The sequence below is a fragment of the Lontra canadensis genome, unplaced genomic scaffold, assembly GCF_010015895.1.
Source record: "Lontra canadensis isolate GAN:19392208 unplaced genomic scaffold, GSC_riverotter_1.0 scaffold144, whole genome shotgun sequence".
In the NCBI taxonomy this organism is placed as follows: Eukaryota; Metazoa; Chordata; class Mammalia; order Carnivora; family Mustelidae; genus Lontra; species Lontra canadensis.
The window spans coordinates 2499437-2570041 of NW_022631138.1; the positions used below are offsets into that span (position 1 = coordinate 2499437).

At 45.6% G+C, this 70605-nt stretch overlaps 2 protein-coding genes across 6 annotated transcripts; both read left to right on the forward strand.

The window, feature by feature from the left end:
* Positions 1 to 349: 349 nt before the first annotated feature.
* POLR1B (RNA polymerase I subunit B) lies at positions 350 to 29188 on the forward strand. 3 transcript variants are annotated; one of them, XM_032843815.1, is made up of 15 exons: positions 350 to 586; positions 5023 to 5190; positions 5437 to 5583; positions 6902 to 7034; positions 8370 to 8506; positions 9386 to 9609; positions 10604 to 10775; positions 13620 to 13791; positions 14995 to 15276; positions 16170 to 16303; positions 20867 to 21037; positions 22034 to 22190; positions 25715 to 25911; positions 26729 to 26982; positions 27862 to 29188. In XM_032843815.1, exons 1-15 carry the CDS (start codon positions 392 to 394, stop codon positions 28742 to 28744), a joined length of 3426 nt encoding a protein of 1141 aa, XP_032699706.1. In that variant the 5' UTR covers positions 350 to 391; the 3' UTR covers positions 28745 to 29188. The 3 variants fall into 3 exon arrangements, with proteins under 3 accessions (XP_032699706.1, XP_032699708.1, XP_032699707.1); XM_032843817.1 differs by lacking the exon at positions 350 to 586 and adding an exon at positions 961 to 1202; XM_032843816.1 differs by lacking the exon at positions 350 to 586 and adding an exon at positions 2363 to 2575.
* Positions 29189 to 37864: 8676 nt separating this feature from the next.
* On the forward strand, positions 37865 to 42384 carry CHCHD5 (coiled-coil-helix-coiled-coil-helix domain containing 5). 3 transcript variants are annotated; one of them, XM_032843858.1, is made up of 4 exons: positions 37865 to 38073; positions 39109 to 39249; positions 39339 to 39471; positions 42206 to 42384. In XM_032843858.1, coding segments are annotated over exons 1-4 (300 nt in total). In that variant the 5' UTR covers positions 37865 to 38071; the 3' UTR covers positions 42230 to 42384. The 3 variants fall into 3 exon arrangements, with proteins under 3 accessions (XP_032699749.1, XP_032699748.1, XP_032699747.1); XM_032843857.1 differs by having other exon boundaries at positions 37868 to 38073; positions 39339 to 39504; XM_032843856.1 differs by having other exon boundaries at positions 37869 to 38073; positions 39339 to 39537.
* Positions 42385 to 70605: the final 28221 nt, after the last annotated feature.

Genomic DNA, 70605 nt, shown 5'->3' on the forward strand with positions numbered 1-70605 from the left:
GGAAACAGGAGGGGAAGGAATTTCTGAAGACCACTCTCCTCCAGGCCTAATCCACTGCGCGAATAAACGCTAAACAGATCACTCGACTAACAAGGCGCAGGGCTGGCGTGAAACGGATCTCCGCCATCCGTCGGCGGAGCGGGGATTAGGTGGGACCGCCGCGCTCTGGCTCTGTATAGTTCCAGACCGGCCCATTCACTCTGTGGTGTAGGTTTCAGGTCGACCCTGTAAAATCGAAGGGCCAAAGTCCGGCGGAACCGGAGGAACTACATTTCCCAGCAGGCCGTGGGCGCCGGCGTGCCCGCCCTTCTTCCCGGTGGGCGCCGGCGTGCCCGCCCTTCTTCCCGGCGCGCGCAGAGCGGTCTCTGGCTGTGGGTGTGCAGGCGGACGCATGGATCCAGGCGGACGCATGGATCCAGCCGGCCGGTGGCAGAATCTGCCCAGCGGGCCTAGCCTAAAGCACTTAACTGACCCGTCTTATGGGATCCCGCGGGAGCAGCAAAAGCCAGCGTTGCAGGAACTGACGCGGGCGCATGTTGAGTCCTTCAACTACGCTGTGCGCGAGGGGCTCAGCCACGCGGTGCAGGTGAGCCCGGTGTCCTCCCCGGCTCCTGTCCGCTCTGCGTTGCCTGGCGCCGCTTGCCCCTGTGCGTCCCGTGACTGGGCGAAGCTCGAGGCGGGCAGAGGAGAGGGGCCCCGCGGGGCTGGAGGAGGGAGGCGGGTGGCAGGGTGCGTGTGTGGCTCTGGGGTAATGGGAGATCCAGGAGGCGGGAGTGTGGGGGGGAAGGGGAGTGGGGCCTGGGTGGAGTGGGGCACTGGCCTCGGGTAGGGGTCCTAGATAGATGGCTTGGAGGTCCCGATATAATACCAAATAGTTGTACCCCTCGATCGCGCCGGACCCCGCGCGGGGCCTGGCAATTGTAGTCAACTTGACTAGGGGAATACTAGATGTGTTTGTCACTGCTGGATTTCTTTGTGACCGGAACCCGTAGTGTTTTGTAGGACAGGTCCAGCGTGCGGTGACAGCCATGCACAACGCACGCGCTTTCATATCACTGGGAGTTTCACTTCTCCGGGAAACTTCCCTGAAAAGGTTCTGAGCCCATTTGCCCAAAGACTGTACTGTGGGAGGTCGTCCTTCCACGGTTTTCTTCGCTCACAGCTTTAAAGGGAGAAACTGCTGGACACCTGTTCTGAATTAGGTGGGTGTTGAGGAAGATACAGATGAGGCATAGAAGCCAGATTGGGTATCCGTAATACTTGCTCAGCGTTAAGTGATTGATCTAAAGGATAAGGTAGGAGAGTTCAAGTGAAGGTGGGCGGGGTGGTGGTGGTGGTCGAGTCTCCTTTAGTCAGCATAGCCACTGTCTCCAGGTGCTAGGCTCTGAGGGTGAGGAGGAGGCAGTCCTGTGTGAGACACAGTTCTTGCTTTTGAGGCCTTGGTATCACGTTTTGCGAGTGGAGTGGAGGAGAGGGACACATGGAAGCAGTCAGTGCCAGTACTCTGGAGAACTGGAGCACATAGGAGGCAAGGCTAATCCCAGGTGCTTTGAGACAAGGCAGGGTCAGGTGAATTGAAGGGGGGAGGAAAGTGCACTCCCTCAGGGGAAGCGGAAGAGCACAACTCAGGGGACATTACTGTGTGGGTTTGTTGGGTAGGATTTGTGTCCTGAGAAATAGGGGTAGTAGATTAGCCAGTTTCTGATACTTGAACTCTCCAAATAATACATGAGCATTGAAGTTTTTTTGAAGATTAATTAATACTCCTTCACCTTTTGGCAACAGATAAGGCTGATGAGAAATATTTGTGTCGTATCTCTGAGAAAAACCATATCTAGTTAAAGGTTATTGAGCATTGGGGTTTATTGAAACAGTGAAAAAAAGAGTCTGGGATTCAGATGATCAAGGAAGACTTGCTCTAAAATAAAAATGCACGCATACACAAGACTTTTTAGGAGGAGTCATAGATAGACTGGTGGTTCTCAAACTTTTTGGTCCCAGAACAACCTCCCGCTCAAAATTCTTGAGGGATCGTAAAGAGCTTTTGTTTATCAGTATTTACTCTATTAGAAATTGAAGTTGAGAAGTTTTTAGAACACTAATTCATTTAAAAGATAAACCAATTAGATACTAACATTTTTAATAAAAATATTTTGGGGAAGGATGAAGGTGGTGGTTACCAAGGTGTAGGTCCTGGGAGTCTGATGGCTGCAAAGGGCAGCTGGGACCATGGTGCTGTTGGGTACACAGACAGCCTCCCACATTACCAAGGATGTGCTCTTGGGGCCATATCCCAGGGGCCCTATCCCAAGACCCCAGAAGAACCGGCCACTGCTGCCAAGAAGTATAATATGGGGGTGGAAGACTACCAGCCATACTCAGATGACAGACAACATGGGGTGCAGCGACTACCCAAAGCTCCCTGACCACTCTTGACAGGAGAGGGATCCATGGTATGACTGGGACTGCCCAGGCCTGAGGTTGAACTGGGATGAACCGATGTACTGGAACCTTGACATGTACATCGGGAGCCTTGTGGACACATCCCCTATGCCTGTTTCCTGAAATCTCATGTGTAAGCACCTCTTGGGCTTCGTGATCTTCATGGTGTTCATGTTTTGGGGTGGGGAAACTTATGCCACCTACCAGACCATGGGGCCAAAGCGGTATCCTTTTAATAATCTATACCTGGAACGAGGCAGCAATCCCACTGAAGAGCCCAAGCTGGTGGTTCTTTATGAAATCTGAGGAGGCTCCATCAGCTTTGTGCCCCCTAAGGGACTCCCCTATTTCTAGAGATTTAACTTTAATGAAATCCCTGATAAAACTTAGTGCTATGGTTTAAAAAAACTTTTTTTCTAAAGCAAAAAAAATTAAAGGTAAATGATATTTTTGCACATTTTTTAAATGTCTGGCTTATTAGAAGACAGCTGGATTCCCATTTCTGCTTCTGTATTCGATGTCTCGCAATATGTTGTTTTAATTAAAAGTATATGTAGAGGGGTGCCTGGGTGGCTCAGTAGGTTAAAGCCTCTGCCTTCGGCTCAGGTCATGATCCCAGGGTCCTGGGATCGAGCCCCGCATTGGGCTCTCTGCTCAGTGGGGAGCCTGCTTCTTCCTCTCTCTCTCTCCCTGCCTCCCTCTCTGCCTACTTGTGATCTCTGTCAAATAAATTAAAAAAAAAAAATTAAAAAAAAAAAAAATAAAAGTACATGTAGAAAATGTAGCCTGCCCAGATAATGATGCTGCACCGTGAGACTAGGAGAAAATGTTGTTGCAGAGAACACAGTAAAGTAAATGACTAACAGAGTCCAGGGAAGAATAGCCTTTGTCATATTTTTGTTTAGAGTTTTGCCCAATTTGGGGATGCGGGGGGATGGATTCCTTCATTCTGTGAGTCCAAATTAATACATCACAGTCATCTTTTCAGAATACTGTCGATTCTCATTTTTCAAGAATTCGTATTTATTAATTGCCTACTCACTAAAATTTATTTGTAACCCCCCAAGTCAATATTCACCATGTGCAGGGGCACCTGAGTGACTCAGTGTAGGTTAAGCCTCTGCCTTTCGCTCAGGTCATAATCTCAGGGTCCTGGGATAAAGCCCTGCTTTGGGCTCTCTGCTCAGCAGGGGGCCTGCTTCCCCCTCTCTGCCTACTTGTGATCTCTCTCTGTCAAATAAATAAATAAACTCTTAAAATATTCACCACGTGCAGAGTGGTGAAAAATTTGAATTGCCCAACGGCCATCATCCCAACTGAGGCCCAAGATGGTGATGCTCCGCTTTCTTGTTTCAAGCTCTTGTATTCTTCTCGAACTCTGTCCAGTTTTTCTCATTCTGGTGCTTTTTATTGGTGATTTCACTGTTTAAGATGGTCCTCAAGCACAGTGCTATCTAATGTTCCAAGTGCAGAAAGGCTGTGACGTACCTCTTAGGAGAAAATCTGTGTTAGATAACCTTTGTTCAGTCATGAGTTAATGCTGTTGGCTGTGGGTTCAGTGTTAATGGATCAACGTATATATTAAATAAGGTATCCTTAAAACAAGGTTATATATTGATCAGTTGACGAAATGTGATCGGGGACCCACAGGAACCTAATTTTGTCTTTCCCCTCAGAATGGTGGTTCAGTATTCACTAATCCAGTGTTTGTCAACTTTATAGACCATAACTATCTCAAGTAAAGAGATCGTATTGAGATATAGATAGTGCAACTATGGCTTGAAAAACTGAATCTTCCCCCTTTTAAAAATTAATGCTTAATTTTAATCCTTAGACAGGACAGATTAAAATTTCATTTTAGAATAAAATATTAAATTCTAAAACAATGCCAGCTTTAGATAAAATTGTAAAATTTAGAAAAGGGCAACTGAACTGACATGAGGAGGAGAATCTTTATTTTCTTGGCCCCACTTTCGGCATTCTTGTTCTAACGCTAAGGCTAGGGGGTTGTTCATAGTTGATTGTAGGGTAGCTCAATGATGCCCTTTCCTCAGAAGAGCAGAACTTCCCCCAGGAGCGGTGCAAAGAAGCAGCTGTTGTGGCAGAGGAAGAACCACGGCCCCAACCTGTGGCTCTGGCTTCAGAACGAGGCCACCGTGGAATGAAATGTACAGATATCGAAGAAGGGCATTAGAGTGTCCGGTCCTAAATCAGCAGGTGTTTCCATATCCTTGCCTGTTAGGTGCAGTCCCATTTGTGTGGCTACATACTTAGCAGACACCAAGTATAACAGAGAAGGCAGACAATTGGTTCAGAGAACAGCTTTGTTCTGTACATAACTGTCCCTCAAGCCTGCTACGAATCTGACTTGTAGTAGACTGTCATGATCTGAAGTAGTACGTTACCGTTTTAGGGATTGGGGTGTGAGTAGAATGGATGTAACTTTAACCGTCTTCCTAGATAGGTCACCTGCTACATGGTAGGCATCAGTGCTTGTAGAACGTGTGGGGTTTGAAAGAACCCTAGAGAAAGAGGGTCTTGGAGAAATGCAAGCAGTTAATAGTATGGATTATATTTCAGGCTATCCCTCCCTTTGAATTCGCTTTCAAAGATGAGCGCATCTCCCTTACTATTGTGGACGCTGTCATCAGCCCGCCCATGGTTCCGAAAGGGAACATCTGCAAAGAGCTCAACATTTATCCAGCCGAATGCCGGGGCCGGAGGAGCACCTACCGGGGCAAGCTGACGGTCAGTACAAGTGACAGCATGCAACCCTCACACGGTGCGTTTGTGAGACTACAGCTGACGCCTCATAAAGCATATACCAGCATTCTGCTTTCTTAGCACGGTTGTCCAAGAGATTCCATCTTCTAAATCGAAAGCATACACTCATTTACTTTCCGGCCTTTCCTTACTCTCTTAAAATACGAGTTCTTGTAGATGCATGTAGTTTCTTTTTCTTAAGTATTTTTTTTTTCTCTCCTTTCCCTTTAGGCTGATATCAGCTGGGCAGTGAATGGAATCTCAAGAGGAATCATTAAACAGTTTCTTGGCTATGTTCCCATCATGGTGAAGTCTAAGCTTTGTAACTTACACGGCCTTTCTCCCAAAGCCCTCATTGAGCACCATGAGGAAGCAGAGGTAACTGCGGGTGCCCGGTATGCTGCAGGGCTGGGCGATGCTAGAGAGGCCCCGAGGTGGGGGCAAGAAGATCCCACACTCATCAGTGGGAGTCAGGTTTTCCTTCTCTGCCTCCCTTCTGGATAGGTTAAACGGGGCTGGCTCCCTGGTGTGCATCTTGTGCTGGGCTCAGAATGAGGCTCAGAGACAGTGTATGAGAAGTGGCCATACAGTTAGAGAACATTATTATTGTGGGGGAAGAATTGAGCGTCTTTTCCCCAATTTTCCATAGGATACACATTTAGAGATGTTCTGCTTTGCCAGCAGTAAGACTGTGAGCATATTAAACGCTTCCCCTACCTTCCCTTCGGCGTCTCTTTCAGCCACGTTAGGTGGCTTTGCAGTATTGAGTTGGAGTGATCAGGAGCACAGACTCTGCCTGGAGTGGGGAGACTGTGTAACATGTAATGTGGCGGGGTGAGCGTGATGGTGTCAGATCTGGGTTTGACATGCAGATGCTCCACTTACCACTTATGTGGGTTTGGGCACATTCCATCTTTCTGAGCGTCCGTTCCCTCTGCTGGGCATAACAACTGTGCCACTCGTTATTATGAGGATTAAATGGGATGGTTACATAGAACTCCTAGCATGCTTATACCTGCTTCAGAGTAGGACTGCCACTGTAGTAGTTTTTTGTGTTTTTTGTTTTGTTTTGTTTTGTTTTTACAGAAATGAGATACTAGAACTGTGAAAAAATAGTTTCCTCTTTAGCTAATCTGAATTTCTGGTTTCCAGAGTTTTTGTACAGTTTGTTTTTTTTTAACTTATTTGGGAAACCTTATTTGCCTGGAAGCAAATGGCTATTGTTTTCATCTCTTTACAGTAAGGTTTTTTTGTTTTTGTTTTGTTTTTTAAATATCATGTGAAGACAAATCATTTTAGGGGACAAAAGGGCAAGTTAGGTCAAGCCTGTCTAGTGGAAGAAAGTACCCTGATTTTCTTCCATACTTTTCTCCCAGGTCCCCAGAACCTTTTTAATGTACTTGAGAAGACTGTTAGTTCACACACTGACAGATTCCATACAGTTTCCTAGGGACCTGTAGACCCTTTCGCCTCCGTGTGCACCTGGCACTATATCTGGCAGGTAGTTTCATGTTTACAATTAATGTATCTTATTTTTTTTAATTAACATAAAATGTATTATTTGCTTCAGGGCTACAGGTCTGTGAATCATCAGTTTTACACAACTCACAGCTCTCACTATAGCACATACACTTCCCAGTGTCCATTACGATTAATGTATCTTTGTTTAACAAATTATAATTCATCTCTTCGGCAGGAAATGGGAGGCTATTTTATAATAAATGGCATTGAAAAAGTCATCCGAATGTTGATTATGCCTAGGAGGAATTTCCCCGTTGCAATGATAAGACCAAAATGGAAAACCAGAGGGCCTGGCTATACTCAGTATGGTAAGTTGTAGTGACTTTTGGAATGTTCTTTTAGAAAAGTTTTGTTTTTCAGGGGCGCCTTCGTGGCTCAGTGGGTTGGGCCTCTGCCTTCGGCTCGGGTCATGATCTTGGGGTCCTGGGAGCAAGCCCCACATCAGGTTCTCTGCTCGGCGGGGAGCCTGCTTCCTCCTCTCTCTACCTGCCTCTCTGCCTACTTGTGATCTCTCTCTCTGTTAAATAAATAAAATCTTTAAAAAAAAAAAAAGACAGAGAAGTTTTGTTTTTCTAGTATGCATTTCTGTGCTAAGAATTTATAGTGAAAAACCCTACTTTCTATTATGTGTCCTTTTTTTCACATTGAAAGAGCACATGTATTTATGGTATTGCTTACGAAGATGGAGGTTGGCCTGACTTAATCAGAGGTTGGTATGGGTCTCAGAAGTCTCCTGGTGCAGGCTGCCGTGGCGTTCCTCTTGGGGTCCCTGGCAGACAGCCACCTGGACTCTGAGCACTCTCTGTGACCGGGCCTGGCTTCTAAGAAAACATTTTACATTCTTGGGCAGCCCTACAGTTAAATAATTTATTCTAATAATTGAGCTAAAAATCAGCCTCTAATGATAGCTCTACATACTGGATCTAGAATAACAGCATCTCTGCAAGTCACAATGTCTAGTCATTTATCCTTTTGCATCACTGATGCAGAATGTCTCAGCGATCTTTGTTTGACGCAAACAAACTTAAAATCTAAAATTCTGCTTTTCTCCATTTGAACTCTTTGATCAAGCCATCATCTCTTGACTGGATTCCACAGGGTTTGAGGGATATAAAGTGCTGTGTGATCAGGCTCCGCAGGGTGCCAATGATATAACGTGTTATAAGACACGGACCCTGCTCTGGAAGGAAACTTTGGAGTTGGATTAAATTTCTATAGCTTCGGTTACTAAGAGGTTTTCAACCAGGGAGGTTTTGCACCCTAGCGGACATTCGGCAAGGTCTGGAGGCGTTTTTGGTTGCCAGTCTTTGCTAGCCTTGGTGATTTGGCTCTATTTTTAAGAGGGTAAATAGGGGCGCCTGGGTGGCTCAGTGGGTTAAGCCTCTGCCTTCGGCTCAGATCATGATCTCAGGGTCCTGGATTCAATCCCCGCATCAGGCTCTCTGCTCAGTGGGGAGACTGCTTCCCCTCCTCTCTCTGCCCACTGCTCTGCCTACTTGTGGTCTCTTTCTCTCTGTCAAATAAATAAATAAAATCTTTAAAAAAATTTTATTCAAGAGGGTAAACATTATTCAGAAGAAAAAACAATGACGGAAGCAGTTACGATATTACTGAGTTTTTGACTTCTTGCTTTGTTTCAATAGGAGTCTCAATGCACTGTGTGAGGGAGGAACATTCTGCAGTCAATATGAACCTTCACTACTTGGAAAATGGCACGGTTATGTTGAACTTTATTTATCGGAAAGAACTATTTTTTCTTCCTTTGGGATTTGCACTTAAGGTGTGACTTCATGAATATATTTCTTTTGCTATGAAGACCTTCAGTGGGGGGGTCACGTTCTGTGCAGAATGGATGAATAGGGTCTCCTTAGCGGTGTTCATGCTGTACCAGCTGTGCACTGCTCCGTAACAAATTCCCCAAAATTTGGTGGCTTAAACCACCCGTAAACATTTCCCTCTTACTATTTCTGTGGCCAGAAGCTTGGAAGTGGCTGGGACTGGGGGGCACGTCTGCCTTGGGATATCAGGAGGTTGCAGTGAGATGTCAGTAGGGGCTATGGTCATTTAAAAGTCTTGACCAGGGCCAGAGGGTCCACGTCCAGGGTGGTCGCTCACGGCTGGCCCATCATTATGGGCTATTGGTAGGAGGTCCCAGTTCCTCCACATGGGCCTTTGGACTGGCTGCTTGAGTTAGCAAGGCTGTACCTGCAGTTCCTTCTATGACCTGTCCTTGAGAGTCACACATCTGCCTTTCCACTGTATTGTCTTGGTCACACGGGCCAGTGCTGACTTAGTTTGGGAGGAGGCTGCATAAGGCTGTGAATACCAGAAGGCGAGGCTTACTTGGGCCATCTTGCCGTCTTATCATAGCCTCTAATGAGAGCCCTACCTACTGTATCTAGAATAACAGCATCTCAGCAAGTCACAATGTGTAGGCATTTATTCTTTTGCGTCACTGATGCAGAATGTCTTAGCAATCTCTGTTTAACGCCAAAACAAACTTAAAATCTTATCTTGGAGAGTTCATTTCGATTCACCGATAGTGGAGTGTTAATTTTTCTTGGATATTAGAAAAATAGAAAATTTTTACCGAACGGGTAAAATGGTTTATTATTATGAGTAATTCAAAAGAAAACCTTTTTTTGTTTTTTTGTTCTAGGCGCTTGTCAGCTTTTCCGATTATCAGATTTTTCAGGAGCTCATGAAAGGCAAAGAGGAGGACTCTTTCTTTAGGAACTCCGTTTCTCAGATGTTAAGGATTGTCATGGAAGAGGGTTGTTCCACACAAAAGCAGGTTCTTAACTATCTAGGTGAACGCTTCAGAGTCAAGCTCAGTCTTCCTGACTGGTGTCCAAATGAACAAGCTGCAGAGTTTCTGTTTAAGTATGTGTGGTTTTGCTTAAACTGCGTTTTTGTTGTTTTTTTTTTTTTCATGGGGCGGAAGATGTCAGTGGTTCTTTTTATTGGTTGTAGTTAGTGCTGGTAAGTTATCTGGGACTCAGAATGGACCTGCGGGTAGGATCCTGGTCTAAGGAAGTAGGGACTAGCCCTGTGTTTCCATGGCCATCCTCACCTTTTCCTTTTATGATAGTTTCATTTTATTTTATTGTACTTTTACACTTTTCCTTTGAAATAACTTCGGACTTCTGGAATCGCTGCAAAAATAGTATGGTGGACGCTTCCATTCGCTAGTCGGTATCACTTTGACTACATTTGCTTTCGTAATTTCTCTGCACATGACAAACATGTTTCTTTGTGCAACATTTGAAAGTTGTAGACAGGACGTCCCTTTCTTTCCCCAAGGCAGGGACTCTGGGTTCTGTAACCACTCTCTAGTTCTTAGCACCATCCAGTATGTAGCCATAAGACCCATCAGGAGCCCTTGAATGGCCAGTGCAACTGAGAAACTGAATTCTTAAGTTTATTTAATAATTTTAATTAATTTGGGGCACCGGGGTGGCTCAGTGGGTTAAAGCCTCTGCCTTCGGCTCAGGTCATGATCTCAGGGTCCTGGGATCGAGCCCCGCATCGGGCTCTCTGCTCGGAGGGAGTCTGCTTCCCCCTCTCTCTCTGCCTGCCTCTCTGCCTACTTGTGATCTCTGTCAAATAAATAAATAAAATCGTTTAAAAAATAATTTTAATTAATTTAAATGTAAATGGCCACATGGTACTTGTCACACCATGTTGTCCAGCACAGCTCTGGACCTTGTGATGATGTGCTGTCCTTTTGCTTATGTTGCCAGTGACAATGAAAAGCAATGTTTTGAAAATGAGTAAGCTCTTCTAGGTAAAGAGGAATCAGGCCCCTTGGTCGGTAGATCATCAAGGACTAGTAGCAACAAAACGGTTTTTTAAGCTTTGCTTTCTCTTTTGACAGTCAGTGCGTCTGTATCCACCTGAAATCCAATACGGAAAAGTTTTATATGCTTTGTCTCATGACCCGGAAGCTCTTTGCATTAGCCAAAGGAGAGTGCATGGAGGACAATCCGGATAGTTTAGTGAATCAGGAAGTCCTGACGCCTGGTCAGCTCTTCCTCATGTTTCTGAAGGTAAGCGCCTGCTGCTCTCGCCCCGGCCAGCTGCCCTTCTCGTGGAATGGTGTGGCAGTTTCCGGCAGTATTGTTTCCTGCGTGGTTATGATTTGTAGTTTGGGCGTTTTACATAGTCCGCCTTTTCTTTTTGTGTGTTTGCTGAGCAGTAAGGGACTTGATCAAAGATCTTAGTTTATACCAAATTCAGAAATGTCCTTCATGGGGCGCCTGGGTTGCTCAGTGGGTTAGGCCTTTGCCTTCGGCTCAGGTCATGGTCTCAGGGTCCTGGGATCGAGTCTCGCATCCGGCTCTCTGCTCAGCGGGGAGCCTGCTTCCCTGCTCTCCTCTGCCTTTTCTGCCTGCCTCTCTGCCTACTTGTGATCTCTCTCTCTGTCAAATAAATAAATAAGATCTTAAAAAAAAAAAATGTCCTTCATGTTTTAGTGGCTAAGTGAAGACAACAGCAGATCTTGGTTGTAACATTAATGACCCCATGTGACTGGCCTAACCGTGTGTCATTTCCCTTTGCATCAGTTTTGTTTTAAGCTTCTAAACCTCTGAACGTGGGACACAGTAAGAATCTTCAGGAAGGTACACGACCGTGACCTAACCTGAATCACAGCCTTGCATTGGCCATTTCACTGAGTGTTGCTGCAGAGATTGAAGTGTCTGTCATTTCTGTGCTTGGTTCTGAGGGCTTCTCAACCGTGAGGGAGCGAGAGCGAGTGCCAGGCTGCCCTTGCTGAACTTGAGAACAGATCAGGTGGGCGCCACGCCACGTCACCTTCTGTGACATCTCCCTTCCCTGCCCTCGGCACCGTCTGCTCAGCCTCATACGCCTCAACCTTTCAGCGGAAAGGCTGGTGAACCTCCCAGGAAGGCTTCTGAGAGGCCTCTCTGGCTTCTCTTGCTCTGTCGTGTGCAGCCTTTACATATAAGTCCCCGGTCACCTGGGGACTCGCACCCAGTCCAAAAAGTGTGAGAACCTAAAAGAACGCAATTTGGCAGGAAAAACTGACCTGCAGTGCGGGGGGCTGTTTATAATTTTTACTGATTCTACTTAGTGTGACAGTTTGTATGTTTCACTGTAGAACTGTGTTTGATTACAATTCAATGCCTCAGTCTTTATCAGAGGTGTTAGGTTTGTGCGCCTGCTACCTTTCTAGAGTCTGGAAAAATTTTTTTTTTTTTAAGATTTTATTTATTTATTTGACAGAGATCACAAGTAGGCAGAGAGGCAGGCACAGAGAAAGGGAAGGAGGCTCCCTGCTGAGCAGAGAACCCAATGTGGGGCTTGATCCCAGGACCCTGAGATCATGACCTGAGCCGAAGGCAGAGGCTTAACCCACTGAGCCACCCAGGTGCCCCGAGTCTGGAAAATTCTTAATACTGAAATACATTTGGCCCAAGTGGTCCTGTGATGCACTGCTTCTTAAGGAAAAGTTTGTTGTGAGGCTTAAGTAAATATGCCAAGGGCCAGCATACAGTATGTGCCTAAGAAATGCTGCTTGCTCACTTAGCAAGTTAACGACAAAGTGACAGGAGGCAAACATGTGACTAGGGAACGAGGTTAGCTCCTCATTCCCCCAGTCTCCTCCTGTCTTGGGTTACAGAGCTGCTCCCCATGTCTCTTGATCCCAGCTTGCATGACTTTCTCTTCTCTTTTCTTTCTTTTCTGTCTTATTTTCCATTGTGTTTCAGATTTCTGGGAGAAGAAAGAGTCAGTCTTCCCTACTAGTTTGTCAGCCATCTTGTATTTTGGGTGTCATTTGGAGACTTTGACCTCCTTTTAGTTGTTTTAATGGATAGGACAACAGACTTCTCCTTGGTCTCAAAGCTTTGTTTTTGTTGCCTGTTTCTGTCTGTTGAAGCTGTTCTGACTGCTTGATAAAAGCCCTTTTTTTTGGTTGTTTAAATATTTTATTTACTTATTTGACAGAGACACAGTGAGAGAGGGAACACAAACAGCGGGAGTGGGAGAGGAGAAGGAAGCTTCCTGCTGAGCGGGGAGCCCGATGTAGGGCTCGATCCCAGGACCCTGGGATCATGACCTGAGCTGAAGGCAGACACTTAATGACTGAGTCACCCAGGCGCCTCTGATAAGAGCATCTTTTTCTCTTTGTTTTAAAGTTTTGGTTTTTTTTTTTAAATTTTATTTATTTGACTGAGCCACCCAGGCACCCCTGATAAGAGCATCTTAATGAAAACACTCTTAACACCAGAGCAAACCACTAGTGTTGAGAGTGTTGACTAGGAGCAGTTTTTCCCCACTCCAGGGGACATTTTACGGTGCCCAGAGACAGTTTTGGTTGTCACGGCTTGGGGGATGCTACAGGCATCCAGTGGGTTAGGGCCAGGGACGCTGCTGGACATCCTACACGCATGCTGGGCCCCTCACCATGAAGAACTATCCAGCCAAAATGTCAGTAGTGCTGAGGTGGAGAAACTCTCATCTACAGGCGTTTGTAGATTCTATCTTAAGAATGCCTGACTTGGGGCACCTGGGTGGCTTAGCAGGTTAAGCCTCTGCCTTCAGCTCAGGTCATGGTCTCAGGGTCCTGGGATCGAGCCCCGTATCGGGCTCTCTGCTCAGCAGGGAGCCTGCTTCCCCGTCTCTCTCTGCCTGCCTCTCTGCCTACTTGTGATTTCTCTCTCTGTCAAATAAATATATAAAATCTTTAAAAAAAAAAAAAAAAAAAGAATGCCTGACCTATAATAGTGCATGGTTTTCAGGTTTATAGGCCAGACATTTTCCATGTCAAATGTATAAATTAGTGGGCCTTTGTTGCAAACGTACAGATTACATGGGAGTAAATACAAAACGTGAATAATTTGAATGTAATGGCTTAAATTTTATTTCAGGAAAAAATGGAATCTTGGTTAGTATCTATTAAAATAGCTCTAGACAAGAGGGCTCAGAAGACGAATGTGTCCATAAACACTGAAAATTTGATGAAGATTTTTAATCTGGGAACAGACCTTACAAAGCCGTTTGAGTATCTTCTTGCTACGGGAAATCTGCGTTCTAAAACAGGTAAAACTAAACGGATTGGCTTTGTTTTAGTTGCACTGTGTTTGCTCAGTGTAGATTTATATATTGCTAAGAGAGGTTCTCTTTGAAAATGATCTTGTCCCTTTCAGTAAAGACCGATTTCATGTCGTAAATTTGACAAGTGTGTTTCGGTCTGAAGGACTTGAGACAAGGCATCCGTGAAGCTTAAATCTACTTCTCGTTGTCACTTGCATCTCTGTGGCTTTTTCCAGAATACTAAAGATAGCGTAGATCTGTGAGGAGCAGTCACCAGGACAGATAGTCTGGGAGGGTTGTAGATGTGTTCCTGTCCCTAAACCAGCTGCTTTAGAAAGGCCTGGAAGACTTATGTGGTCATTGAGAGCCCAGAAATCTGCTGGGGGTTTTTTTTTGTGTGTGTATGTTTTTGTTTTTGTTTTTTTTTTCCAAACAGATGGTACTAATGCAGTTTTTTTTTTTTTCTTTTTTGAAGATTTTATTTATTTATTTATTTGACAGGCAGAGAGGCAGGCAGAGAGAGAGAGAGGGAAGCAGAGTCCCTGCTGAGCAGAGAGCCTGATGTGGGGCTCGATCCCAGGACCCCGAGATCATGACCTGAGCCGAAGGCAGAGGCTTTAACCCGCTGAGCCACCCAGGTGCCCCCAGTGCAGATTGTTCTTAAGGATAACAACTTCTTACACATTCTCCCGGCCTCAATGATGGGTCCCATTTAGTAACTTGCTGTTTCATATTCATTTAACATTTCCCCCTAAGGAGGTAGTCGTAAAGGAGAGAGAACCGGGAGACTGATATAATTTGGAAGTCTGGGGGGTTTTACTGCCTTTTTTTGTAAACTCTTCCCACTCAGGAGAGCTAATAAACGTTATAATAACTCACTGTGTAATTTATAGCGTGCCCTGAGGTGCTTGTCCTCAGCCTCAAATCAAAAGACACTTGTGTTTTTATTTTTATTTTTTTTTAATTTTTTTAAGATTTTTTTTGTTTATTTGACAGACAGAGATCACAAGTAGGCAGAGAGGCAGAGAGAGAGGAAGGGAAGCAGGCTCCCCACTGAGCAGAGAGCCTGATGCGGGGTTCAAACCCAGGACCGTGGGATCATGACCTGAGGCGAAGGCAGAGGCTTTTTAACCCACCGAGCCACCCAGGTGCCCCGAGACTTATGTTTTTAAGTTGAGCCTGTTTCTGAATGATTTTTGTTTTATGAAGGTCTTGGCTTCCTGCAAGATTCTGGCCTTTGTGTTGTGGCTGACAAGCTGAACTTCGTACGCTATCTCTCCCACTTCCGCTGTGTGCACAGAGGGGCCGATTTTGCCAAGATGAGGACCACCACGGTACGCAGGCTGCTGCCGGAGTCCTGGGGCTTCCTGTGTCCCGTGCACACCCCAGACGGGGAGCCCTGCGGCCTCATGAACCACTTGACTGCTGTGTGCGAGGTCGTCACGCAGTTTGTGTACACGGCGTCTGTTCCCGCTCTGCTGTGCAGCTTGGGTATGTGGGGTGTGGCCAGAAGCCGTCTCGTTTGGGTATGTGGGTTTTAACAAGTGCAAACTATTAAGGTTTGCTTCTTTGGAGGCTGAGCAGAGAATTCCTGTAAGAATTGTTTCTTCTTCTGTGCTGGAGTTGGTCTGATCTCTTGGATCTTCTGTAGGTCAGGTACATTTTTGTTTGTTTTAAATGAGTGAAGGAGGAATTAAATATGGTTTTGTTCTGATACACACACACACACACACACACACACACACACACCTCCCCAACCCCCAACCAAAAAAAAGATGTCAAAGTATTTGAAATAAAGCAGCATTCTGCATTGAATATCAGAAATAACGTTTTGGGTCACTCTCTGTGCATCTGGTGGCTTGACCACTGCCTCTCTAAGTATGGAACCGTGTCATTTTTCAGGAAGACAGTTGAAAAGGAGTAATCTAGTCTGTAGCCCAATGTCATCAGAGATATAGTCTTTGTTCCTGGGGATCTTCTGGCTGCTCTCTCTGCTTTGGCTGAATGTCCTGGAACGCCCACAAAGCAAATACATTTTAACAAGTAGGCAAATTCACAAGTGTGGAATCCACAAATAATGAGGGTCACATGTAGTTAGGTTTTGGGGGAAAAGTTCATCTGTTTCCATGGTTCAGATCAAAATATAGAAGGTATACATACACCCTTGTCCCCCAGCTGCTCTCCCCTCAGACAGAGTCACTAGCTGCTCGTGTGTCCTTGCTGCAGTGACTTAGAAACACTAAAGCAATACAAAAAATGTGGTTTAGAGACAAGATAACTAGCTGTCTAAAATGACGAAGCGGTTGCTGAGCCCATCTGGAGGGAATTCTGGCTGTAGGAAAAAAGCATTCCGACGTGAGCATTCTGTGTGTTTGTTTCACCAGGGGTCACTCCAGTTGACGGAACTCCACACCGACCATACAGCGAGTGCTACCCTGTCCTGCTGGATGGCGTCGTGCTCGGCTGGGTGGCTAAGGAACTTGCTCCTGGCATTGCAGATTCGCTCCGACATTTTAAGGTGATCTTGCTTCTTGGTGAATTATTCTGTGTCTTGATCTTCAATTGTCAGTCCTTTTCTCATTGTTGAGGTAGCCGCAGGATTGTCCAGAGTGGTCAGAGGGTCTGGAGATCCGAAGCTAATTCCTAAAATGCCTGGGTGGCTCAGTGGGTTAAACCTTTGCCTTAGGCTCCGGTCATGATCTCAGGGTCCTGGGATCGAGTCCTGCATCGGGCTCTCTGCTCAGTGGGGAGCCTGTTTCCCCTCTCTCTCTGCCTACTTGTGATCTCTCTCTCTCTCTGTCAAATAAATAAATAAAAATCTTAAAAAAAAAAAAAAACAAAACATGATGCAAAGGTGCCCATACATCCCCTGTAGTCACAGAGTCTTGTCTTGTGCTGGCCTCATAGGTTGGGGTCAGTGACAGATACTTTGACCTGAAAGCATTTTTTTTTGGTAGTTTCCTTGAGGCCCTACTCTAACAAATTTTAACTTTTTTTGTTTTATAAATACTAGTGGCCTGTAGAGGGCCTCAAAATAGCTTCTTTGTATTTCAAGTAATATTAAGGATAGGCAAGATACAAGTCATGTCCTGTTGGCTTCTGGATCTTGAAAGTATATTTTTAAAAAATCAAATAGAATGACATCTTTTAACTAACTTACTTGGAATGTTCCTAACGAGAGCGTTGTTACGAGATGACGAGCATTGAAGAATTGTTCTTTGGCAACAGGATGACTTGTAGTTCGTGCTCTGGTCTATTCGGTTTAGTTTTGGTTTTTTACTTTTTAAAATCGTTTTACTTTGGTGTAATTGTAAACGTAAAGATGTTTGAACAGCAAGAAGAGCTTCCATGTACCCGGTCCCGGTTCCACCAATTGTTACATTTTGTTCCACGTGGTTTATCCATCTGTACGCTCTTTATAAACAGGTACATAGTTTTTTCTTCTGAACCATTTGAGGGTAGACAGATAAGATGCCTTTTCCACAAAGACTGCTGAACATTCTTCCTCAGAACAAAGAGTTTCTCTCCTTAGTAATCATAGCACGCATTTTTTTTTTAAAGATTTTATTTATTTATTTATTTGACAGAGAGATCAAGGAGGCAGAGAGGCAGGCAGAGAGAGGGAAGCAGGCTCCGCACTGAGCAGAGAACCCAACGCGGGGCTCAATCCCAGGACCCTGAGATCATGACCTGAGCCAAAGGCAGACGCTTAGCCCACTGAGCCACCCAGGCACCGCACTGTACACTTTTTAGCGTCAGGGTAGTGGAATGTGCCCCTGGAACTCAGATGATACCAGTTGTCTCAGTCAGGTCCTTTATGGCATTGTCCTTTATGGTGTTGTTTTTGCCATCCTGGGCTGGGCCCTGGGCAGCATCGTGTATTACATAAAGTTACCATGTTGCTTTCATCTCCTTTACTCTGGAACAGTCCCTCAGCTTTTCAGGTCTTAACTTTAAAAAAAAAAAAACAAAAAAACTATAGGCCAGTTATTCGATATTCTTTAATTTATGTGAGCATGGAGCTTTCTGATGATGTGATTCAGGATATCCTTTCAAGAGGCACATGAGGCTGGCCTGTCCCGAAGCTGGCTGTGTTAATTATGATCACTCTCAGGTTGTAGTCTCTAGGTTGACCTGCTGCACTATTACCAGTTTCTGTGTAATTAGTAACTTGTGGAGAGAGATTTAGAAGCTACATGAAAGCCCTTGCCCTCATTAGATTTTCCCCCACGAGCTGGTGACTTCTTTGCAGAATTATTACTATTCTGGGGGCATCTGGGTGGCTCAGTCAGTTAAGTGTCTGCCTTTGGCTTGGGTTATGATCCCTGGGTCCTGGGATCGAGCCCCACATTGGGCTCCCTGCTCCGCGGGGGCTGCTTCTTCCTCTCCCTCTCCCCCTACTTGTGTTCCCTCTCGCTGTCTCTCTGTCAAGTGAGTGAATAAAATCTTAAAAAACAAAACAAAACAAAACAAAAAAACTACTCTTCTATTGAGGATTCTTTGCTGAGTTTGTTACTACTGTGATGGCTGCCAGATGGTTTCCTAACTCCATTGTTCCTTCGGCATTTATGAGTTGCTGTTCTGTAAGTCGAGTTTTCCCTTCTCCATTTGTTTATTTATTCACATCAGCATTGATTTATAAGACGCTTGTTTCATTTCATGAGTATTCCATTGCTGCTGCTCATTTTGATGCTCAAATTGGATCCATTTCCACCCTCTCCAGAAGTCCCTGTCCTTTGGTTTTGTTTATAAATTTACATAACAAAATTTACCATTATAACCATTTTAAGTTCTGTGCCATTAAGCACATTCATACTGTTGTGCAACCATCACCCTGTCCCTCTCTGGAAGGTTTTCGTCATCCCAAACTGAAACCCTGCCCATTCCGCAGGAGCTCCCCATTTCCCCCTTCCCTAATTCTTGGGACTGTTCTTCCACTTTGCTTCGTGAACTTTGACTTTGCTAGGTACCTCATGTCAGTGGAATCATACAATATTTGTCCCTTTGTGTCTGGCTTATTGCATTCGGCATAATGTTTTCCAAGTTCATCCATGTAGCATGGGTCAGAATCACATTCCTATTTTATTTTATTTTAAAGTAGAAGCTTCTCTAAGCCTTTCTTTTTTCTTTTTTTTTTGTTTTTTAAGATTTTATTTATTTATTTGATAGAGAGAGACACAGTGAGAGAGGGAGCACAAGCAAGGGGAGTGGGAGAGGGAGAAGCAGGCTCCCCGATGAGAAGGGAACCCGATGAGGGGCTCGATCCGAGGATCCTAGGATCTTGACCTGAGCCAAAGGCAGACGCTTAATGACTGAGCCACCCAGGCACCCCCACATTCCTTTTTTAGACAGAAGAGTATCCCTTTGTATATACCACATTTTGTTGAGCCATTCATTCATTGGTGGACGCTTGGGTTGCTTCCACCATTTGGCTGTTGGGAATACTGCTGCTATGAACCTGGGTGTCCAAGTACCTTTTCAAATCCTTGCTTTTAGAACTTTTGGGTGTCTGCCTCCCATCGGAACCATTGGGTCATACGGTAATTCCGTGCTTCGTTCTTGGGTCTGTTTGGGGACAAATCTGTAATATTTTCCCTTGGGTGTGTATTGAGTGTATTATATTAATTTATTCCCTAATAATCATCATTCTCTAGTCATAGTGATGAATAATGAATCCTAAATTCCTGGAATAAATCTCACTTGGTCTTGGTGGATTTTTTTCTTCATTGACATGAGTATCTGCTTTATAAAAAGAATTAGAAAGTTTTCCTTTGTTTTCAGTGCCCTGGAATAGTTTGTGGAGCATTGGGTTATCTGGGTCTAAGTCTGCTAGAATTCCTCTCTGAAACTGTCTGGCTAGTGCTTTCTTTGGGGGTAGTTTCTGGATACCTTTATTTCTAATATGGAAATTGATCATCTTTTAAAAGGTTTTCTACCACTCTTGAAGTCTGTTTTGGTAAACTGCATTTTATCCATTTCATCTTGATTTCTTATAGGTATGCAGAGTATACCCATGATTTTAAAATTTAGTTTTAATGTTTTTTTCCTGTTGTTATTTCCTACTCAGCACATTTGTGTGTTTGTGTCCCCTTTTTTTCTTGTTTAGGTTAAGTGAGGGTTTGTTTTTTTTTCTTTTTTCTTTTTAAGAACCAAGAATTTTGATTTGTTGTTTTGAACCTTTTTCAGTACTATGCCTCATTAATTTCAGGTTCTATCTTTGTTAACTTGTAGGGGGTTTGTGTGTTTTTGTGTCTCTGTTGGCTTTTTTTTTTTTTTTTTTAGCTTTTGCATTAAGACTTTAACCCATCTGTTTTTTTTTTGATGACTTGGTTAGCTGTGAGTGCCCTTAAGTTCTGATATATAGGTTTCATTATTTTTTCACATTTCTGTAATGTGGGTTCATATTTACCCAGGAGATGATTAATGAAAGTTTTGTTGTTTTTTAAATTCCAGGTAGAAGGGCCTTTTCATTGAGTACAGTTTATAGGTTTTTGTTTTGTTTTGTTTTGTTTTGTTTTAAAGATTTTATTTATTTGACAGAAAGAGATACAGCGAGAGAGGGAACACAAGCAAGGGGAGTGGGAGAGGGAGAAGCAGGCTCCCCGCTGAGCAGGCAGCCTGATGCAGGGCTTGATCCCAGGACCCTGGGATCGTGACCTGAGCCAAAGGCAGAGGCTTAACGACTGAGCCACCCAGGCGCCCCCATTGAATAACGGGTTTAAAATAAAAGCAGTAACGTACTATATTCTAGACATCAGAGGACAAACTTTTGCTTAGTGTGTTCGTTCACACACACCTTCTTGGTTTACCTTTCCCTGAGTCTTCCCCATTATCAGTTTGTCACATAGTAGGGCTGCGCCCCCCCAGAAAGTAGGGCTTTTGCCAGTTCTGGAAACTGGGTGAGTGGCATTCTGTGCGGTGATGAGACTGGCAGGGCACTAAGATGTTACTGGCATAACTAATTTCCTCATACTGCTTTTTATATTTGACCTCCTTTCCCATTCTGTCCACTTCCTGGGTGGCAGGAGATAGATATAAAACACATCGCTCCTTAATTGAACTTTCTTTTTGTTGAAAACAGGTGTTGAGAGAAAAAAGAATTCCTCCCTGGATGGAAGTGGCCCTTATCCCCATGACAGGAAAACCAAGTCTGTACCCAGGATTGTTCCTGTTTACCACTCCTTGTAGACTGGTGCGTCCCGTGCAGAACTTGGAATTAGGCAAAGAAGAACTAATTGGAACTATGGAGCAGGTACGTAGAGCATTGTGATTGGTGCCTGTGTGTGCTCGTGTAGTGTACAACTTCAGGAAACTTAATAACCACTGTGATTTTTGGTGTTTTTTTTTTTAATTTTTTAATGAAGATTTTATTTATTTATTTGAGAGACAGAACACAAACATGGGGAGCAGCAGAGGGAGAGGGAGAAGCAGGCTTTCCACTGAGCAGGGAGCCCGATATGGGGCTCAGTCTCAGGACCATGAGATCATGAGCTGAGCCGAAGGCAGAGGCTTAACCCACTGAGCCACCCAGGCGCCCCCTAACCACTATTTTTTAAAAGTGTTATCAGGGGGCTTGGGTGGCTCAGTCCCACTCTTGATTTTGGTTCAGGTCATGGGATCGACCCCTGCGTCAGGCTTCCATGTTCAATGGAAGCTTCAGATTCTCTCTCTCTCTCTCTCTCTGCCCCTCCCCTGCTTGTGTGCTCTCTCTCTCTCTCAAAAAAACAAAAAAAAAACAACAAAAAAAACCTTTTTATAAAGTGTTGTCATTGTTTAGTAATGATTGGGCATTTGAAAGAAAATCAGAACTTACCTTCTGCCTCCTTTGTGACCTCTCATCGAGAGAGAGGATTAGTGGTCACATCACCTGCCTGCCCATCCTGCCCTGCTCCTTTGCACCTGGCTCTAACTCAGGTGCTGAGGTGGGAACATTCCATCAGACTTACAGTATTTGCCTACATCTTCACAGTTGCAAAACTGTGAGCTTTGTGCTGCTTCAAAGTATCTTTGTTCCCCTCCTTTACAGTTGGACCAGGGTGGATTTAGAATGAAAAGCGTCAGGCAAACAGTATTTCTGCCCCGAAGCTTCCCTGTGCTTCCCAGTGGATCCCATCAGTGTTCATGATGCTGAGTGGGGAAGGTTTTCGTTCCAGTCTTTGAGTCCCAAACTCTGAGAGAGAGGGAGAGTTAATACGTTAGCCGTCAGGTACTCTGTGCCTTGAACTTTCTTGTCCTTCCTCTTTTCCAGATCTTCATGAACATTGCCATCTTTGAGGATGAGGTTTTGGCTGGTGTAACCACTCACCAGGAGCTCTTCCCCCACAGCCTGCTGAGTGTGATCGCCAACTTCATCCCTTTCTCCGATCACAACCAGAGTCCCCGGAACATGTACCAGTGCCAGATGGGTAAGATGGAGTGGAGAGTGGTGGTATTCACAAAGAAAGGCTCTTGTAACTTTTTCATTGTGAAACAATTTCAAACTCAGAAATGTTGCGAGCACGGCACAAAGAACTCCCATAAGCCCTTTATGTAGATTCTGTTAACATGTCCCACGTGTACCGATTTCCATTTGGAGGTAAGCTGCAGACCTGATGCCCCTTCACCCCGAAGTATTTCATTGTGTATTTCCTACCAGTAAGGATGTCCCCTTGCTTATTACAGGGCAAGGATTAACAACAGGAAGTGTACCATTGATGTCATTATACTGCTTTATAGTCCTTACTCAGATTTTGACGGATCGTCCCCAAAACACGGTTTATGGCAGATTTTTTTCTGTGTAGCACCTAGTCTGCGATCACATGTCGCATTTAGTTGTTGAGTCTCTTTAGTCATTTAAATGAGATCCTTAGCCGTTGTCATCTCTGACACTGATGTTTTTGAACACAAAGGTCATTTTGTGGAATGTTTGTCGATTTGGATTTGTCTGAGATCTTGTGATTGGATTTTTGAAGAACCCAAGCCGTCGTTTTTCCCCATATCCCACCACTGCCCATGCCCTGCCTGCCCACCCAGTGATTCCAGTTTCCACTGAGTGTCCTATCCCTTGAGCCTGGAAGCCTTCCTTTAGTGCTTATTTTTGTAGTTTAGGTTGCTGGCTACAAATCCTCTTAGTTTTTATTCCTCTGGAAATGTCTCTATTTGGTCTTCACCTGGAACTGGATGTACGATTCTGGTTGGACAGTTACAGTTTTTCCGCACTTAAGAGATATTACTGGGTCCCTTCTTGGTCTTTGTCATTTGTGTTAGAAGTCAGTGGTTGTACATGTCATTGTTTGCTTGTATGTAATGTGTTATTTTCTCCTATCTGTAAGATTTTCTCTTCATATCTCATTGGTAGCTGATTGTGATACGCCCACATATGATGGTCTTTGTGCTTGGTGTTTACTGGTCTTCTAAGATCCGTTTTAAAAGATGTCATCAAATTTTTACTTTTCTGCCATTATTTCTAGAAACCCTGCTTCTGCCCTATTCTCTCATACCTCCTCTGAGATATCAGTATGTGTCATCTGTGTTAAACCTTTTGATATTGCCCTACAAACCATGGGGTCTCTGTTCTTTTTTTTTTCCCCCCCCAGTCTTTTTTTTTCTTTCTCTTCAGACTGGATCTTTTTTTTTTTCTTTTTTTTTTAAGATTTTATTTATTTATTTGACAGAGAGAGAGTACAAGCAGGGGGAACAGCAGAGGGAGAGGGAGAAGCAGGCTCCCTATTGAGCAAGGAGCCTGATGCGGGGCTCGATCCCAGGACCCTGGGATCATGACCTGAGCCAAAGACAGATGCTTAACCAGCTGAGCCACCCAGGCGCCCCCAGATTGGATCATTTTTACTGATCTATCATTATCCTCACTGACTTTTTATTCTATTTCGAATATTTAATGTTTCAGCCCTTTGTTTCCATTTATTTTTTATAGTTTCTGTTTTCTCAGAGATTGTTGTCTTCTTTGTGAATTGTTTTCCTTTGTTTTTGAGCATAGTTGTAACAAGTCTTTAAAAACCGTTATCTGCTAATTACAACATCTTTTTTTTTTTTTTTTTAAGATTTATTTATGTATTTTTTAGGGAGAGGGAGAAGCAGATGCCCTGCTGCAGGGAGCCTGACTTGAGGCTCGATCCCAGGACCTCGGGATCATGACCAGAGCCACCCAGGAGCCCCGCTAATTCCAACGTTGGGTCACCTCGGGATCAGTCTCCATTGATTACATTTTTTTTTTTCTTGAGCATGGGTTCTGTTTTCCTGTTTCTTTATATTTCTAGAACTATCAGATCATATCGGGAACATTGTAAATGATAGGTTTTAGGACTCTGGGTTCTAGGGGCACCTGGGTGGCTCAGTGGGTTAAGGCCTCTGCCTTCGGCTCGGGTCATGATCCCAGGGTCCTGGGATCGAGCCCCACATTGGGCCCTCTGCTCAGTGGGGAGCCTGCTTCCCCTCTCTCTCTGCCTGCTTCTCTGCCTACTTGTGATCTCTGTCTGTCAGATAGGTAGGTAAAATCTTTAAAAAAAAAAAAAAAAGACTCTGGGTTCTATTACGTTCCTTTGAAGAGGATTGGTTTTTAGATTTAACTGATAGATAGCTGAACATAGCAGTTGAAGTATGTTCTTCTAGCCTTAGGTGGGCTTCTTAGATCTGTCCCATGAATGCACAGCTCAGCCCATTGAGATCTGGACTCAGTTTTTACGTAGAATTTAAGGCCCTCCCTTTATGTTTCTTCCCTTTCTAAAACTTAACCCCCCTGACTTTCCAGTTGCCATTGTATTCTGAACTCTATTCCTTGGCTCTTTAAGCCAGTAAGACGGTAGGTTTCTGTTTGGGTTATAGCCACTTTGGTGACTGGACAGCCGGGCCAAAACAAAAACATTAAAACCTGAAAAACGTTAGTAGTTTACTCAGTCCCATTTCTTTCATCCGAGTGTAAATTCTTCTCCAGTTCCTTACTGCTTCTGGTTACTCTCCAGTGCTTTCAGGTTGTGTGTGTGTGTGTGTGTGTGTGTGTGTGTGCCCATATGGTGTTTCTGTTTAGTATTGTTCTGGATCTTATGTGTGGAGGGTGGTCTTGTAGGACTACCCTTCTATTACTGGAAGCCAGAAGTCTCCTTTTCTGTATTTTAAAATTCTCTCTCTCTATATATATAGAGAGGGAGAGAGAGAGTCATATAGTCTTAAAAATCTTAATGTTTCAAATTGATTCTCTATAATATAAAGTAGAAAGAAGTCTTACTTTCCTATCCTGGGAATTAACAAATATTGACTTATAATGTAATTATAAATAATTATAATTATAATTTATAATTATGAAATAATTTAACAAATATTGACATTTTGCTCTCTGTAAGAAAGTAATCAGATAATAGTTACTATCCTGTTTTCACCCCTTCTCTTCCCCCACTAGTAATACCTTATATTTATATATATCCTTTATTATCCCTTTTTATGCTTTTCTTACATCATACATGTGTTCATAAACTAGGTATGGAATCGTCTGGGATGTGTTACAAATATACAGAAATCATTCTGTGCTTTTTCCCCCTCAGCATTGTCTTCATGGTCTGGTTACATAGCTACATGTGGTTCTGCTTCATTTTGATGCTGTGTATTAGTCTATAGTGAGCAGAACCACCACGATTAATTTATTCATTCCCCTATGATGAATGTTTTGTTGTTTCCTGTTTTATTTTATTTTTTAAAATATTTTATTTGTTTGAGCGAGAGAGTGAGGCAGAGCACAAGAGTGGAGTGAGAGGGAGAGAGAAGCAGACACCCCACTGAGCAGGGAGTCTGACCCAGGGCTCGATCCCAGGACTCCGAGAACATGACCTGAGCTGAAGGCAGATGCTTAACTGACTGAGCCACCCAGGCACACCTCCAATTTTATATATGACCTTTATAATCAGGGTAAAAAGATGCTAAAGTTTTTTTCCCCCCTTTGTAGGGAAGCAAACCATGGGCTTTCCACTTCTCACTTACCAAGCTCGATCAGATAATAAACTGTATCGTCTTCAGACTCCACAAAGCCCTTTAGTGAGACCATACATGTATGATTATTATGACATGGATAACTATCCAATTGGGACAAATGCCATCGTTGCTGTTATTTCTTACACTGGCTATGATATGGAAGATGCTATGGTAAGTTCTCCCAGGAGATGTTGTTACATTCCTTTTAGTTTTTAATTTTTTTGTTTACTGTGTTTTTACATCCTGGTGCATGAGTGTTCCGTTAAATGATGAATTGCTAGTCTCCATGAAAGTGGCAAGCCCTAAGGGATATTCACTAAATATTCAGATATGCATGTTTGGTGCATATTTGAGTGCATAGTATAAGGTGTTGAATGAGTATAGTCTTGGGAATATCTACCTTTTATATTTATGCATGATTAGGTTTTAAGCCATAGTGTAGGTGGCTTGGAAAATGTGTTTCGTTTTGTTTAAGATTTTATTTATTTGAGCAAGAGGGCACAAGCAGGGGGAGGGACAAAGGGAGAGGGAAAAGCAGACTACCTGCTAAGCAGGGAGCCCAATGTGGGGCTCGATCCCAGGACCCTGGGATCACGACCTGAGCCGAAGGCAGATGCTTGACTGACTGAGCCACATAGGTGCTCCAGAAAATCTGGAGTTTTCCCTTTATTTTATTTTTTTAATATTTATTTATTTGTCAGAGAGAAAGAGAGAGCACATAAGCAGGCAGAGTAGCAGGCAGAGGCAGAGAGAGAAGCAGGCTCCCCACTGAGTAAGGAGCCCTATGCAGGACTTGATCCCAGGACCCTGGGATCATGACCTGAGCCAAAAGCAGACGCTTAACTGATTGAGCCACCCAGGCATCCCTGGAGTTTTTTAAATAGAATGCCAGTTATCCTAAACCATGTATTTTCATTCTAACCACTTTTATTGTAAAAATCCCCATTTGGCCTCAGTCTCTTAAATTAACAGTTCTTTGACCTCATAGATCGTGAATAAGGCCTCCTGGGAACGAGGCTTTGCCCATGGAAGTGTCTACAAGTCTGAGTTCATAGATCTATCTGAGAAAATTAAACAAGGAGATGATAGTCTGGTGTTTGGAGTCAAACCTGGTGACCCGCGGATTCTGCAGAAGTTAGATGACGATGGCTTGCCATTCATTGGAGCCCAGCTACAGTATGGAGACCCATATTATGGCTACCTGAACCTCAACACCGGGGAAAGCTTTGTGATGTACTATAAGTAAGTTCGGGTACCCAGTGCTATTTTTAAAAGGCTGTTTCTCCATGAAGTTGCTGAGGTCAGTGAAATTTACCTTGTAAGAGGCGAATTTTGGAGAAGATACAAGTGGTAGCTCCCTGACTGACTTAGTCATAACTGAATTGGCATTTCTTTCCTTTCTTTCTTTCTTTTCTTTTTTTTTTTTTTTAGATTTATATATTTATTTATTTGACAGATTGAGAGAGAGAGAGAGAGAGAGATCACAAGTAGGCAGAGAGGCAGGCAGAGGGAGGGGGAGGCAGGCTCCCCGCTGAGCAGAGAGCCTGATACGGGGCTCGAACCCAAGACCCTGAGATCATGACCTGAGCCGAAGGCAGAGGCTTTAACCCACTGAGCCACCCAGGCGCCCCTGAATTGGCATTTCTTAAATGAGACAAAGTTTGGTGTGTGCTGGCTGGCTTTTGTTTTTCTGCTTCTCTTGTCAGTCAGGATTTGACAAGTTGCCTGTGACTTCTTTTAAAACTAGATATTCAAACTTAATCATCTCTCTCAGGATGTAGTTAGGGATTTTCCTAGCTAAAAATGTCAAGTTCATGATGCCTCTTGCTAAAATTAAAAATGTTTAGCTTATTTTACATCTATGAAATGGTTTCAGTTGTAGGTCTTTGTAGGTGGTCTGTCGCTGTTCTTTCAGGTGAGCAGAGTTCCGTAGCAAACGGAATCAGCAGCCCTGTTCACAAGTGTTTTTAGGGATACCAGCTCTCTTTGTGCTGGAGAAGAGATGTTAGAATAAGTTGTGCAGATATCCTTTATGAAGCACTAATTATGTCAATTAAAACTTAGAGGTGTCTTTGTCAGCGTAAAGAGAATAGTTAAACTTCCGTCTGCTTTTCTTACCAGGAGTAAAGAAAATTGCATCGTGGATAACATCAAAGTGTGTAGTAATGACACCGGCAGTGGGAAGTTCAAGTGTATCTGCATCACGATGAGAGTCCCTCGGAACCCGACTATCGGAGACAAATTCGCCAGTCGCCACGGGCAGAAGGGCATCCTGAGCAGGCTGTGGCCAGTAGAGGACATGCCGTTCACCGAGAGCGGGATGGTCCCAGACATTCTGTTCAATCCTCACGGTTTTCCCTCCCGCATGACCATCGGGATGTTAATTGAAAGTATGGCAGGGAAGTCCGCTGCCCTGCACGGTCTCTGCCACGATGCGACACCCTTCACCTTTTCAGAGGAGAACTCGGCCTTGGAGTACTTCGGGGAGCTGTTAAAAGCCGGTGGCTACAACTTCTATGGCACCGAGAGGTTGTACAGCGGCATCAGTGGGCTGGAACTGGAAGCAGACATTTTCATAGGTGTGGTTTATTACCAGCGTTTGCGCCACATGGTCTCAGACAAGTTCCAGGTTAGGACCACGGGAGCCAGAGACAAAGTCACCAACCAGCCTATTGGGGGAAGGAATGTCCAGGGCGGAATCCGTTTTGGGGAGATGGAGCGGGATGCTCTTTTAGCTCATGGTACATCTTTTCTCCTGCATGACCGCCTCTTCAACTGTTCGGATCGCTCGGTAGCACATGTGTGCATTAAATGTGGCAGTTTACTGTCTCCGCTGCTGGAGAAGCCACCCCCTTCCTGGTCCGCCACGCGCAACAGAAAATACAACTGTACATTGTGTGATCGAAGCGACACCATCGACACTGTTTCCGTGCCTTATGTTTTCCGGTATTTTGTAGCTGAACTGGCAGCCATGAACATTAAGGTGAAACTGGATGTCATTTAACTTGATGGCGCCTTTCGGGTTAGGAGAACGATCGGATTAAAACAAACTCTAACTTGGGCTCAGTGAAGAGATGACTCGGTTCCTCTGGAGTTTTTCTCAGGGGTATTCGGGTTTTCTACCAAGACCGGGCACCTAAGAATTCAGGATTTCTGAGTCTCATCAGAATAACTACTGAAGCTGATTTGCAGTGTTATTTGTTCAAAAGTTCCACAAGCATCTTCTTTAAAAATGATACACGGGAAAAAAAAAATGATACACAGATAAGTAGAAGGATATACAGGGAAGTCTTTCCAACCCCAGAGTCCCCGTACCCTACATTCTCTGGGCAGTGACCATCAAACATTTCTCCGTCTAGAACAAAGCAACCCAATACAAATACAATTGTAAGCCATATAGTTCATTTTGTATTTACTTATATCCACATTAAAGTAAAAACCAAAGGTACTTCTATTGAAGTGTAATTGTTAAACAAAACTGTGCATGTTTAATGTGTACAATTAGATGGGTTTGAGCATACGCATACACTTGTGAAATGATCACCGCAATCGAGGTAAGAAACACCACCTCCAAAAGATTCCCTGTGCCCTTTGGGGTTGTGTGTGTGTGTGTGTGTTTGGTTAAAAAACACTGAATTTGACATCTACCCTCTTTTTTTTTTTAAAGATTTTATTTATTTGACAGACAAAGATCACAAGTAGGCAGAGAGGCAGGTAGAGAGAGGAGGAAGCGGGCTCCCCAAGGAGCAGACAGCCCAATGCAGGGCTCGATCCTAGGACCCTGGGATCATGACCTGAGCTGAAGGCAGAGGCTTTAACCCACTGAGCCACCCAGGTGCCCCGACATCTACCCTCTTAACACATGTTTAGGTGTACAGTAGAATATTGTTAACTAGAGGCAGAACTCTTTTTGTAGCAATGGAGCTGTACACCCGCTCGACACCAGCTCCCTGTTTCCCTCCCACCAGCTCCTGGTAGCCATCATTCTAGTCTGACTCTTTCAGATCCCTCATATAAGTGAGATCATGCAGTATTTGTGGTTCTGTGACAAGCTTATTTTACTTAGGGTAATGGCCTTAAGGTTTATCCATGTTGCACATGGCAGAATTTCCTTTTTTAGGGCTGAATAATATTCCATTGTATGTATAGCACGTTTTCTTCATCTTTTTTTTTTTTTTAAGATTTTATTTATTTATTCAAGAGAGAGAGAAAGCACCAGCATTGGGGGGTTGTTCAGGGAGAAGCAGGCTCTCTCCCAAACAGGGAGCCCAATGTGGGACTCGATTCTGGACCCCGGGATCATGACCTGACCTGAAGGCAGACACTCAACCAACTGAGCCACCCAGGCGCCCCTCTTTGTTCTCTCTTGATGGAGATTTAGGTTGCTTCCATATCTTAGAAATAATGTTCATATGCTATATTTTATTTAATGTAATACTGCCAAAATGCCATTTCCACATGTAATAAATACAATTTATGGAGATAGTTTACATTGTTTTTCCATACTAATCTAAAATCCAGTGGCTGTTTTTCTGTGTACAATATTTCATTGTTTGGACGTATTGTTCCCTGCTGGGGCGTATTTGGGCAGTTTCATTCTTTGGGCACTATAAATGGTGCTGACAGTAGATGACCTTGTATTCACTTGTGAATACATGCTCTTTGATGTTAAACTTTACTAAGATAATTCTTGAGTCTGGCTTTAGGTGTCTCTTACTAATGATAAGGCAGATAGAGCTAGACTGAGAAAACTAGTATATCCTGGCTTTGCTTCATTAAACTGTTGGGAAAAAGAAATAAGGAAAAATGCCTCAAATCTATTGGCTGATACTTGCACTACTGTTAGTAGATCCCAGATGAACTTTACCACCCCATTCCAGTCTCTGTCTATCTCACAAGCCCATAGCTGAGGTATGTGGTTCCAAGTCTCCCAATTTTTTTAGGAGCACTAAAAATGGTAACATAAAGTTGGTTTTATCTTTTGTTTTTTATTTAAATTCCAGTTAATATATAGTGTAATACTAGTTTTAAGAGTACAATTTAGAGATTCATCACTTCCATATACCATGCAGTGCTCATCACACCTTAACCCCTTCACCCACTTACCCCCTCCCCCTGGCCGCCTCCCTTCCAGCAACCCTGTTTGTTCTCTAGAGTTAAGAGTCTTTTATGGTTGCCTCTCTTCGTCCCATCCCTCGCTGTGTTGATCTGTTTTATTTCTTAAATTCCACACCAGAGTGAAATCATAGGTCTTACCTCTTATTTGCTTACCTTTTTTAAATTTATAGATTCACAAAATTGACATTGGGACAATTCCCAGAGTTTAGTCCTGTTTCACTCGTTTTACATGCACTCCTTTGTGTATGTGTGTATTGTTCGGATCAGTCCTACCACGTGTAGATTGACGTAACGAACATAATCAAGACACAGGACTACAAACCATAAGTGATGTTATCATAGGAAACAAACGTGAGATTGCTGGAGGGGTATGGGGTGGAGGGATCGGGTAAGTGGGTGATAGACATTAAGGAGGAAAAGTGATATAATGAACACTAGGTATTATATAAGACTGATGAATCACTGATCTCTGCCTCTGAAAGTAATAATATACCACATGTTAACTGAATTTAAATAGAAAAAAAAAAAAAAAGACACACAACTATTCCACACCGCAAGGCTCAGCCATGATTTTTTCCCTTCATAGCTGTTCCCAACTCTATCCCCCATCTTTAACCCCTGGCAACCACTAATCTATTCTCCATCTCTATAATTTTGTTATTTCAAGAATATTATATAAATGGAATCATATAGTAGTGACCTTTTGAAATTGGCCTTTTCCACTCTGCAGTTCCCCTGAGATCTCTGTTTCTTGCATGTGTCAGTAACATTCCTTCTTACTGCCACTCAGCACTCCACGAGAGGGCGCAGTTTTTACTTTATCATTTGGGTTTGGTTTTTGGTAGATGATGCTTTTGGTGTCCTGTCTTAAGAACTCTTCAAGCCCAGGGGTGCCTGTGTGGCTCAGTGGGTTAAAGCCTCTGCCTTCAGCTCAGGTCATGATCTCAGGGTCCTGGGATTGAGCCCCACATTGGGCTCTCTGCTCAGCAGGGAGCCTGCCTCCCTGTCTCTCTCTCTGCCTGCCTCTCTGCCTACTTGGGATCTCTGTCTGTCAAATAAATAAATCTTAAAAAAAAAAAAAACAACTCTTCAAGCCCAAAGATTTTATATATTCTAAGTGTTTATAATTTTATGCTGTACACTTAAATCTATGATCCATGTATCCCTTTTGAGTTTCTTTTTTTAAAAGATTTGTCCATTTATTAGAGTGTGTGAGTGGAGGGGGTGGGGACAGGCAGACAGAATCTCGAGCAGACCCTGCTGAGCGGGGAGCCCGACAACACAGGAATCAGTTAGAGAACCCTGAGATCACCACCTGAGCCGAAATCAAGAGTTGGACGCCCAACTGACTTAACCACCCAGGTGCCCCTTGAATAATTTTTCTATAAGGTGTGAGGGTCAGCTCAAGATTCCTCGTTTTTTTTTGTTTTGTTTTGTTTTGTTTTTTTGCCAGAGGACTGGATATATCATGTATCTCTTTGCTGTATTGGTATAACACAAATTAGTGTATGCAGTGAATGGATACAGGTGTAGACAAGATACATATTTATACAAATGGAATTGTTGTTGTGAAATGAATGTCTTCAAGGAAAGGATGGAGCTGTATGTAAAACTGAATGTTACTTATGTCTATGAATGGAATATTGGATAACATTAATATTTTAAGGAAATAAATACAAAATTGAATGATGGGTTAATTATCCAAATAGTATATGGGTAGATTAAAAACTGCAGTAAAATAGGGCTGTCAGTTTCTGTATTTATAAAAGTGAGTTTCCTAATGAAAGAACAGAACTATATACAAGATGGAATAAATAAGTTGTCTCTGTTAAGAATGCTGATACAACAAAAATGAATTGCCCCACTGGTCCTTGAAATGAACCGGTTTTATTTAATGGACACTCCATACACCCAAGTGGTTGTAACAGGTACTGCAAGATGTATTATAAGAACAGATGTTTCAAGTATGTGTGGTACTTCTGTTGATGGGAAGAAGTGTTCCTGTTGGGCAGATCCACAGTGCGGACGGTGCCAACAGGCCGAGTACCTCTGTGGGACCCAGCAGGCGCCCCAGCCCCGCACTGCCATGTAGGGGAGACAGCACAGGCTGTGGGGAAGAGCCTACAGCACTGATGGAAGAGCCGGTCCGGGCAGGCTTCCCGCAGGCTGTCCACACTGCCCTCCCCCTCTGACCTGCTAGTCCCAGTAAGCCTTTTCAACTGCAGGCATTACGATGGTATAGGGTGCAGCCTGGGGCAAAGGAATGTAGGCAGAAGCGTCCCCTGGAGTTTTGGCATTGGTGCCCTTGTAAGAGGAGTGCACACAGAGAAGGTGATGTGAGTGGAGGCAGAGATAGAAGTAATGTGTCTATCAGCCAAGGAATGCCAAGGACTGCCTGTAACCACCGGAAGCTGGGGAACAGGCATGGAACGGATTCTCCTTCAGAGCCTCCAGCAGGAATCTGCTGCCAGCACCTTGATTTTGGACTTCCTGCTTCCTGAACAGTGAAAATGCATGTCTGTTCTTTTAAGCTACCCAGCCTGTGGCAGTTTGTTACAGCAACCTCAGGAAGCCAATCCCACTGAGGCTCAGCTCCCTACGGAACACATACTTGTGTGGGTTCTAAATGTGCGATGCCTCCGTGTGGACAGAAGATGATACCGAGACTGGTGAGGAGGCCCAGATTGGCTGTAAGAGAAACAAACCACTTAATTAACCTTTCCCACACTTCCTTTTCCTTCTCAAGTAGAGCTGTGTTCTAGCTGAAACATCAAATACAACTTCTTGGAGGCAAAGCCAAGAAGTGAGGGCATTGTCCTCTATCTGGGACCAGTTTCTGCACACCTCCCTTTCAGCCTGTGGCCCCCAGCCTCCAAGGACCTGGAAGAGATCAGCACTGGGACCCACTCATCAGCGGCAACATCTAAATCTGCATCTTTTACACCTCAAACCCCATGAACCTAGAGTGGATGAGGAAGGTACATGCAGCGCTGAGGAGGTGGCCAGGCCCACTGGAACCCCAGACCCAGGGAGCCGCCCAGTGCAGGAGGAAAGGAATTGCCCTGGGTGAGTGGTCAAGGTCTTGCCTAAGACCCGTTCCCAGGGGGCAGAACAGAGCCGAGCAGACCTCACCACGAGGGCACCACACCCTCTGTTCTGCTATCATCATCACGTAGGAAGATTGTGAAGCTGGTGTTTGTCAATTTCTCTAGGACAGAGCCATGGCCTTGACCTCCCAATCCCTCCCTCGCCCAGCACCAGAGGGAAGACAGCACACTTAATCCAGGCCTGTGTGGATAGCATGGCAGGAACCAACATGTGGATCCTTTGCCAAGCTTCGCCCACCCCTGCCTAGACTAACAAACGGCTGGAATCCAGAAGCAGGAGGCAGGGACGGGGATGCACTGCAGTTCCCAGGAATCCTAAGGCTTTGAGCTCTTGGGGAACAGATCTGGGAGGCAAAGGATCCAGGAGACACTAGTGAGAAAATGGAAGTTAAGCTTCGAGCAAAGTGTTCATTTCACTCAGTCTTTTTTTTTTTTTTTTTTTAACTAAGGAGCTTAATAAGGCGAAAAAAATAAGTCAAGAGTTGGGAGACCCCCTCCAAGTCACAGTATATGGTTTCCTCTTAACAATTTTCTGTGCCACTGTTCCCAGAGGAGGGGTGGTCCTGAAGCTCTAGGTCACTAGCCCCCGGCAAGTGACAACAGATGTAATGTGGCAGGAAAAGCATGTTCACTGCTGTCCTCAGCTTGGAGATTTTACATGTATTGGGCTCGTCAGGATTTGCCTCCCACCCATCATATCCTATAAACTTAAGACCAAGAGGGAGCACTTCTAGAAAAGAAAAACCCAGGAGATGAAGGTGGCAGTGAAGCCACCTGAGGTGAGAGGAGCCCTCAGGACTCCAGGAGACCCTGTCCTAGTCAACAGTGCTCTTCTCATAACACCATTAGGAAATCACCGACACACCCAGGCACCATCCCTTCCTGCCACATGGCCCCTTCAGGGGATCAAGGGTCAGGACTCACGTTGTTGTACCTCACAAATCATCCGGTCAAAGTTGTGTCTGTGTTGCCATTTGTGGTGGCTCTCAGTCTGGCCAGGGATTGAAGCACTGGACAACTCCCTCCGGATCCCATTCCACAAGTGCACCCTCCCACCCAACCCCCCGTCACACTCCCTGCCCTTCATCAGACCTGACATGCCCCACCTGGAGGACTATATGCTCCGTGAAGCACACGGACAGATATCACATGACCTCACATATGTGGAATCTAAGTTGAACTCGTGGAAACAGAATGGTGGTTGGCAGGCCTGAGGTGTGGGGGAAATGGGGAGATGGGGAGATGTTGGTCAAAGGGTATAAACTCTGTTAAGTTCTGGAGACCTAATGTATAGCATTAGTTAATATTAACATATTGTATACTTGACATTTGCTAAGAGATTGGATCTCAAATGTCCTCATCACACATTAAAAATGTTAACTATGTGAACTGATGGATATTACTGCGGTAATCATTTCACAATACCTACGTATACCCAAACATCACACTGTATACCCTTTTTACCAGTATGAATTTCGGTCTTTTACTCCCTGCTGGGGAAACAGTTCCTGGCACACAGACAGCACTTAATAAGTCAACGAGTGGCTCTCATTTTATCCTCACGCAATCTTGAAAGCAGATGGGTTTTATTCATTCCATTATTACTCTGCCAGACCCCATGCTATGGAGGGGATCCAGCAGTGACATGAGACAGATACAAGGCCCCTTCCCTTGTGGGTCTTGAAGTAGGCGGAAAATACGCAAACAAATACAGTAACAAATTCTGATAAGGCTAGAAAGGGAAAGTACACAGTGCTCAACATCCTCTGTTCTGCTGTCATCATCACGTAGGAAGACTGTGAAGCTGGTGTTTGTCAGTTTCTCTAGGACAGAGCCATGGCCTTGACCTCCCAATCCCTCCCTCACCCAGCACCAGAGGGAAGACAGCACACTTAATCCAGGCCTGTGTGGATAGCATGTGGATCCTTTGCCAAGCTTCACCCACCCCTGCCTAGACTAACAAACGGCAGGAATCCAGAAGCTCAGCAGGTGTCATTTCTCCAGTGCTCAGCAGGTGTCATTTCAGTCTCTGCTCACAAGGGGATCCTTAAGCAGCTGTTACGGAGGAAACTGAAACCCAGAGAGCAGATTCTGTCCAAGATCCCGGATTCAAACCCAGGTCTGCTTCACTCCATAAGCCTACCTTGCATTTGATCCCTAAGAGGAAGTTAGTCAGACTCTTGAGCTACAGGCCAAAAACAACCCAGACGCTTGGAAGCACAAGTGTCACACTTCCCAAGGGGAGGAGGGGTGCTGTCTCCTCTTGGGGTCTTCATCATACCTACTAATGAGCTCACACGTTTGAACCCCTTCCCTTGAGGGAGCACGTTACAGGGACTTTGAGGTAAGAATCATGAAGTGGCAAGGACAGGTTAAGATTTCACTTTCCCAGGAGAGAAAAATATGAGGATTCACTCCACATTTGAAGCCGAAGTGTTCTCTGCCATTGAGGGTGTTCCCTTCCCCTCTTCTCCCATCAAAAATACACTTGGGGGGTGCCTGGGTGGCTCAGTGGGTTGGGCCTCTGCCTTTGGCTCAGGTCATGGTCTCAGGGTACTGGGATCGAGACCCACATCGGGCTCTCTGCTGGGCGGGGAGCCTGCTTCCCCCTCTCTCTTTCTGCCTGCCTCTCTGCCTACTTGTGATTTCTGTTAAATAAATAAAAAATATTAAAAAAAATACACTTGGGGGCGCCTGGGTGGCTCAGTGGGTTAAAGCCTCTGCCTTCCGCTCAGGTCATGATCCCAGAGTCCTGGGATCGAGCCCCGCATCGGGCTCTCTCCTCGGCGGGGAGCCTGCTTTCCCCTCTCTCTCTGCCTGCCTCTCTGCCTACTTGTAATCTCTGTCTGTCAAGTAAATAAATAAAATCTTAAAAAAAAAATACACTTGGAAGTTTTTGCAAGAAAGAATAGGAGGCCTTGGACAAAAAGCTTTCCTTTGGTGCACACAGCTCCAAACCTACTCCTATCATCCAAGGCAGGTTCGGATGGTCAGTGGGACAATCATGTGTCCAGGGCCAACCAGGGCAGCTCACAATAAGTCTCCAGTAACAGCGCTCACTTCTCCAGAAATTCTGAGGGTCCAGGCTCTGCCCTAACTGTTCACATGCACTATGCCCTGTGTAAAGGACCTCACCGTCATCCTCCCCATTTACAGATGAGCACACCCATACTCCAAGTAGCTGTCACTTGCTCACAAATAGCTCTTGCTCCTCGACACTATGATGGAAGATCATTTTATGTTCATTTTGGCTGGAGTCTGGGAAGACATCCACATATTTGATGGCTGGTCTGATGCTTAGTCTCCCTCTGATCTCGGGATACTCGCACCCACCCTCACAGGTGGGAAAACGTACCCCCGGGTCTCACACTGGAGGACCGACCAATAGGTGGAAATGATACCCCTCCAGGAGGAATTAGAATTACACATGCCCATAATCGCGTGGAGCCAATATTAACACTCAAGTCCAGCCTGGTCCCAGGGCTTATGCCAAGAAGAAGGGGGCCTGGTCTCAGTCCCCCAGGCTGAGCCGATGGCAGCTCCAGGCGGGCTGGTCCCACTCTTGCGGTGACCCCCTTCCCGCGGCTCCGCGCGCGCGCGCACGCACTAGCATCCGGAGAGGACCGGGAGCGCCCGCGCTAGACGGAAGGTGGCACTGCGGCGGTAAGCGTCAGGCTCCCGGTCACCGCGCCAAGGAGCCCGCAGCTACGGCGCCCAACCTGGCCACCAATAGCACCACATTGAGTGGCCAGAGCAGCTGCTCTTCCCCAGCTCCCGGCGGGTGGCTGGGAGAGAAGCGCGCAGGCTGCCTCTCCCGTATTTCCGGCGCGGCCACGGCCAGCCGGATGTAGAAAGCGCAGAGCCACCGAGCCGCAGAGAGGCCCGCGACGGCTGCGCAGGCGCCGCCAGTACAGGCGGGACCGGAAGGAGAGACAGAGCGCCGCCATGACAGGTTGGGCCTAAAGGGAACAGAATGGGCCACTTGCCGGCTCTGCGACCGGAAAAAATGAGGCAAGGACAGCCGAGTTGGGCGCCGCCATGACAACCTGACCGGAAAAGGCGGAGCTCTCCTCCCGGACTGATTTCCTACCCGCACCGGCCTGGAGATGTGAGTAGCGGGAGCGCCTACCCTGGATCTGCCGCCGCACCCCTCTCTTCCGTGATCTGGACCTGGGCCAGCACTCCGGGAGGAAGGGTTGGCGTCTTTGTTCCTCGAAGATCCGACCCTTAGGATTCAGCGCAGTCCATTACAAGTCTCGTCCCCCCTGGGCCTTTAGACTCCGCCCCTCTTCTTTGGGTAACTGGGAACTTGTTAGGTCCACACTTAACACCCACCCAATCGTGTCCCTAGGACCCCAGGCACGGTCCACCACCTTGCAACCCTAGGACTGCAGAATTGTCACGGCACCTCTGCGATTCTTAAACCCGTTCTTATAGCTCCGGGTTCATCCCCCTAGATCACCAAACTATAACTTCTGAACCTTCGGATCAGCGCATCATCGCAGACCTCGCCTGTAACGCCCACAGACTTGTTCCCAGATCACCCGTGCCGCTCTAGATTTCCAGATCTTGTTCTCAAGAGCTTACTTGTAGGAACATCCAGATCTATCCCAAGGCTCCAGCCTCACCCAGTGCTTCCACATCATGCCCCTAGAACTCGGAGGCCCACCCCGGGGCTTCAAGTCTCACCTCCAGTACCTCTGTCCTCAGACTTAATCGTTAAGACTCTGGTCGGTGGGCCCTTTCCCAGGACCCAAGACCTTACCACTTGGACTTCTGAACCTCTTTTTAGGACTTCCGAACCCCTTTATGGCTCCCAGATTTTCTCCTAGAACTCAAGATCTTACTTCTAAGGCCCTATGGAGGGATGCCTGAAGGACCCCAAGGCTTGCCTTTGAATGATTAGACTTTTTTTGGAAAAGATCTCCGTCATCTTCCCAGAATCCCCCACCCGGTTCCACAATCCCCAAGGCTCATGCTTTCCCTCCCCATCCATCTCCCTGGCTCTTTCCCAGGATACCTTCAGACTCCTAGATCTGCGCAAGATACCTAGTGTTCTTCCACGCTCCATCCCCCTACTGAGATCAGAACTCCCTTTCTGGTCTGTTGCCTGAAATTACCCTCAGCCCACCATGTCCCACAGGCAGGCAGCCCTGGAGGTCACGGCTCGCTACTGTGGCCGGGAGCTGGAGCAATATGGCCAGTGTGTAGCGGCCAAGCCGGAGTCATGGCAGCGGGACTGTTACCACCTTAAGATGAGTATTGCTCAATGCACATCCTCCCAGTGAGTGTGGGCAAGAATGGGACGGGGTGCAGGGTGGGGGCGGGCAGTGGAGTGGAAGTGTGAATGCTTGAAATGTCCTTCCTCCACAGCCCAATCATCCGTCAGATCCGCCAGGCCTGTGCTGAACCTTTTGAGGCCTTTGAGGAGTGCCTTCGGCAGAATGAGGCAGCTGTGGGCAACTGTGCAGAGCACATGCGCCGCTTCCTGCAGTGTGCTGAGCAGGTGCAGCCGCCTTGCTCACCCTCAACTGCGGAGGTGAAGCCGCCACAATCACCCTCAACTGTGGAGGTGAGGCAGGAGCAGGGACTTGTCACTATTCACCCCCTTTGTCCTCGTAGTTGCTCAAAATAAAGACCTGGGAGTTACCCTCAGCCCCCCTGCCATAGGCCTGCGTGAGCATCTGGGATCCAGAACATGATCATCTCTTGCCCCTTCCCATAGCCCCTGCTTCAGTCCAGACCCCTCTCTGACCTCTCCACCTCCAGAATCCCTGCCCCAGCCTTTTCCCTGACTCTCTGAATCCCCTCTCACTTGCCCTCCACACAGTAGCCAGAGAGAGCATTTAGAAACTGAAAACTCATTTTTCATATTTGCTTAGATCTCTTCAATAGCTTCCCATTCGCTCTGAGAACAAAATCCAGGTCCTTGCTGGTTCTCTGTGTTCTTCCCTGGGATGACCTCATCCACCTCCTTCCTTACCTGCTCTCTTGTTCCCTTCCTCACTACCCCTCTGCTGTACTCAGTGAGGGGATGAGGAGCGAGCAAATGAGTCTTACTCTCTTTAATGATGTGTATAGTACATAAACAGATATGCAGTATAACGATGGTATTAAGATTTCATGGATGACTGCAATTTTTAAAAGCTGTCTTAAAAGATTGCTTGGGGAGGCTGCCTGGGTGGTGGCTCAGATGTTTGCGCGTCTGCCTTCAGCTCTGTTCATGATCCCCAGGTCCTGGGATCGAGTCCCACATTGGGTTCCCTGCTCAGTGGGGAGTCTGCTTCCCCCTCTGCCTGTGTGTGTGTGTGTGTGTGTGTGTGTGTGTGTGTCATGAATGAATAAATAGGATCTTTAAAAAAAAAAAAGATGTCATTAAAGACCCCTTGGGGAGCAGTAATAAAAATGAAATTGAGAAATGCTCCTTTAGAAGTTAACCACCTCCCCTCACTGGACTATGCCCTCCTAAGGCAAAAGTCACATCTTGAACCACCTCCCTCTTAATGTTCTCATTTGAGCCTCTGTGTTCTCTATTACCGCTTTCAGTCCATTCTCTGTGATGGTCCCAGAGCAGTCCCAGAGGAAATCTGACTATATTCTGCTTCACTTATATATTTTTTTTGAGAGAGAACGTACGAGTGGGGAGAGGAGTAGAGAGAGCGATAGAGAGGGAATCCTAAGCAGGATCCACACTGACTCAGGGCTTGTTCTCAAAACCCTGAGATCTTGACCTGAGCCCAAATCAAGAGTCGGCGCACGCTTAATCACCTGAACCACCCAGACACCCCATGTCCTGTTTCACTTGAAAACCTTTCAGTTAAGTGTCTGCCTTCAGCTCAAGTCATCATCCTGGGACCCTGGGATTGAGCCCCAGGTTGGGGTCCCTGCTGGGCGAGGAGCCTGCTTCTCCCTCTGCCTGCTGCTCCCCCTGCTTGTGTGCTCTCTCTCTGTCAAATAAATAAGTAAGGTCTTTAAAAAACAAACAAACAAACAAAAAAACCACAAAGCTTTCCGTGGCTTCTCACTTCCATCCGCCAAATCTAAATTCCAGCACAGCCTATAGGGTCCCCGCCCACCCCGCTCCCTACTTTTTACATCATACTCTGTTCCAGCCATAGTGAGCCTGCAGTTACTCAGTTGCATGTGTCTCCTGCTGGCAGGCTTTTATCCATCTATTTCCGTCTGCCTGGACTGTCCTTCCGGGCCAGGGGGCTACTTGCTATTCTGGCTTATATATCGCTGCCTCTGAAAACATCCCCAGCTGGCGCATCCCCATCTCCAGGCTCCCAGGGTGTCTGAGCTCCCTCCATCATGGCTTGTATCTCACTGCCTTGTAACTGCTTCATTCCCATTGGCTGTCTCAGAGGGGTTCTTGGCTAAATATGGGGGAGATGCCCTTCTACCAGGGCCTGTAGTCGTTGTTTTGTTTTAATAAGGCAGTAATAAGTGAAAGGTTCAGGCCCTAGGAGTGGACACCAGTAGGAAGGACTTTTATTTATTTATTTTTTAAGATTTTATTTATTGGGGCACCTGGGTAGCTCAGTGGGTTAAGCCTCTTCCTTAGGCTCAGGTCATGATCTCAGGGTCCTGGGATTGAGCCCTGAATCGGGCTCTCTGCTCAGCAGGGAGTCTGCTTTCCCCCCTCTCTCTGCCTACCTCTCTGCCTACTTGTGATCTCTCTCTACCTCTCTGTCAAATAAATAAATAAAATCCTAAAAAAAAAAAAAAAGATTTTATTTATTTATTGGACACAGAGAGAGAGAGAGATCACAAGTAGGCAGAGGAGGCATGGTTCGTCATTCCTGCCCTGGTTAAGCAGTCAGCCTCTTCCTGTGGCCATCCTGCCCCTAAATCAGCTCTCCTCTGGCAGACAGAGGACCTTGTAAAAATGGAAATGAGATCATATCTCTTCCTTTACAGCCTTGTTGTGGTTCCTGAGTGCACTCAGAGTGATTACCACCACACCTGCTTCCTCTATTGCCCTGTAATAATGCCAGGACAGAGCACATGCTCAGTAAATATAGCAAATGGTGACTTCTCTGCTCCCAGTGACAGTTCACTGTGTCAGATGTGTTCACCTGACAGATGGCCAAGGTCATCACCTGATACCTTCTCCCTCCAGACTCTGGACTTGGCAAAGGCAGCCTCTGCTGTGTCTACATAATCTCCCCAGTGGTGGCCCCAGGACCAGGTACGAAAGAGGTGCTAGTAGATGGTCATGTTTTTTTTTTTTTCCACAGGCAAAGCCACTTCCTACCTCCTGAGGACTCTGAACCATGGAAAAACTGGACATGAGTGACTGGCTCCTTGATGCCCCCAGCCCTGAAGAGTGGCCAGGTGGAGTTCTGTGGGGCCTGGACATGAGTCTGGCTTCTCTGGACAGCAGGACTCACAATAAATAAAGACTCTATATACCAGACTTTGCCTTCTGCCTTCAGCAGCTGAGGGGGAAACCCTGCTCCTCTGTTCCCCAGCTTCGCACCGTGTGCCAAGAAAGGGCCTGCTCACCAGAGTTAAGATGACCCCTCTTCCCTCGTTAACTCTGCTAACAGCCACTTCCAGTCTCCTGCTGCACTGATGTGGGAAAGGCTCCTTCTCCCATCCACTCCAGCGTCTACCCAGTCTTTATGGAGCATTTCCTTGAAGTTTAGGGGGCAATAATATCATACTTCTTTTCCTCCTGAGTTTTGAAGCAGTCGTGTGATAGACACGGGCACTAGACAGTGGGAATGAAAATACTGGCTTTATTACTGAGAACAGTGACACCAAGGGGTATGGTTTAGCGTGTGCTGTCCCGGACTTCTGTTCTGTCTTGGTTTGTGTCCTTCCAGAATTCAACCCTGAGAATCAGAGTGCAGATAGTATATTTGGAATGTGATTCCAGAAACGTTTGGAGGTGAGTGGAGAGGTGAGACAGAGGAAGGCAGCCGACAAAAGGTGCGTTATCAAGCCAGTTACCACAGTGGACAATGGACTCAATCTAAGGGGCAAGGGTGTTGGAGTATAGATCGCCAACTGCCCGTCTGTCATCGGGGGCAGGTGTCATGGGCACTGATGGTCTTGCACTCCTTCCTGCCCTGTGTGTGGTCCTGTGCCCTGCCATCAAACAGGCCCTGAGTGGAGAGTAGCCAGGAATCACGTGAGCAGCATTCAGCGCCCAGAAGAGGGCTGAGTGGATCTGGGCAGGGACCAACAGGGGCTGCTGCAGCTTCTCAGTTTCTCCTCAGAAGTACATGTTCTGTGAGCTCAGCTGGTTGAGCACGAGTTCCCCAGCGGGGGCAGGTCCTAAAGGGCAGAGGGCAGACAGGACTGATGGCGGAGAGAGAGCCCGTCGTGCCCCGCTGAGTGTGCCCAGTACCTGCACCCAGATTCACCATTCAGACAAGCCACTTCCCCCTGGAGGTGACTCCAAACTTCCAGAAATTAGAAGTGACTGCCCAGTGCTGATAGATTGGCCACTGGAAGCCCAAGGCCTGTGCTCTGGCTTGGAAAAATGAGCCAGGGTGTCTCCTGGGGATTTGATCTTTAAGACGAAGTTGTCAGTTTGCTTGGGAGCAGTCAGGGTTGCCAGAGCTGCTAAAAGCCATGTGGTGCAAACCAGAGAAAACCCAGGTAGAGGAAGGAATGTGATCGTTCTTGTGGTTCCTGAACAGGCTGCTTGGGTCCTGATGGCTTTCTGTCCCCAGCTTTAGTTTCCTTGGGTTATGGATTGAGTCCTCAGAACTTTTTGTGTTTTCAGCCAACCCCACTTTGCTTGAGTGGGGTTCTGCTCCATGTAATTATAAGGAGAGTAACAAGGGGGCGTCTGGGTGGCTCAGTTGGTTAAGCACCAGACCCTTGATTTTGGCTTAGGTCATCATCATCAGGGTCATGGGATCAAGCCCCATGCCAGGCTCAATGATAGTGGGGATTCTGCTTGAAATCCTCCCTCCCTCTGCCCTTCCCCCTTCTCTCTCTCAAATAAAAAAGAAAAGAAGTGATAAGAGCAAACAAAACAAGTTGATTAATCTTTTCACAGAATTTTATTTTATTTATTTATTTGAGAGAGTGGGTAAGAGAGAGCATGAGAGGGGAGGAGGTCAGTGAAAGAAGCAGACTCCATGGAGCTGGGAGCCCGATGCAGGACTTGATCCCAGGACTCCAGGATCATGACCTGAGCCGAAGGCAGTCGCCCAACCAGCTGAGCACCCAGGTGCCCCTCTTTTCACAGAATTTACTTTTGGCTTTACTGGTGTTCTTTGCGTATTTGTTTTTAATTTATCTTCTTTACCTTTTTTGGATTTAATTTTTTTCTTTTTGAAATGAATGTTTAGCTCAATGATTCTATTTTGCATTTTTCATTGACCCCAGATTATTTAGAAGTTTAAAACTGTATTTTTAAATTTCTGAACATATGGGGATTTTTCTCATTATCTTGCCTAATTGCAATTGGACTAGGAACACATTTTCTATGGTTTCAGTCTTTAGAAATATGTTGAGACTTTCACGGCTTGGCATAGGGTTGGCTTTTGTTAATGTGCCATCTGCTCTTGAATCCTAATCCTTGGTTCATGATGCACTATCTTAGGTCGGGTTCCCCCAGAAACAGATTTTGAGGCAGCGCTTTGGAAGATGGCCCCAGAAAGCACTGGTAAGGGCAGAGGGAAGTGAGACAGGAAGGGAAAGCAGCACATCGAGGCTGCGTTATCAAGCAAGTTACCACTGGCCAACAGCTTAACTCTGGGGAACTCTGGAAAACAGTGGAGAACATATACTTCCCACTCAAGGGGGATCTAACTAACCCCCACCAGTCATTTTCCCTGCTCCTTCCTGTGTGCCAGACACACAGGCAAAGTGGGCTCTGGTGGAGAGAAAACTCCAGCAAAGAGCAGCAGCTTCAGGGCAGTTCACTCAATGGTAGCCACCCTGTGGCCATTCATTGCAACGTGACCCACGGCCACCACCACCATTGTCGCAGCCTGTCATGGCGGCCTCACAGTAGCCCCCATCATCTCAGCTCCCTTTGGTGCCTGTCACTGCTGCCTCCCATGCCTGCATCACACCACAATTACCATTGGTGGAGGTTTTGCAATAACACAAATGCTTTCAAATTGCTTGGCTCTGTTCACAAAGGATGGCTGCCTTCAACCAAGGAGGTCAACTGGAAGTGGTGGGCATGAAGGCTGAGGGAGTATTGAGAACAGTGTGGGGAGGGGACAGGGGACAGGGTAGAGGGACGTGTGCAGATGTTGAAGTGATCAAGTGAGCCGATGACCCTCGGGATTCTGAGGAGGCAGAATATGCCTGTCAAGGGAGTGCAGAGGTGAGGAGGTAGGGTATGTTAACCCGAAATTAGATTATGTCATCGAGAGTCTCCAGTTCACCTGTGGTGGGTGAACTGAGGATTTGCGCTTGCCATTGAATATACTGACTTTGTTGATAAAGATAATCAGAATAAGGATGCTATATATTTCAGTCAGCACTCCCTTGAGTAGGTAAGCACCTGGTTTATGCTATGAAAATCTTTTGGACAGAATCTGTATAAACAGAAGCCAGATTCTCTAAGGAAATTCATTATCCTGAAATAAGCTGACAGGGCACATGGCTGGCTCAGTGAGTAGAGCATGTGACTCTTGATCTCATGGCTGTGAGTTCGAGCCCTATGTTGGGTACAGAGCTTACTTTAAAATCTAAAATCTAAAAAACTATATATATATATATATATATATATATATATATCCGATTTTAAAAATCTATTTCAGTATGCAGACAAGGCTGAGAACCACTGTCCTAGTGGAATTTCTCAATTTTGATTGTCTTCTATAATATTAACATGCTTGGAATTAAGGTTTGAAAGTTTTGGAAACTACTTTGAAGCTCGTGACGTTAACAGAGGTTTCAGAGTCCAGGGAGTCGGTGTGTGTCACAATAGTATTTCTTTTTTAACTCAATAAATATTTACCAGTGAGGTGGTGACATGTGAGACAAGGTCAGACTCAAATAATTCGAATCCTTTCCTTCTCTGATGGTCTAGAAATTATGGGATGCATGGAGTGTTGGGTCAGCTGAACAGAGGAAAGAATGTCTCTCTGAAAAGTATTAAGCAGCAAAATTGCCAAGGACACAGACAAGTGTGTGTAACGAAGGGACCTGCACTCCCGAGGTTCTCAAGGGCAAGATGGCTGGACACTGTCCCTGGAGCTGCCTTTGCTGCAGAGCGTGGGCAGATAGGCAGATCTCGTGCTTCCCAGGATAAGCCACTGGGGATAACACCATGACTGTGGTGCAGCAGTACAAGGGACTGGTGAAGAAAAGAGAGACATGAAGATCAGAAAAATGAAGAAGAAGAAGAGCAACCCCAAGGCACCTAGCCCCAGCAGAGCACCAACCCCCGGGAACTGTGTCCAGGCAAGCATGTATGTTAAGCTACATAAGTGTAAGACTTTTAAAAAGCAGAATGTAAACCCAGTAGTACTAATTAAAAAGCAAATTACCTCTATTGAATAAAAACAACTACTTACTTTTTCTGTCTAACACAGTAAGAGTTTTTCTTTTTCTTTCTTTGTTTTTTTTTTTAAGGATTTTATTTATTTATTTGTCAGAGAGAGAGAGCACAAGCAGGGGAAACAGCAGACAGAAGGAGAAGCAGGTTCCCTGGTGAGCAAGGAACCTGAAATGGGACTTGATCCCAGGACCCTGGGATCATGACCTGAACTGAATGAAGGCAGATGCTTAACCAACTGAGCCACCCAGGCATCCTGAGTTTTGATTTTTCTATTTCCTTTTCCAGTAATAATTCTCTAAACTGCCCGCATTCTCAAGGATGCTCTTCTCTTCTCTTATGTGGTGGTAAAACTGAAAATCCTTTCGTCCATGGTCCATGATTTTGTCAAGAGGGTAGTGAGCTTGATGGCATCACATGAGTCTGACCCCAGGAATCAGATGTTGGCTTGCTGAGCTGAAAGTCAAAGCAAATTTTATGTAATGAAGTAAAAGAGAGCAAGTAAAAAATCTCATTAAATGCTCCTGTACATTTTGAGGAAATGGAAACGTGACTAAAATGCACATTATGAATGCCTCAGTATCATAGGTAAGTAAATCACAACTCCGTATTAGCAAGCTTGTACATTAGATGTCCAGGACACCTAACGAGTAACATCTTTTCGTTTTTCTTGGTAAGAAACAGACTGAGTGGGATGGGCCAAAATTTACATTTGCACTGCCTGCCAAATATGCAAATAAATAAGAGAAGCCTAGTTTGTTTTTGGATAAAAGATCAGCAATCTTTTATGTTTTCTGTGATTTCATTACAGTCGTCATAGAAATTAAGGAGATGATTGAAACTCCATTTTTCAAACCAAAGTACCTAAGAGCTAGGGGACACATTTCTCATTGCAGCCTCGCTGCAGTTGACTACAGGATGAAGAACACTAGCACGAATAACTATAGGAAGATCTGATAGAATCGGGTTTGTGCCCTAAGGGGCCAACCCTTCTGTTACCAGGATTTCCCCTTTGGTTAGTCCGCTAGACATTTGAGTTGCAGTATCTCCACCGGGAAATGGAAGGGTGCTCGGTGTCACAGAGCAGTTAAGGGAACAATACAATACGATGAGGTCTGCGTGTTGAAGGGGTGCGCCCAAGCCAGTTCAGTGGCTGCTAGTTTCTACTGAACATCAGTGTCTTTCAGGGAGACAAAAACCCCTGCACTATTGGTAGATTTAGAAGTACTGAAGTACTCGCCTGTTTTATCTTGAACTTGTGAGCTTCCATCTCTCTGTGTGCTTGCCTGTACCTCTCTGCGCATGTGCAAGCAGACATTCCTTTCTGCACAATGTGCGGTGTGATCTCTTCCGGTTACTTTCCCAGTGCAGTTACACGCGTCCTCCCATTTGTGATGAAACTACGTTCATCATTTAGTATGTGTTTCCAGTGAAGTCTGGGTCATGCTGGCATTGTAACCATTCTCATTGGAGTATCCAGACGCCTAGAAAATATAGTCATGATACTCACAATGTTAAAAATAAGAGGGGCGTCTGGGTGACGCAGTTGGTTAAGCCCCCGACTCTTAATTTCTGCTCAGGTAATGATCTCAGGGTGGTGGGATCAAGCCCCACCATGGGCTCCATGCTCATCTCGGAGTCTGCTTCAGATTCTGTCTCCCTCTCCTGCCCCTTCCCAACCCCCAAAATAAATAAATCTTTTTTTAAAATTAGACTAGGATTGTCTCCCTAAAGAGCACAACAGTTAATCCACATTCGAAGACAGATTGTTAACACACTACAATGTTCTTAAGCGGCACACATAAGTCACATCATTCACGGTAACGTGGCCAGGCATGTTTCATTGTTCTGAATCACACAGTGTAGACCTGGGTAGTGGAGGGGTGGGGAAGGGGGACAGCAAAATCAACTACAGAAGATAGTCAACTTCTGAAGGGTTTGTTTTGTTTTGTTTTGTTTTGTTTTTAAGATTCTATTTATTTCAGAGAGAGAGCACCCGACCAAGCATGGGGGAAGGGACAGAGGGAGAAGCAGACTCCCTGCTGAGCAGGGAGCCCATTGCCGGGCTCAATGCCAGGACCCTGGGGTCATGACCTGAGCAGAAGGCGGACACTTAACCAACTGAGCCACCCAGGTGCCCCAACTTCAGGAAGTTTAATCTCCACTCAGACCTCTTTCCCAAACTCCAGACTTGCAATCAGCTGCCTACCCAACATCTCCATTTTGATGTCTTGAAACATCTCAGTCTTCCCAGGCTCAGACCTGAGCCCCTGATCCTGCTCCCAGAACCACCCCCTCCACCCTCAGTCTTCCCTAACTCAGATGGTTCCATTCTTCCCGCTGTTCCACCCAAAGACCTCGGAGCCTCCTAGACGCCTGTTTCCTCAGGACCCGGTGCACTGGGAGATCCTTTTGGCTCCATCTTCAAAATAGATCCATACCTCCTATTACCAAATCCAGCACAAGCCACTGTCACTCCCCGATCTCCCGGTTTCCACTTCCCTCCTACCGTGGGTGCATTCTCAGTACAACAGCCAAAGGGATCCCTTGTAATACATAAGTCAGAACACATGTCACTTCTCTGTCTAAAACTGTGCACGGGCACATCATCTCACTCAGAGCAAAAGTCAAAATCCTTACAGTCACCTCCGAAGCCCTGTGTGATCTGGACACCCTCCTCATCACTACTTCTCTGACCTCATTTCCTTCCACGTTCCCAGCCACACGGCCTTCTTCCTGCCCTTTGAACGCCCCAGGCTTGGCCATGCCTCAGGGCCTTTGCATAATTGTTTTGCTAGAAAACTTCTTCTTCCAGATAAACATGCGACTGTCACCTCTAGGTCTTTTCTCAAAGGCCAACTTCTTTCCTCCCTTCCTCGCACAGCCACCTACTCCTTACCTTTCACTTCTGGTGACCTGTTCCCTACCCTATCCCTTTTTTTCCTGTAAGGTACTTATTTAGCAGGTTTTTTGTTTATTGTCTGTCTCACCCACCAGAATGGGGCAAGGATTTTTGTTTCATTTGTTCCCTGATATATTCAATGCGTTGAGAATAGTGTCCAGTACATAGTAGGTACTCAGTAAACAGTTTAGAAGGAGTGAAGGAGGTGGTCACATGCCGCGTTCAGGTTACGGCCTGGGAAGTGTGGCTGTAGCTGTCTTGAGGTACGGGGTCCCCAGAATGGTGGTGAGTGGTGGGCTGAGGTCAGAGGCCCAGGGGTCGGCTGCTCCTTCCTCTTATCTCCCCCGCTAAGAGGCTCTAGCCAGGCTGATGAAGGTGGCACCATTGTCTGGGGAGGAAGGTTCATGGGGAATACAAGTATCCGACAACTGCAGAAGACAGCCAGATCCTTCAAACGTATTTGGCACTACTGCCAACAACCACAACTCAGCCCTACCTCAGCGCAAAGGGTGCCAGGAAATGTGGGTCTACCTGTGTGCTCCAGAGGAAAAATGAGTGAGCAGAGCATCATCTCTGACGCACTAGAGACCTTGCACAATTTGGGGTGAAGACCCAATGTAAGATGCACAGAGCAACAGGCAAACACTGCTGTGGGTAGAGATGCGTGGCCTAGCACAGCCTTTCTGGAAGGCAGTGTGGAACTATCTCGTTCCCTCTGTTGGCCTTTATGCTACAGAAACGTGTGTATGGACAGGAATCGACAGGATACACCCTGCCGTAGAGTTTACAATAATGAATAGTTGGAAATAATGGTTTGTCTATAAAACGGCATGCATACAATGATCTGAAAATGAAGCTCTTTCTCCTTATATATTGTCATATGTGTCTAACAAAATGAAAATTGTAATATTATCTCAGAAAGAATATTCATATACTAATTTCTTTTAAAAAAGTCAAACTGACAAGATGCTAAATTATTCAGTATCCTATCTTCCTCCCATGATAAATATATATCTTTACATTAACAAAACAAAAAAAATGTTTAAAGCTACGGCTAGAGATGATAAAAGTTGGCAACATTTTTAAAAATATTTTATTTATTTATTTGAGAGAGAGAAAGAGTGCTTGAGCAGGGGGGAGGGGCAGGGGCGCAGAGAGAAGCAGGGAGCATGATGTGGGACTCGATCCCAGAACCCTGGGATCATTAACGCAGATGCTTAACCAGCTAATCCACCCAGGCACCTGAAGGTTGAAAATATTTTATTTTTTTATTTTTATTTTTTAAAGATTTTATTTATTTATTTGACAGACAGAGATCATAAGTAGGCAGAGAGGCAGGCAGAGAGAGAAGAGGAAGCAGGCTCCCTGCTGAGCAGAGAGCCCGATATGGGTCTCAATCCTAGGACCCTGGGATCATGACCTGAATCGAAGGCAGAGGCTTTAACCCACTGAGCCACCCAGGTGCCCCAGTTGAAAACATTTTAAAGGTGACTACATTTAATATTTATTGCTCATGTCTGGGTAATTGATGATGGTTGGGTGAGTAATAAAATAAAGAAAAGCAGAATTCAGAATTACTAAATATTTATTACATTAAATTGGGTTTTTTTGCTTTATTTCAGCAAAATCACTTGTTAAAAATCAAGATTTTTACTTAATTTGAGAAGAAGCAAGAAAGTGGGTGCTCAGTGAGTGCTTTTCACTACCACAAAATATAATTTGTCCTTATGCAAGAACCTGTGGTATTCATGATGTCATACATTTTTGGTGGGAATGTAAAATGGTGCCAGTTAAACATGGAGTTACCATATGACCCAGTAATTCCCCTCCTAGGTGTGTTCCACCCAAGAGAGTTGAAAACATGTATTAACACAAAAATGTTTGCGATAATGCTTACAGCAACATTATTCAGAATAACCCAACAGCAGAAATCATATTTATCAACTGAGGAATGAACAGGATGTACTAATTCCATATAATGGAATATTATTCAGCCGTAAGAAGGGGTGACGTAATGTATATGCTACAGCATGGATGAACCTTGAAAACATTATGTTGAGTAAAAAGAGACAGTCACAAAGGACTATATGCTCTATGATTCCCTTTGTATATAATGGCCAGGACTGACAAATCCAGAGACAAGAAAGTAGATTCATGGGTTGTCAGGGACTAGGGAGAGGGAGGAACAGGGAGTCAGTGCTCATGAGCACAGGGTTTCTTCCTTTGTTTCTGCTTTTTCTTTTTCTAAAATTAATTAATTAGTTTGTTTTTTAATGTTTCAAGTTGTTATTTAAGTTCTAGTTAGTCAAAGGGCACCTGGGTGGCTCAATCGGGTAAGCGGTCCGACTCTTGGTTTTAGCTTAGGTCGTGAGATTGAGCCCTGTGTCAGGCAGGCTCTGTGCTTGGCATGGAGTCTGCTTGGGATTCTTTCTCCCTCTCCCTCTCCCTCTGCACTTCACGCCCCACGCACACAAACACACTATCTCAAAAAAAAAAAAAAAATCTAGGCTGACAGCCTCTCCTCTGCTGTCCTGCCCACTGCTCCCTTGTGGGGTATTTGATAAACTTCTAACTCCTTTAAAAAAGTGGGGAGTGGGGCGCCTGGGTGGCTCAGTGGGTTAAAGCCTCTGCCTTCGGCTCAGGTCATGATCCCAGGTCATGATCCCTGCTTGGTGGGGAGCCTGCTTCCTCCTCTCTCTCTGCTTGCCTCTCTGCCTACTTGTGATCTCTGTCTGTCAAATAAATAAATAAAATCTTTAAAAAAAAGGTGGGGGAGTGGGGGCACAGTTGATTAAGTGTTGGAACCTTTTTTTAAAAAAATATTTTATTTATTTATTTGACAGAGAGAGACACACACAGAGAGAGAACACAAGCAAGGGAAGTGGGAGAGGGAGAAGCAGCCTCCCCACTGAGCAGGGAGCCTAATATGGGGCTCTATCCCAGGACCCTGAGATCGTGAACTGAGCCAAAGGTAGGCACTTAATGACTGAGCCACCCAGGTGCCCCAGAATTTTGTTCTTTGGCTCAGATCTCACCGTTGTGAGATCAAGTCCTGCTTGTCTGGCTCTGTGCTGGGTGTGGAGCCTGCTTAAGATTATCGCTTACCCTTCTCTTCCTTTGCTCCTCCCCTCTTTCAAAAAAAAAAAAAGAAAAAGAAAAAGAAAGATTACCCAGAATTCTGGTTCCTTAGATCTCTTCATTTAATTGCATTTTTCATTACAGATAATTTATTTTACGTTTTTAGACAGGGGAGGAGGAGAGGAAGAGGGGGAGAGAGAATCTTAAGCTCTGTCCAAGCCCAGTGTGGAGCCTGATATGGGGCTTGATCTCACAACCTGGAGATCATGACCTGAGCTAAAATCAAGAGTTGGATGCTTAACCTACTGAGCCACCCAGGCACCCCTCATTACACAGAATTTAAAATAAATACAAAAATAGGCTAGAATGGTGAATACCTGTGCAGCGCAAGGACAACTCTAGAAGATCAACTACAATAAGGACCAATCAGCACAGTGGGCTGAGCCACCCTACACTGGAGTCTCTCAACCTCATCACTGCTGACATTTTAATTAATTAATTAATTAGTTTATATTATTATTTTCTTGGTGAGTTCTACGCCCAGTGCGGGACTCAAACTCATGACCCCGATATTAAGAATCACAATGCTCTACCAACTGAGCCAACCAGGTGCCCCTTTATTGACATTTTAGGCTTGGTAATTCCTAAAATTGTAGGGCATTGTAATATGCTTAGCAGCACCCTGACATCTACCCCCCAGATACCAGTGGCATCCCAACCCTGTCATGGAAATAAAAAATGTCTCTAGACATTGTTCTATGTCTCTGGACAAAAATCAGCCTTGGTTCAGAACCATTTTTTTAATTAATTCATTATTTTTTTAACTGAAGTGTAGTTGACATACAATGTTACATTAGTTTCAGGTGTATGACATAGTAAGTCAATACTTTTATACATTATGCTCTGTTCAGCACGAGTGTAGCTCCCATCTGTCACCCTGCAATGCTATTACAATACTACTGACCGTGTGTCCTGTGCCTTACCTTCTATCCCACTGACTTATTCCATAACTGCAATACCTCCCACTCCTCCCATCCCCCATCCCCCTCACCTCTGGTAACCACCAGTTTGTTCTCCGTATTTATGAGTTTGTTTCTACTTTGTTTGTTTTGGTTTTTAGACATATAAGGGAAATCATATGATATTTGTCTTTCTCTGACTTATTTCACTTAACCTAATACCCCCTACCTCCATCCATGTTGTCACAAATAGTAAGAGCACATTATTTTTTATGGCTGAGTAAAATTCCATTGCGTATATATACCACATCTTCTTTATTCATTCATCTCTCAGTGAACACTTAGGTTCCATCCATATCTTTGCTGTTGTAAATAATGTTGCAATAAACAGAGGGTGCATATATCTCCTCTGATTAGTGTTTTCACTTTCTTTGGGTAAATACCCAGTAGTGGAATTACTGAATCATATAGTATTTCTAACTATTTGATGAGGCTCCACACTGTTTTCCACAGTGGCAACACCAATTTAGATTCCCACCCACAGTGTGAAAGGGAAGTTCCATTGCTTTAGATGATACTCTACAGAACCAGTCATAATTTTTTTTTAGGATTTTATTTATTTATTTGACAGAGAGAGCTCACAAGTGGGCAGAGAGGCAGGCAGAGGGGGGGGGAAGCAGGGTCCTGCTGAGCAGAAAACCCGATGTGGGGCTCACTACCAGGACCCTGAGATCATGACCTGAACCAAAGGCAGAGGCTTAACCCACTGAGCTACCCAGATGCCCCAGAACCAGTCATATTTTTACCGACTCTTGGATCTTCCCCAATGGACTAGCTTTCTGCTCTGTTACTCAAAATGGCTGACTGACAAAGACACCCCTCTTTGGACTGCAAACTGGAAAAAAGTTGTGATTGGTGATTCAGCACACTGGGCCCATGGTAAGGGCCCTTTCTCTGAGGAGGCTGACTGGAGTCAAGGTGTTGGTCAAGCCTGTGTGGTCCAGATTGCCTCCTGGACCCACCATCATCCTGAACATGGCACTCCATCCACCATCATACACTGAACACAAACTCGAGGACCCTGTTTCTGATGCAGAAGCCTCACTGCATCCAGACTTGTGACTTCTGCCAAGAGTTGGCCCCCTTATCTCACCGCGAAGGAAGCCACAGGACAGAGGGCATTGGTCCTCCCCACTCTTTTTTTTTTTTTTAAAGATTTTATTTATTTATTTGACAGACAGAGATCACAAGTAGACAGAGAGGCAGGCAGAGAGAGATAGGGAAGCAGGCTCCCTGCTGAGCAGAGAGCCTGATGTGGGACTCGATCCCAGGACCCTGAGATCATGACCTGAGCCGAAGGCAGCGGCTTAACCCACTGAGCCACCCAGGCGCCCCTGGTCCTCCCCACTCTTGATGGATTGACTGCATTGGACCTTTGACTACCCTTTTTTGGCTTCCAACAGTGCTTCACCATTGTTGGCACTTTTTAAGGTTATGATGTTTCTGTTCCAGTCTGATTAGCTGACTCTGGGCCTACTGTTGTGGCCTTTGAAACCAAACTATCATGTATTTGGCTTTCTGGATCATTTACAGTTTGACAGTGGTGCACCTTTTGTAGCAAAGCCTGCAAAGCCACCCAACAATGGACTGAGAGTCCAAGTAGTTAATGAATCTATATGCTCTCTGTCATCCACAGGCTTCTGATATTGTTGAGCTTTGAAACAGCCTCCTCAAAAATCAACTCTCTCATCTTCTCCTTGTCCAAATGCCCGGGTAAGGCAGTTTGGTCACTGTGATGTCTTTGTAGTGTGCCAACTTGGCTAGAATGAACCATATTTCCAAATTCCCATAGCTCGGTGTTGGCTGCCCCCAAAGGCAGATTGGACATTCATCAATGTCATAGCCATAGCAACCTTCTTCAGAAAAAAACGTTCTGTTGAATCCATGCCTAGACTCCATTACTCACTATGGCCAAACAATGTCATACAGGAACCCTTCCATGTATACTGTTCCCACTTGTACATGGACCCAGTGAGCACTGGCAACATCACCTGATTAAATTTGTGAAAACCTATTCATCTGGATTTCGTACAGTCCAAACATGTGAGTTAAATGAAGATATGTTGGGGATCACCACCTTTGCATCTTTTGAGTTCTGGATGGTGATAATTCTGGATGGTGCTAGCAAGAGCTAGGGATCCCCCCGCCCCCGGGGATAGGAAATTGATTTTTGGTTGAGTATCTAAGGTGGAAGTGGGGAGGGAGTAGTTCTAGAAGATTTCACTTGACCTGTCCCATCATAATACTATTCTTCGGTCAGGAAAGAAATGTGGGGATTTCGCCAGTTGAGAAGGGTAACCTGATGTGATCGGGGAAATGACCATAAGGTCAGTTCAGGGTCTCACCTAACCCACTGTGAGATGGACTACTGCCAAAGCTCTGTATCTATTCACCTCCATAAGCTCTTCTCTCTCCAACGGATGATGGGGCACTTCGGCTTTCCAGATATTAGGTTCAGATACGAGCTAATATCCACAATATGGCATCTAGAGGAATGAGCACAGGCTTTAAAAATGACCAGAATCTGATTCTTGTTCTCACTTTATTCCAGTTCCCCCCCCCCCGCCCCAGGGGAAGGAGGAGGAGAGGCAAGGGTTCTACGCTCTCTGAGCCTGTTTGCTTATCAGTGAGATGGAGCTAAATATACTTAGATCTGATTGTTGTGAGCATATGGGAAGACTATTGAAGTCAGATGTTTCAAATGTTGCCTAGAATACAGTCTAATGACCACGAATACCATTCACTTCTGCAAGAAAGAGAGTACAAACCTGACTCACTGTCATTCCTTCATCAATATTTTGATAACTTACATTCCATAGCATTTTGATTTTTAAAATTCCAAATGTTTTACATCATTTAAACATTCATAATATTTCTTGAAAATAGCTTGAGCTGATAGAAATTCCCTCCTGAGATTTTAGATACCGAGACCTAGAGAATACAGATGATTTGTCCCTTATTTTCAAATAATGAGCTATCCAATTTAACTTACATTAAAAAAATACATTTGGGGCACCTAGGTGACTCAGTTGGTTGATTATCTGCCTTTGGCTCAGATCATGATTTCAGGGTCCTGAGATTGAGTCCCATGTCAGGCTCCTTGCTCAGCAGGAAGTCTGCTTTTCCCTCCCCCACGCCCCCTGCTTGCATTCTCTCTCTCTGTATCAAAGAAATAAATAAAATCTTTTAAAAAATTAAATAAAAGGGGCACCTGGGTGGCTTAGTGGGTTAGGTAGGCCTCTGCCTTCAGCTCAGGTCATGATCCCAGGATCCTGGGATCGAGCCCTGCATCAGGCTCTCTGCTCAGCAGGGAGTCTGCTTCCTCCTCTCTCTCTGCCTGCTTCTCTGCCTACTTGTGATCTCTGTCTGTCAAATAAATAAATAAAATCTTTTAAAAAAATTAAATAAAAAACACATCTGGGGGTGCCTCAGTGGCTCAGTGGGTTAAAAACACATCTGTACTCCCTTAGAACTTAATTTAGCAAATTTTTTAAAATGTTGGTGAGGGTGTAAGAATTGTGTTCCAACCATAGCTAATAGGAGTATAAATTGGAGAAGCATGTCTGAGAGATTTAATAAGACCAAGAGAAATATCCATAATTTTAAGGCAGCAATCCACTGCCTAGAAATTCATTTATTTTGTCTTTTTGCAACTTCTTAAGTTTAATTACTTACGTGGATCTTTAGTTTTCTCTAACATTAGAGCATTTAAAGCTATAATCTCAAGACAATATTTGTGGTATGGTAGTATTGTCACTGTTTTTAATTTCTACATCCTAAGTGATTTCCACTATGGTTTCTTCTTTGACACATGAATTATTTAGAAGGAAGAATGTGTGACTCTTGATCTCGGCTCGTGAGTTCAAACCCCGCGTTGGGTGTAGAGCCCACTTAAAAAGAATAAATTTAAAAAGAATAGAAGTTGGGGCTCCTGGATGGCTCAGTGGGTTAAAGCCTCTGCCTTCGGCTCAGGTTATGATCTCAGGGTCCTGGGGGCTCTCTGCTCAGCGGGGAGCCTGCTTCCTCCCTTTTCTCTCTCTGCCTGCCTTTCTGCCTACTTGTGATCTGTCAAATAAATAAATAAAATCTTAAAAAAAAGAATGGAAGTTATTTCATGAATTTCCAAATGTGATGTTTTTCTAATTTTTTTTTTCATTAATACTTTCTAATATAATTGAATTGTGGTCAGGGAGTGACATCAATCCTTTGAGATTTGGTGAAAAATGGGATGCAGGGTCCTTTTTCATAAAAGTTCAAAATGAGACTCAAAACAATGTGTGGTCCACAGCTGTTGTTCCATTTCTGCCCAAAAGATGTGCCTTTGACTGCGAAGTGTAGTCAATATAGTAACATCTTGGTCAAAGTATTAGAGAAAATGCTGTGTAAAACATCCCATGGATAGTAGCATTGTGAATTTGTCCTTATAGTTCCACCCACTTTTATTTATATACTGTATTTGCTGCTATTTAAGTTTGCACAAGTTTGTATTTATTTCATGCTCCGGTGAATTAAGCCTTTTATCATAATGGAGTGATCCTCTTTATCTCTAGTAATGCTTTTTGCCTTAAATTCTATTTGGTCTGATAATAACATAGCCACATCTGCTTTCTATTCCTTAGTTTGTCTAAATATATCCTTCTGCATCCCTTTACTATAAATCTTTTAAGTGAAAATTTTCAGTTATTTGTGTGATACACATTCTATTACAGTTTACATGATAATCAGCAACCTGTTTGGAATATTTTGGCCGTCTTATTTTATGCTTCATATTTGCCTTCCTTTCTAGTTCTCTTTGTCTCTGGCTTCTTTTGTACTGATTAAGTATTTCTCTATAAGTCCTTTATTTTTTTCTTTTTCTTTTTTTTAATTTAAAGATTTTTTTTCATTTATTTGACAGATCACAAGTAGGCAGAGAGGCAGGCAGAGAGATACAGGAGGAGGAGGCAGGCTCCCTGCTGAGCAGAGAGCCCGATGCGGGACCCGATCCCAGGACCCTGAGACCACGACCCGAGCCGAAGGCAGAGGCTTCAACCACTGAGCCACCCAGGCGCCCCAAGTCCTTTATTTTTTTCTTTGAACAAGTGTGGGATTTCTATCTCTAGCCTAATAATTTTTACCCTAGATATTTTGACATTCACAATTAACTTATTAAAGTCTAAAATTAATGAATGGCTTTACTATCCTTCACATCATACAAGGATATTTGAATACATTAACCTCCCATCCTCTGTCCCTTATTTTGTTTCTCATCTTGTTATTTTACACCTGGCAGGCATTTTTATCATGTTTTGCACCATAAATGTTCCTCTTTCTTTCTTTTTTCTGGATTGCCCTCTTTCTGACTAAAGTATGTCCTTTAGGGGTACCTGGGTGGCTCAGGCGGTTGGGTGACTGCCGTTGGCTCAGGTCATGATCGTGGAGTCCCTGAATCAAATCCCACATCAGGCTCCCTGCTCAGTGGGGAATCTGCTTCTCCCTCTGACCCTATCCCCTCTAATGCTTGCTCTCTCTCTCTCTTTTTCAAATAAATAAAAAAATAAATAAAACCTTAGAAAAAAAATAAAGTACATTCTTTAGAATTCCCTGCTGCTCTGTTGGCTCTACTTTGTTCGCTAGAAAATGTCTTCACTTTGCTTTCCTGCTTCAAGAGTATTTTTACCAATAGCAAAATTCCAAGTCGACCGTTGGTGGGAAAAAAAAAGGGGGGTTAACATAGCAGGCCCAAGACTGCTATCTTTAGAAAGGACTGCTTACAAGGATGGCCCTTGGCTGGCATCTGGGCCCTTGGCTTTCAGCAGGGTTCCCATCATTCCTTAACTGACAGGAATGGCTTCCTGTGTTGAAACTGTAGCATATGGTCTGTGCTGAACATCTGCTCTCCAACTGGGAGTCTGGAATTTTGATATGTGCTAGACAGAGGTGCCTATGTTACCAGTTCCCAATACAAATCTTACATGCTGAGCCTCTAATGAGCTTCCCTGGTGGACAACATTTCATACGTGTTGTCACAACTCTGCTAGAAGAATTAAGCATGTCCTGTGTGACTTCACCGGGGGAGAGGACTCTTGGAAGCTTGCAGCTGGTTTCCTTTGGACTGTGCCCCATGCACCATTTTTTTTTTTCCTTGTGTCTTTTTACTGTACTAAATCATAGCAAGAGTCTGACTATATGCCGAGTCCTGTAAGCCCTCCTGGTGACTTGTTGATCTTGAACCTGAAAGAGTCTGGACACACAGTCATCTCATCTCAGAACACTGAATAGATTCCATCATTTTCTGGCTTCCAAGCTTGCTGGAGAGAAGTTAGATGCAAGTCTAGATGTTATCCTTATATTCTCAGTTCAAGAACAGTGATTGTCACATGGTAGGAACTCAAATACTTGCCCAAAAATGGTAGAGAAAGGGATTCTGTAGGAAGAAGGAGCTTTCGGTCGTTAAATGCCCAGAGGCTCTCCTGCTCGTTCTACGTTGTGACCCGGTCTGCCTGAAGAATGGCTCGGGCCTGGAAATGAACAAGAAGCTGTCTCCAGGATGAAAGATTAAAATATTCTTTTAGAGGAACTCGGGCATCTCTGAGGCACCTGCCTGTGTCTGCTGGACTCAGGGGTCAGATGTGGGAGGCACAGACTGAGAGCCATAGAAGCTGAAGGTCAAGGATTCTTGATATTGGCGATGCAGGGAGGGAAATTTAAGGGTCAACAGGTGGGAAGACAAGAAGAAGCAAGGGGTTCCTGCTTCGTTTTGGGTGAGAAGGAGCAGGTCGCCTGTTTGGAATGGCTTGGGGGGATGGAACAGTAAATGCAGAATTTTCAGGATGAGGTCAAGCCCCAGGGCAGGGGAGAGAGTGGGGAAAGCTGGTCTTGGGAGAGACGCTGAAGGGCTTGTAGAAGTAACTCATTTCTTTGCCTCCAATGTCTCTTTCTCCAATCCATCTTGGGGAAGGAGAGCAGGTACTAGAAGTGAATACACATCCCCAGAGCTTGCCTTCCAAAAGGGAGCTCTGTGCTCATTATGTTCCCTATGACTGCAGTTATCTGGGAACACTTTTAGTTCGTCTACTCCTGCTTATAACCTAACCCAGACTTGTTCTCAGGGGGATCCCAATTCCACCCCAAATCATCTTTGATCATAACCAGAGGGTGGGAGAGTTATACCCTGGGGCAAGACTGTAGGTGGTCGCTGACAGGGCTACAAAAGAGCCATTAGCCAGAGCACCCGACTGCCCTACTACTGCCCTGAGAGCCTGTTTAGCTCCCCTGAGAAAATATCTGGATACCCTCTCAGGTGAGGCAGTGATGACCCCTGGGGCCACCCTTTGATTGTGTGCACAGCTATCCACTTGCCTTCTGCCAGGATGCATCCGGTTAGTGTACCAACCGTTGTAATTTAAAGGGACAGGCACCCTTTGACAGGTACCTCCACCTGCTCGTTCTTTCGTCTTTATGGGTGGTGCTACTCTGAGCCTATTCCCCCGGGATGAGTGTTGTTTTGGATAGATTATTTTGGTCAGGGGAAGCAGTTGCAGAGGCTTCCCCACTCCAGGGCTTCTTCCCCACAGGCTAAGGACCACATGGGGTCCTTCGGATGGGCAAGCATGTCCGTTCCAATGATCTAAGTGTGGACCAGGGAAATGAGCCTCAGGTGGATCTACAGACACGGCAGATCCACTAGGACTTGGCCTGGCCCAGGACTCCATGTATGACCTTCCTTCTGTAATGGTAATACTTCATCTCTACTTTTCAGTTTTAACTCAGGTCCTTTGTCCAACTGTCCTTGAAATATCTGCTTACTCCCCTTTCTTCCGAGGTCCTTTTAGAGGTCCATTTGGAGAAGTACTGGAGGCATCATTATCATATACATTTTCCATGACATGGAGGGGATCCTTCCTTATGCAGCCTGGCCTCCCTTTTAGTCAGAGGGCTGATGGGCCAGGGGTCATAATTAAAAAAAAAAAAAAAGATTTTATTTACTTATTTGAGAAAGAGAGAGACAGAGAGCATGAAGGAGAGGAGAGGAGGGGGGAGGGAGGGAGAGGGAGAAGCAGACTCCCCCCTGATCAGGGACCCTCCACCCCCTGATTCAGGGCTCAGTCCCAGCACCCTGGGATCATGATCTGAGCTGAAGGCAGACACTTAATGGACTGAACCACCCAGGTGCCTCAGGATCATAATTTTTTATTGAGATGGCTGCCTCAAGCCTTTATCATCCATCCTGATTCCCTTTAGTTGTATAAATTAAGCTCTATCTTACCCCCTAGGAATACTATGGTATTATACCACTTCTGTAACTCTGTGAGAACGGACTCCTCTAGCTGGCTGCCATGAATTAGCACCATACTTGTCACATACTACAGTAATCTCACCCACCTTCCTGCAGGCAGTGGTGTGCCATCACCTGGCCTCTGTTATTCTGACATTCTGTCATCCTCATTAGAATTCGAAGCATAGGGGCGCCTGGGTGGTTCAGTGGGTTAAGGCCTCTGCCTTCGGCTCAGGTCATGATCCCAGGGTCCTGGGATTGAGCCCCACATCAGGCTCTCTGCTCAGCAGGAAGCCTGCCTCCCCGCCCCCCCCCCGCCCGCCTCTCTGCCTCCTTGTGATCTCTTTCTGTCAAAAAAATAAATAAAATCTTAAAAAAAAAAAAAAAGAATTGGAAGCATACTTCTTTCTGTAATGGCATCTCCCATCAGGCCTGGCCTACAAAGGAGCTGCCACTGAACTTTTCATGATGCTGTGGGCCACCTTCACCGGCACATTCCTTACCACTCGGGAAAATAGAATGTTCTTCAGGTCCTCCTGTGGACCACACCCACCTAGTGGGTTTCTGTCCTCAGCAGCCTCTCTCCACCAGCAGAGCTACTTCTCTGAGTCTTCTGATCCCTTCGCCCACTATTTGCCATAGCCATTCTGGTACTTCTGTCTCACTTAGTGTGGGCCAGAAGAGGTGTTGGTTATTACACATCCCCTCCCTTGACTGGTCAGCAGAAAATGCAGGCAATGTGATCATCCATCACACTACATAGTTCAGCCTGTTTATGCCTGGCAGGCAGTATATACCTGATACTCACTGTAGGCAGTAGGGTTCATCTGGGGCAAAAGTGTGTTCGGAATGTAATACCCAGCTATCATAGCCCAGCCCAACCTCAACACCATGTCCTGCCTGAGACAACGTACAGCCTCCTAATAGTAGGTTTGAGTCACCTCAGCAACAACATTTTGTTGTTGTGAAGTCAAGGTCCAGTGCTGGCAAGACTGGGGAGTTGGGATTAACCATGTAAGGGAACTCTTAGTACCGGAAAGAACCTATAAGGGAGAATACCTTCTAGAGGAATTCTTTCAAAGTATTCAAAGGAGGAACTCTCAAGGGTTTGTCAGCAGTGTCAAGAGCATAAGACAGATTCAGCAATCCAAGGGAATTTCGTGTGGGGAAAGGGGGAGATTAGCAATAATAAGATAAGGCTGAGTAGAATCTAAGTGTCCTGAAAATTAACTTATTTTGACGAGTTGGATCAAGATTCTTTACTCCTAAAGTCCTTAATTTAAGCTCACCACTAAAATGGTTGTCCTGTAGTTAGTTGAGGGCAGCGGTGACAGCACGGGAGCAGGTTAGCAAAGTATTCCAAGAAGATAGGCCCAGCCAGGTGCTGTGTGGGCCAGAGATAGAGAGGTCTAGGGTATTCCTTCACCATGAGCCTGTGAGGTTGTGCGCCTTTCATGGTCATGTGATGGGTATATGTAGTCCCTGCCATCCATTGGCTACTGCCCATGGATCGTTGAAAGTACAGCAAGGTCCATTTTGGAGGGCTTGTTCAGGACAAGTGTAACTAACTCCCACTCTGTCCACTGGGCAGAGTTTTCCTCTTCGTGTAAAGTTTTGGACAATTTTTTTCCATGGTTGCACAGTAGCACGGCCCAAGCGCATTCCACTGGCCTTTCCCATGGCTGGTCTGCCAATGAACCAGGCCCAGGCATCCTCGGCGACCTTGGGGCACTAATGCCCACCAGAAGCCGGAGGCACTGGCACAAACTTTTCTCTGGGATTGCTGCCTCCGGAGATGTCTGGTCACGTTTTTGAATGCCTGGAGGCTCCTGCCAGTCACTGACTTTTGTAGCTGAAAAGGCTGACTGGGACTAGTGGGTCAGAGGGGGAGGCAGTGTGGACAGCCTGCGGGAAGCCTGTCCAGACCAGCTCTTCCATCAGTGCGGTAGGCTCTTCTCAACAGCCTGTGCTGTCTTGCGGTCTCCCCCACACCGCCGGGATGAGCTGGGGTGCCTGCTGGGTCCCGCATGGATACTCAGCCCACCAGCACTGTCCCTGTTGTAGCATCTGACCAACGGGGTCTCTTAACCATCAAGAGAAGTTCAACACATACTTGAAACCACTGTGTGTCCCCACATCACGGAGGGTACGTGACCTTGGATGCAATTGTTCCTGTGAGTCAAGGTCATTCTCGGAAGGGGACTCAGCAGAGCCACCAGCAGCTGGAGGAATGAGTTCTGATGAGGATTCAGGGCAGTGCCCTCAGGTCAACTACAGACCCCAAAGTCATTGTCTTCACACCGCCCCCACAACCAAGACTCCAGCGGGCAGTCACAGCATTCTGGGAGGCTATCTGCTTCTGGGAGATACGACATGTGATAACGTCAGGGAATTCCATGATTTGGGCACACTGTCATATTTTTTGTCATAAAATTGTGTCTCATGGCCAAATAATTTGTGGGACACCCTTGTAACTGGATAAGAACTTGTAAATCTACAGACAGCGACGTTGGCAGAAGTGCCGCAGAGAGCTAAGCAAATCCATCTCCAGAAGATGTTTGTGTTCACTTGCCTTCATTCCCCACCACCGGTAGCCTTTCACACCCACCACACAGGGGAGCTAAGTGCATATGTGGTAAAAATCATTAGCCCTTTCAAATCTTTATGCAACTAATTTTTGCAATGTTCTGGAAGCACAGAATTTGGGGGTATTATCTTATCTGTAAGAGGCCCATTGAAGGACTTCACTGGGCCATTCTTACCATAATAGACCTATTCTTCTGGTAAGGGAAGCAAGGCTGGCAAAATAGCCCTGCGGTGTGTCTGGGATCCCACTTGACCTTCTGTGAGATGGACTCTGGCCAACACTTATCCTGCTCCTGACCTCCCTAATCCTCTCTCCAATGAATCACAGCACCCTGGGGATTAGGCTCAGATAAGCACCAGTATCTACAAATGTGGCTTTCAGGAAAATGAGCACAGACTGAGATTAAGGCACCTGATTCCCGATCCTCTCTTTTGCTAGGCGTGTTATTGGGCAATATCCTTAAACTCTCTAAGCCTGTTTGCTCATTCGTAAATTAAAGCCAAAAATATTCTTCTGATTGTTTCTTGTTTGTGCTGATGTGATAAGATGACACACAGAGTGCTTTACACACTGCCTAGGATACAGCCTGATACCCATTGATACCACCCGCTGTTTCTTCTGGACATTGTTTTTTGTTTTTAAAGATTTTATTTATTTACTTGACAGAGAGAGACACAGCGAGAGAGGGAACACAAGCAGGGGGAGTTGAAGAGGAAGAAGCAGGCTCCCCACCAAGCATGGAGCCCAATGCAGTGCACATTCCCAGGGCCCTGGGACCATGACCTGAACTGAAGGCAGATGCCCAACAACTGAGCCACTCAGGCACCCCTCTTCTGGACATTGTAAAGATGCATAGAAATATATATATATTTATTATCTATCAGTGTTTTAATAGCTCACTTTATGCATTTTTAATTATTTCGCTTATATTTCCAATTTTCGTTGCTTCTTAACATAGAATTAAGGGATAAGAACTTAAGTCAAGGTCAGCCATCAACTGAATGAATATTCTTATATGACAGATTGGATAGTAAGGCCCAGAGAATCAAATGACTTGATCCTTATTTGTAAAGAATGCAGCTCTAAGATTTATCTTTTACTTCTTAACATCTCATCTGCACCCCCAGTCTAGATTTAATTTGGGAAAGATTTTTTAAAAAAATTCACAAGACTGTAGAAAACGTGTGCTCTAACTGTAGCTTGTAGCAACGTGAACTGGTAAAGCATTTCTGTAGCTTGTAGCAATGTGAACTGGTAAAGCTTCTGCTAAAGCGGATATCTAGATAAGTTAAAACACCGACTTCTGGACTCAAGCCAAAGAATTTGCATTTCTGACAAGTTCCCAGATGATGCTGATCCTGATGCTGCTGGCCCACAGACCATATTTTGAGAACTACTGATATACAGAATTTAGAGTATTCTGGTAAATTTTTTTTTTTTTTTAGAGAGGGAGTTGGGGAGGAGCGAGGGCAAAGGAGAGAACGAATCTTAAGCAGACTGTACCTCCAGAAGAGGGCCTGACTTGGGAGGTCGATCTCACAAACGTGGGGCTCAAGATCATGACCCTTAGATCATGATCTGAGCTGAAATCAAGAGTCAGACATGTAAGTGACTGAGCCACCCAGGCGTCCTGTATTCTGGTAACATTTAAAAACCAGCTGTGTGGGGCACCTGGGTGGCTCAGTGATTTAAGCCTCTGCCTTTGGCTCAGGTCATGATCTCAGGGTCCTGGGATCGAGCCCCACATCAGGCTCTCTGCTCGGCGGGGAGACTGCTTCCTCCTCTACCTGCTTCTCTGCCTACTTGTGATCTCTCTCTCTGTTAAATAAATAAAATCTTAAAAAAAAAACAAAAACAAAAACCAGCTGTGCCTGGGTGGCTCAGTCAGTTAAGTGTCTGCCTTTGGCTCAGGTCATGATTCCGGGTCCTGGGATCGAGCCCCACATCTGGCTCCCTGCCCAGTGGGCAGCCTGCTTCTCCCTCTCTACCACTTGTGCTCTGCAGTATGCTGTCTCTCTCAAGTAAATAAATAAAATCTTTAAAAAAAAAGAATTAAAGCCAGAAAAATATTCATAAACTTTGACCCAGGATAAAAGAAGATGAGCAGCCCCCCAACACCTACTTTTGATGCTCCCCAACTGAACCCCCAGGACCTGCCCCCCTCCTTGTCTCATGAGGCAAGCCCCCCTTGCAATAGGAAGCACAAAGGAGGCATGACTCATGGGGGCGAGGGAGAGCCCCCCAGGTTCTCCAGGTGTGGCTGAGTCAGCAGAAAGAAGGGTGTTCAGGACCACGCCCTAGCCCCTCACCCTACTTAAGTGTTTTCCATTGCCAGTATCAGCATCTAGCAATCACAGATGTGGTGGATTTATCTCATTTACTACCTGACTCCCTCGACCCTCTACAGAGTTTAAGTTCTCTGGAGTCAGAATTTTTGTGTTTGGGGCAAGAACAGTGCATGGATCATACCAGGAGCTCGTAAGTACGGATTGAATGAGCAACTATCCACATGTGTCTGTATGTTCACGATACTATTTCTATAAGGTTCCACAAGGAAATAGCAGCAGACCTGTGGGTAAGGGGAATGGGAGAAAGAATGGAAGTGAGCATAATTTTCACCGACTCTGTTCAGCCTCTGAAGGTTTCCTACCAACTGTTAAAAAACAAGACAAGAGGCCCCAAATAAAGTCCTTCATGCTGAGCCCCATGTTACCAAACCAAGACTTACTTAACCGTCAGGTCTCCCAGAAAGGGAGTACTAAGCCAGTCCAATCAGGAGCCACCTGATCAGCAGGAGTTAGGCGACATGCCCGAGAGACCCCTGCCAGCCCCTAAAGGAAAGTAACTTTGCAATACCTTACCCACTCTTTTTTTCCCTGGCTTGATTTTCTCCCTTGTTCCTGCTCCCCTCTAGCTAGAAAAGTCTTTCATCTGGTAGAGCTCCTCTGAGGGTGTTTCTGTGCGCTAGACTGAATGCTGCCAGACTCAAATAGATTTTTGCTCAAATAAACACTTAATTTTTCATGTGCTTCAGTTTATTTATTCATTTATTTTATTTTTTAAGATTCTGTTTATTTATTTGACAGAGAGAGACACACAGAGAGAGGGAACACAAGCAGGGGGAGTGGGAGAGGGAGAAGTCAGCCCCCCCACTGAGCAGGGAGCCTGATGTGGGGCTCAGTCCCAGGACCATGGGATCACGACCTGAGCCGAAGGCAGATGCTCAATGACTGAGCCACCCAGGTGCTCCAAATTTATCTTTTTTAAAGATTTATTTTATTTATTTGAGAGCGAGAGAGAGAGCGAGCGCACGTGTGCATGGGCAGGGGGAGGAGCATTCCTCAAGCAGACTCCCTGCTGAGTATGGAGCCCCATGTGGGACTCGATCCCAGGAACCTGAGACCACGACCTGAGCTGAAATCAAGAGTTGGACACTCAACCAGTCTCCACCCAGTTGCCCCTATCTTTTAGCACAATATACCTAGCTAATCAAAACTGTTGATCCCTAGTCTTATTACTATTTTAAGTAAGCTCTATATCCAGTGTAGGGCTAGAACTCATGACCCCGAGATCAAGAGTCCCATGCTCTACCAACTGAGCCAGCCAGATTCCCCTAGATGCCTATTATTGATGAGGGAAAAACAAGTTGTAAGAGAAATAAGCCTGACGGGAAAAACACAAGGACCACACACACAGTATGGTGAGATGGTTGCATGAGGCGGTGTGAGAACACCCCAGACAGGCTTGAGGGAAAGCTCAGTGCTTGCAGAGTATCCTGGCATGTGGCCTGGACCTGACACCTCACCTCAACCCCTCCCTAAGCCTCGCCTTGCCCCAGACTAACCCGGGGCGGTTCCCAGAGGTCCCTCCTGGAAACCAGAAGTTTCCAGCCCTTCCCACCCAGTCATCTTAGTTACAAGTGTCAAGTAACAACAGTAGTTAAAGGAGGAAAGAGACTGGCCTGTAGCTGCTTCAGGAAGGAGAGAATATCTCTAAGTCCCATGAAATAAAAGGCCAAATGAGAATCCAGGGGTCCAGAAGGGAGACAGAAGAACATATGAAGAGAGAAAGGGGAGAAGGAATGCATTAGATCTCGAGTGGTTAGTGAGCATCTCAGAGTTCCGGTGCGGGGCGTTGCTGGGAGTGGGTTAAGGAGTTAGAGGTCCCTGAGACCAAAGGAAGAAGCCCCGGTAGGATCACCAAGACTAGCAGCTTGGGGGGCGCCTGGGTGGCTCAGTGGGTTAAAGCCTCTGCCTTCAGCTCAGGTCATGATCTCAGGGTCCTGGGATCGAGCCCCGCATCGGGCTCTCTGCTCAGCGGGGAGCCTGCTTCCCCCACCCTCTCTGCCTGCCTCTCTGCCTGCTTGTGATCTCTGTCAAATAAATAAATAAAGTCTTTAAAAAAAAAAAAAAGACTAGCAGCTTGGAACTGGGAGAGCCAGACAAGAGGTCTGTTAGAGGAATTTCAGAAAGAGAGACAATAAACTGTAAATGCTCCGGGGACCTGGGTGGCACAGTCGGTTAAACATCTGCCTTCAGCTCAGGTCATGATCTTGGTCTTGGGATGGAGAACTGCATCGGGCTCCCTGCTCGATGAGAAGCCTGCTTCTCCCTCTCCCACTCCCCTCGCTTGTCTTCCCCCCTCACTGTCTCTCTCTGTCAAAGAAAAAAATAAGACTTTTTTAAAAAGAATATTTTATTTATTTATTTGACAGAGATCACAAGTAAGCAGAGAGGCAGGCAGAGAGAGAGGAGGAAGCAGGCTCCCCGCTGAGCAGAGAGCCCGATGCGGGGCTCGATCCCAGGACCCTGAGACCATGACCTGAGCCGAAGGCAGAGGCTGTAACCCACTGAGCCACCCAGGCGCCCCGAAAAATAAAACCTTTAAAAAACAAACATTTATCATTGTGCCAGACCCTGTGTCAGAAATACCATTTTGATGAACTACGAAAGACTTCTGTGAGTTGAGACTGTCTTACCAGAGGCCTTTTAAGAGCCGCTGATACCCCAGGAGACCAAGGCTTCCCGGGAAGGCGGCAGAGCTGCGGAAGACCTCCTTCGTGCCTGTCGCCCTTCTCTCCCTTCACGGATGCAGACACTCTAGGAGGGGGCGCCCGTTTCTCCTCTGGATCTTTCCATTGCCTCTGACCCCACAGCAGCATCTGTGCCTGCCCAGCAGAGGGCAATCAGAGCCTGGGTACCACCTTCCTAGCCACCTGCTTAGGAAACAGGACAGATGGGTACCTAGCCCCCTCGCTGCCCACTGAAGCTTGGGCAGGGTGCCCACTTGCTGGCGGCAGCAGCCCGAGAGAAACAGGATGCACCAGGAGGCTGTTAAAAAAAAAAAAAAAGGCTGTTTTGAATTCTGTCTAAGCTGTGGCAGTTCTGCCTGGCAGATGCTCAGCTCTGGCCCTCTGCCACATTTACCCTCTCGGGTCCCAGGATGAGGGATCAGTTCCTTCTCATCCCAGGGCAGCCTGCTTGCCCTGTTTCTACTCACTGTTCAGAATCTGTTTTTTCCGAGGCCTGGAATCCCGGAGTCCCAGAACAGGAAGGGACTCAGGAGCTGCTGGTCTGGCCGTTGCCATTTCAAATAACTTCAAAGGCAGGCAGGGAGCACTAAATTTGTCTCGCTGACTCAGGGTGAGATGGCGGGGAGTGACAGTGGCTGTGGGGGCTGAGCCTGCGCCAACGCACCTACGTTCCCCAGCTTCTCACTGAGCAGAAAAGAAAACAAGGCCATGGGCTGAGCCGGGAGCCCAGCTGCCAGGTCTTCCTTTTATCCTACGGTGAGAAACTGAGGTCCAGGGAAGGGAAAACTACTTGCCAGAGATCAGACCCGATTCCCCTTCTCACCAGGCAGGTCCTTTTCAGTGCGGGCTGATTATTAAACCCGGTAGCAGGGGTGATTAGGACGTCTGGCTCGGGCTGCCTCGTCTTGGATTACTTCATTTCCTTCCTTGGCCACCGATCTCCTGTTTGGAGAAAGGAGCCTCTCCCAGGATACAGGGCCCTGCTTTTCCTTGCAGTGAGTCACAGCCTCTGAGCTGACTTGCGGACAGCTTGACTCCCAACACAGCATCCTCCCCTCCCACTGCTTTTTCCAGTGACTACCTCCAGCTATGGGGCTTCACTTCCTCCGGCCAACTCCCTAGGGATAGAAACTTGTATTTACTCAGGTCTTTTCCTCCTTGAAATGAGGTCCTGTGGAGAAGGACTCAGGCATCCTTTCAACCTTGATTCCCCAGAAGTAATGACCATGAGGCATGGAAGAGCTGTTTGCCCGTATTGTGGGAAGGTCATAGGGAGGCAGCTTG

What these genes read in the sequence shown, in the direction of transcription:
- POLR1B (XM_032843815.1), top strand. Translation starts at nt 392, where the DNA reads ATGGATCCAGGCGGACGCATGGATCCAGCCGGCCGGTGGCAGAATCTG. An exon ending in CCTACCGGGGCAAGCTGACG is followed by an intron (nt 5,191 to 5,436) that starts GTCAGTACAAGT and finishes CTTTCCCTTTAG; the next exon opens with GCTGATATCAGCTGGGCAGT. An exon ending in CATGTACCAGTGCCAGATGG is followed by an intron (nt 22,191 to 25,714) that starts GTAAGATGGAGT and finishes CCCCCTTTGTAG; the next exon opens with GGAAGCAAACCATGGGCTTT.
- CHCHD5 (XM_032843856.1), top strand. An exon ending in GCTCAATGCACATCCTCCCA is followed by an intron (nt 39,250 to 39,338) that starts GTGAGTGTGGGC and finishes CTTCCTCCACAG; the next exon opens with CCCAATCATCCGTCAGATCC. An exon ending in AATCACCCTCAACTGTGGAG is followed by an intron (nt 39,538 to 42,205) that starts GTGAGGCAGGAG and finishes TTTTTTCCACAG; the next exon opens with GCAAAGCCACTTCCTACCTC.